This window comes from Alosa pseudoharengus, unplaced genomic scaffold, assembly GCF_046254945.1.
Source record: "Alosa pseudoharengus isolate Yale_2024_CS ecotype anadromous, Long Island Sound unplaced genomic scaffold, YU_APseudo_1.1 YU_APseudo_1.1_scf_16, whole genome shotgun sequence".
NCBI classification, from domain to species: domain Eukaryota; kingdom Metazoa; phylum Chordata; class Actinopteri; order Clupeiformes; family Clupeidae; genus Alosa; species Alosa pseudoharengus.
Genome location: NW_027468630.1, coordinates 2,484,791 through 2,539,888, shown reverse-complemented (window position 1 = coordinate 2,539,888; position 55,098 = coordinate 2,484,791). Strand labels below are relative to the sequence as shown.

Here is a 55,098-nt window from a genome sequence, read left to right as displayed (position 1 = left end):
TACAACTACAGTGGGAGGAAAACAGGTGTGTGTGTGTCTCTCTCTCTCTCTCTCTCTCTCTCTCTCTCTCTCTCTCTCTCTTTCTCTCTCTGTGTTTTTCTTCCAGAAGGTTGAGCTCCTGACCTTGGTGTGCTAGCATCACAATCAAGCTGAGCTATAGGTACACAAGGTTAGCCAATCCTAGATCAATGTGTCCTTAAAGGTCCCATGGTCAACATGATCATTATGGCTCCTCAGTTCCCTTCTACACATAAACAGGAATGTGGGAATACTTCTCTTAGGAACAAAGAGGCTCGAGACTGCTATAATTATTGCTGTAAGGAGATGGTAATTACTCAATAATGTCAAATAAATATGTATAAAACTAAAGTCGTTATTATCAGTGCACTGTATAATTGAATTACTTTTGTATTTATGTGCATTCACATCTAGTTTGACTGTGTGTTAGAGTCTTGTGAAAAATGTCTTGTTTTTTTTTTTGCCTTGCGTGCTGTACGGACAACTCTCAGAGAATTTAAATAATTACTCTGAGTCATTCTTTGTTTTATTGCAATTTCACACCCAGTCAAATCTGCGTGAGCAAAAATGTTAATTCTATTGATTTTGGTTTTGTCACAGACTAAGGCTGTTACATGGGTTGTTAAATTGGACACTGCTACACAACTCTCGTGAAATGGCCCAATTCCCACTTAAATAGCATTTAACCACAATCACTGCTCAACCATTTAGTCTTACGTAATATGGAATTAGAAGCCTGTTAAAGGGACACCAGGCAAGCCTGATGCTTTTTCTCTATGAAACTCCCCCTCGCTCGGTCTGAAGCTCTTTTCCTTTTCTTTGCGTCTTCCGTCAAGGGTTTTCGCTGCTTCTTCGCCGGCTCTGCCATTACATTACACACCTAAATTAGACACATTGGTGCACACTTGCACTAACATACACATAGGTGAGTATACACATACTACACACACAAGAGCACACTTGGTAACCACTATACTGAGAAGCATGCATACAGTCAAACACACACATACGCACACACACACAAACACAGCAGCTTCTCAAATCTATAAGGATTCTTCACGAGTTCAAATGCCGATAGCACTCCCACACACTTCCGGTCTCTTGTGTTCCATATCAGCACTGAAGCCTACATCAATACCATGGGCCACCTATGGAGTCAAAGCATCCTTCTTTTCTTCTAGATGGAAGTGAAAAACTTTCCCTCTGCTTCTGAGTTTCACCACAGGATTTTGGGCATTCTCTGTCAGAGCTACCACAGACAAAGAAAGAGCCTATAAGAGCTTTAGTCAATATTCATACAGTATGTTCAGTAGCATATTTCAGTGTGTATCAATTGTAGTCAAAATAATCATCAAAGAACTCAAACTTCAAAGTACCATACCAGAACACAGCCTCTCTTTTCCTTCAGGCAACTATACAATAATCTCTCTCTCTCTCTCTCTTTCTCTCTCTCTCTCTTTCTCTCTCTCTCTCTCTCTCTCCTTCTCAGCACCCATTGTGCCCTCCTACACCCTAATCACACCCAGAACACAGGAGACGAAGGAGGAGTGGACGTGGAGAACGTGGACCTGGGCTGTGCAAACATATCAGTTTCATACAGCTCAGAACCGGGTCCGCTGGATCGATGGCCCCTGGTCTCCTGGGGAAGCCCTCTGGCTCCAGACAGAAATAAAAGTGTAAACAGCAGGAGGGCTGGCGTGGCGTGGCGGGGGGGGGGGGGGACATGGCTCCATGCTCTCCTTCTCCCCTCCCTCACACACATACACACACACACACACACACACAACAAACTCGTGGAGGCTATTAAAGCATGCGATCAAAATATGACTTTGCAGAATGTATTAGCTGTCCAGCCTCTATGCATGGGTCATTTTGAGACAATTTTTCTCCATTCCAGGGGAAATAAAGAGACTTGAAGGTGTTACTTTAAAAAAGAGCTCAGTCCAATTAAGCTGCAAACACTTCACATTGTTTAGGGGCTGGCTAATGGCCATGTACAATTGATTTACCTCTTTCCCAGGCTTCTGACACTTCCAACAATCACAGCCTCCTTTGCCCCCCCCCCTCTCTCTCCATCTTTAATATTCTCTCTTTCACTCCCTCTTGTGCCCACTGATATGCTGCCTTTCTCTCCCACTCCTTTCTCTTCCTCTCTCACTCTCTTTCTTTCTCACTCTCTCTCCATTTCTCTCTCACTCTAACACACACAGCCCCCCCCCTCTGGTTCTCTGGTCCGCCGGCACGCTCTCAGGGCTTTCAATCTTAACAATCTGCACAGAGATGGAATTTGAGAGTGGAGAGTCGCTCCATTGACAGCATGGAGCCACCCTTTTGCTTGTCAGTATTGTCAGGGGTAATGACCTATTACCGATCGTCTGTCGCCAGCCATTCTCCCATTCATCAAGAGACATTTTATCACTCTCTTGTTTCCCCACTGCCTCACCTAAAGATGAATTCTTTATGAATATGAACGCTGATGTACTGAAAGAGATGATGATGCATTGAATGCTGCCATTTGCCATTCTTTTTCATAAGGGCCTGGACACTGGGTCAGATGGGAGTGGGACGCCCTGCTGGATTCGTCCTCTCTCTAGCCTCTCTCTCTAGTCTCTCTCTAGCCTCTCTAGTCTAGTCCTCTCTCTAGTCTCTCTAGTCTCTCTCTAGTCTAGTCCTCTCTCTAGTCTAGTCCTCTCTCTAGTCTAGTCCTCTCTCTAGTCTCTCTAGTCTAGTCCTCTCTCTAGTCTCTCTCTAGTCCTCTCTCTAGTCTCTCTAGTCTCTCTAGTCCTCTCTCTAGTCTCCTCTCTAGTCTCTCTCTAGTCTAGTCCTCTCTCTAGTCTCTCTCTAGTCCTCTCTCTAGTCTCTCTAGTCTCTCTCTAGTCTCTCTAGTCTCTCTCTAGTCCTACTAGGCTACTAAGACAGGTCCCTCTTCTGTCTGACTCACCTCAAGTTACCCTATGCATTATAGGCAGGTTTCTGGCAGAATTTTCCGTTTTGTGTTAAAATGTAGAAACACAGCCTTTATTTGGTGAATGGACTTTTTTCAACTTTGAGTGTTACGTTTTGCCTGCATGGATGCGCGATTGAGTGCGCATCTAAATACAACATGCAAGATGCAACAGCCATTTCTAAGAGGCTTATAAACCGGTTCATTTCTGACATTACTACTAGCATATGAATGCATTATTTATGTTGTAAGACATGTGAAAGAAATGAATGACACAGGCACGCACAAATTCAAATGAAAGGACACTACGTTTCACTTTTGCATTGCGAAAAAATAGGCTACAATATGGAAAATGCTTCAAAGTTACCTTTGAGTCTGATCAGCTTCAAAAATGAATGGGGTTTCTTTAGACAGTGCTACACCTTTCCAACACGTTTTGTGAGAATTGTAGCCTACCGGTATCTTTTGCGATATTGTTGACAGCCTAGCCTGGCTAGCACCACCACTTTTCAATGAGACGTGGTCTGGGAACCAAACGTTCATTTTCTCGTATTTGAAAAAAATGCCAAGATCCGTTTATTGGGTGCCACGGATGTCTATCAAATGCGTCTGTGCATAGCTCATCATCGTCTTGCTTTCCCCCCTGTTCTGTGATTGGTTCCCTATCTGAGGCAAAAATTAGGGCGGTAGTTTCCAGGCTGCCTTAGCAGCGTGAATCAAATCGTGCGCAAGGCAGCATGGGAACACCCAGGCTATTGACAGCCTGCACCGCAGGAAACTTTTGATAGCGCACGCCTCAAACGATAAACGCAAAACCTCCAGGACAAACAAAAATGGATTGAAAATGGGTTAACACGCCATACTGTTTAAAATGATCCAACACTATTTAGCATTTTTAAAAATGTTGCTTTTGGAGAGGAGTTCAGAGCTGAGGCTAAAATTCTGGATTGTTCAAAGAAGTTCTCAGGCAGAGTCAGCAGTCAGTCAGAAATATCAGAGAGCTTTATTCATGGAGACCTATGCAGTGTCGCTAACAAGCGCAGTCTAAAGATACAGAGAAAAGGCACACTTCTTCTAGGACTTGTCAAAGCTTACATCGCCCCCTGTTGCATGTCAAATATTCACTGACCACATCACCCAAACTAATCCAACATTGTACACAAGTATGTATCCCTTAACAACCAGCATCACTGACATTTACCCAAACCTTGACCTAACATACATGAAGGCGCCAACCTTCTTAGTGAAGATGGCAGCTCCATTTCAGGGCCCCCTCTATCCAAACTAGTATAGGTCCAATCACCTTGAGAAAGAATGTCACAAATGCTAAACATCTCTCATCATCCCAATTTCTGTTCGCTCATACACTTCTATGAATAACTTAATCACAAACAAACCCCAAAGAGCACATGAGTAAAATATAGACAGCACACAATCTTCACTCATGGGTTAAAATGTCATCCTACAGGCTACAGTTACACTTTAAAGAGCAATCTCTCATACTCACATCACAGGTGTAGTGCACTTCATCAACATCGTATTTCTCCTTGTAGTGCTCCCTCGGATAGATCCTGTCAACATACATCAGAGAGGCGCTTTTTAATTCAATTCAATTTAATTCAATTTATTGTGCTTATAGAGCGCCAAAACATTACACATGTATCTTGGCGCTTTACAGAATTCAGGCAATCAGAGAAAAAAAAAAGAAAAGAAAGAAAGAAAAGAAAAGAAGGCTCATGGGTAACAGGGGCGACAGGGAAAAACTCCCTAGAATTGGAGATGCATTATAGGAAGAAACCTCGAGCAGATCCACGACTCAAGGGCCTGACCCATCTGCATAGGGTCAAAACAGGACAGTAAGGTCTGTATACATGACAAATGCATATGATAGTCAGGCGTAGAAAATAGGACATGGTGTTTAAAGCACCTGAGATGAAAGCTACAAGAGGTGGGATGATTACGTATCCGGTATGATAATGCATTAATCCTGATTTAGTGACAGAAAGTTCAAATAGTCCAGCGTTGGTATTGACTTTTTAATGAGCTGTTCTGGAGGGAGTGTTTAAACTGCATTCTTAAACTGCATTAAACTGGGTCTGTTTTACACTATTACAATACGCTTAGATACTGCAATAATGTTGAGACACCGGGCGTTTCAAGATCAGAACAATGAGTTTATTTGGCTACTACAGTTCTCAAGACAGTCAGGTAATGCCGCTCAAAGTAATCTCTCCCCAAGACCGCGGGAGAGCCCTTTTTGTTCAGCCTGGCACGCCTCCTACAGGGACTCAATAGGACCAATTAGGGACGGCAGCGTCTGGGGGAAACTGAAAAACAAAACAACCACCAGGGGAAGCAGACAAACCTGCAGAGTTCGTCACAGGGGCCTATGGAGCGTTTGATCTAAAAGACAAAATCTAAAAGACTACACTACCCAGGAGAGTTCTAGTACTCTAACAATACGATATGATTACCCCAACACCATCACATATTATTATGACCGCCGCGCAGCGAAGCATATAGGTTTAGTCAGATTTTTTATTTTATTTTTTTCTTTTTCGCATGCCCAAATTTCCGTCAATGATTCCCAGGACACTGAAAGACCGGGGTACACGAAACTTGGTGGGCATGTAACCCCACATGGATAGCATGGAACCATCGTTTTTCGTTTTGATCTGTAGCCCCCCCTGCTGGACTGGACCCCCCGAAAGGAGGGTAGGGCAGATACAGTTTTCTGTGAATATCTCGAGAACCGTAGGGTTTAGGAGGACCATTTTTTTTTGTATGTTAATCTCAAGGGGCCATGTCAACCCATTCCATAACCACTCATTTCATGTATAGCGCCACCTAGTTAAACACAAAAAAGTAAAAATGAGGTGTTGTAATCGCAGGTATCTGTGACATAGTCAAAACTGCACGAAATTGGAAGTGTAGGATCATTATGACACCCTCTGTATGCACGCCAAGTTTCGTGGAATTCCGTTCATGGGGGGCCACACAATAAATTAATTTATGTTACTATACACCAACTGGCCTGTAGGTGGCCGGAGACAGTTTTCTGTGAATATCTCGAGAACCGTAGGGCCTAGGAGGTCCACCTTTTTTATGTATGTTGGTCTTAAGGGGGCATGTCAACCCATCCCATTACCACTTATTTCATCTATAGCGCCACCTAGTTAAAAATTTAAAAGCAAAAAATTAGGTGTTTTCATCACAATATCTCTGGCTGACAAGGTCAAAACTGCACAAAATTAAAAGTGTAGGATCATTTTGACACCCTCCGAATGCATGCCAAGTTTTGTGTACTTTCGTTCATGGGGGGCCTTACAATAAAATAATGTATGTGTACATTTAGTGACGTACACCAACAAGGATTCCCGGGACACTGAAAGACCGGGGTACACAGAACTTGGTGGGCATGTAACCCCACATGGATAGCATGGAACCGTCGTTTTTCGTTTTAATCTGTAGCCCCCCCGCTGGACTGGACCCCCCCAAAAGGAGGGTAGGGCAGACACAGTTCTCTGTGAATATCTTGAGAACTGTAGGGACTAGGATGACCATTTTTTTCCGTATGTTTGCCTCCAGGGGTCATGTTAACCCATTTCATGTGCACACATGTGCACAAACAGATACACACACACACATACATTCACAGTAATCATACGTATGACACATACTCACACAGTAGACATATGTACGCTTGCATGCACAGGCACATACGCAGGCACACACACAAGCACGCGCACACACACACACACACACACACACATAACAAACATGTACATGCACACGTGCACACAATTCAAGAATTTCTCAGAATTATGAACAGGCAAGATGGAGGTGGGGTTGTATAAAATTAATTTTACATGTGAAATCTATGAACTAATCATGTTTTGGTACTTGTTGTCTAGCAGATATCAGTGAGAATTGAGTGTGGATAATGCAATTTAGTGAGACAGCTAAAATCATACAGGCCCTTCAGCGTGATTTCTTTTTGTGGAAAAAATGTGCTGGACTGGGCGGCGGTCATATTTTGTACCGCTCTGCGGTTCATCTAGTTCTGTTTTGTTTTGCTCACACTTGGAATCTAAACACAACATATGGTCATAGCTGATCTCTATACTACATGTACTGTTAAATCAATAGAATCTTGACAAACGCATTTTCCACTACTCACAGGTAAAAAGGTAACAGAGCACAAGCTCCAGCACCATTAACCGAGTTTTTCCATGCATATCAACCTGAGAGAAAATTACATAATTGGAGAAATGGAATGAGAGCTTTCAATAGTGGGGATTATAGCTGGGTGAGAGTCATGTGAATAATGTGAGAGTGGAAAGCCACCTCCACAATTGATACCTGAATGCAATAAAATGAAAAGCCAAGATCAAAGAGCCTGACAGCCCTATTGCTTATTCTCCATTACCTTGAAGTAAAGCCCTTTCACAATCCCTATTCTCAGCAGCAGGTCACTGGGAGTGAAATGTCTACCACTGAGAGGTAGACATTTCATAAGAATTGTACTGCTTGCGCAGGACCACTTCACTCATCCATGCAACAATTTCCCCAGAGTACTTTTTTTAATATAGTAATTTTTCAATATGGTCTGTCTGACTATTTCCCCAAATTTAGGGTTAGGGCTGCAGAGCTCTAAGAGCTGAGCTAAAGGTGGAGAAGAGACTGAGAGCATTATTAGTGTGAATGACAGAATGTATGAAATCCAAAACACATTCCTAAGAGTGTGACCTGCGGTGACTATTAATCTTTCAGTTCAGTAGCTGGCAGTTTGGGTGATGACTACTGCTCTCTGAGGGTTTTAGTGACTGAACACACAGCTATTTCTCCTTTTTTAAGTCACTGTTTTCATATCATGAACGCTATTTACACTATTTTAGATTGCAATGCTTCTTGGTGACTGTTTATACTTGTATTTAAAGTTGACCACTTTTGATAGAATCTCCAAAGACACATTTCAAAAACTAATGTAAACAGGGTCATAGGATTATGGATTCTATACAGCAGCATGTTGTCAGTAGTTAGCCTGATTGTCAGTGATGCAAGAGTAATTTATTTGCTTAGAAGACACATAATTATGGGCCCCTTCTAGCTTGCCATCAGCCATAATCAATACAGATTTAATTACCCTTAAAACCAACAGGTGATGTAACCTAACCTACATGAATTATTTATCAGACATCAGTCCAGATTTTATTTAGATCATTTCAGAGACTTGCTAGGATAAATGACCCATAGCTTTTCTTAGATTAGATTAAAACTAATATGATACTACCTAATTAAAGCACCGTCTCCCCCATGCTTTGGCATTGATCTATTCAGTCAGTGAGTTTCTCAGGAGCTACATCTAGGCCTAACTTCATTTTTGCTCATGAAACAAACTTTCAAGCACAACAGCCTTACTGTCAAAGGTCAAGTTGCTGATTTGTGTACTTTGTGATTTCTTCCCGACAAACACAGGACGTCCCCCGGACTTTAAGCGGACATTTACGACGTCCCCAATTGGTCCCCAATGTCATGTTCTCTAGCGGACGTCACCAGGACGTTATTTACGTCTGGAGCAAGTTCTCCTAATAGACCATGGTCTCGGGCTCTGTCACCAGACAGGGTAAAAGAATCAGCAAGGGCTGCAGTTGTGCTTCGTGGTGGAGACCCAGATAATGAGTGGCATGTCCTGGGCCAACATCTAGTGCAGTTTGGAATTTTCAGGGACCAGACATTTCTGTGGATGGCAGAGAATGCACTGGGGTATGCTGGTTACTTGGTTGCCTCGATGTCAGCTGAGTCAGGGAACACGGATTCCATCAACAACCTGGCCAACAAGCAAGCTCTAAAGAGGTACATTTCCCACTACCCAGAGGGCAGATATGCTATTTAGTTTAAGTTGGAAGCTAGAACAAGCCAGGCCACCACGTCAGCGACAAACTCATCAAAAACTTCCACCATTCCACCGACTGCCAGCTCCTCTCCATCTGCCACCTCTCCACAGGCTGCCAGTGCTACAGAACCCTCCACGTCTTCAGGAATGTCTTCAACAGTGTCCGTGTCCTCTCTGCGGTCATTGTTGGTGGGGAAGGCCAAGTCTCAGCAGGCCATACACAAATCTGTGAGGAAGCTGTGCTCATCACAGAAGTTTCATGCTTGTAAGTATGACTTCAGTATGGATGTTGTGTAACCACTGAGTTGCTACTGATACATCACATTTAAATCATTACTGGATATTTTATTCAATCTTTTGTAGCCATTCCTGCTTTGTCCACTGCTGACTCCCCCACTGTCCAGTCATCCACAATAGAAATGGGACCTTCTGACATGGGTGACAAGGAACTGTTGATGGCGGCTCAACAGCTGGAGTCAGGCATAGCAAGTGTGTATTATTATTAATTCATTATAAACTTTTAAGCACAGCAACACATAGAACATATGTTGTATGTAGAATTGTATTGTTTGGATAAAAACATTTGTAAAGGCAAGTCAAGTTTATTAATAGAGTAAAATAATCAAATGCACTCTGTGTCTGTCTGTCCCTCACTTGTTCAATAGAGAGCAGAATATGCCTGCCAGCTGGATGGGTCCCTGCATTACCTGAGACCGACCAGCTCTGGGTTTTGAAAGTCCTCTTTCAATGGTCACGCTTTGGCCAACCTGAGCTTAACACCAAGGTCAACAAAATGTGGTGGTATCCACCTGAACCACCGCAGACCCCAAGTGGTATGCCAGCACTCGATCGTTACTTTGGCCACCCCCTGTTCATGTGGATGCCCAGGAAACTGTGGAGAGTGAAACTTGTCTGTCCACACCCTGACTGCGTCCAGTCAGAGCTCACTTCTGCTGGACTGCATCAGAGGGTCAAACAGGTAGTCAGTGTCAGCGGCTCTTACTACATTGCGTCAGAATATCTTGCCTGTAAGAGCTGCAAAAGAAGAGTCATCGGTTGGAGCAGTGCAATCATCTCACAACTAGACATTGGCCATCGAATTCAATTTCCGTGTATAATGACATACAGACTCGGGTGTGACATGAAGGTTGTGCGCCTGATGCGTCAGCGAGGCTTGGGTAACAGCAGCAGCCAGCTGCAAAAGCAGCTAGAGGAGCAGCATGCAGAGACCTGGCTCTGCAAGCAAATTCAGTTCCTGACTGATTACAGAGGACTGGCACGTGCTGTCTCCTCTGGACTGATTTCACCCTTCCAACTGGGTGACTTGCCAGCCATGCCAGCAGTTCCAAAGCATCGCTGGTATACGCCCAGGATGTCCTCAGCCGGTTGGACGAAGTGAAGGCCTCCATTACATCGCTTTTTGTACAAGTCATTAAGATGGACTCCACTAAGAAAATTGTGAGGAAGTTGGCGGGTCAGGCCCAGTCAACAGCAGCTTGGGCCACAAATGTAGGCAATGAACATGGGCACGTGATAATGTCTGTGCTCACAGCTAGTGAGGGCTGGGGTCTGGCAAAGATGGCAGCGGGTCTTGTAAGGCGGTATAAGGATGCTGGCATGTCACCACCAGAGATTTTATATGTGGACCGAGACTGCTGTGCGAACTCCCACCTGCACAAGATCTTTGCAGCTTGGCCAAACATGATCATCAAGTTGGACATCTGGCATTTTATGAGGCGGTTTTCCATTGGATGCACAACTGATTCCCATGCACTGTATGCAAGCTTCATGGCCCAACTCAGCTATTGTATCTTTGTGTGGGATGAGGAAGATCTGCACCGTCTCAGAGCAGCAAAGCGGGCAGAGCTTGAAGCAAAGAACATGCGTCCCACGGAGGCAGATGTGACAAGACACATCGCCAAGGCAGAGATGATGCTTCATTGCAGGAGAACTGTCCGGGAAAGTAGTGAAATGGAGGTCATGTTGAAGGAGCTGATTGAGGCATATGATGGAGTGAAAGGCAGAAACAGTCTTGGTGTGCCTCTAATCAATTCTGCCAGAATGGCAGAAATCTGGAAGGCACAACGCAAGCATATTCCCTGCCTCCAGGACCCTCCTGGTTTCCAAATGTATACGCTGACTGGGACAACTAAGAAGGGTGGTCATGTGCTTCCTACATACAGATGTGCAAGAGGTTCAACATCGTTGGAGAACTTTCATTTGCATATGATTCGTTTCATCCCAGGTGAAAACTGTATCCTTTAATGTAAAACTGTGCTGTACTATTACTGTACTGTTCCATTATTAAGGGGTGTCACGATTCTCCAAATCCTCGATTCGATGTAATTTTTGATTTTAAAGTCACGATTCGATTTTCGATCTTTTTTAAATATTACTATTAATGCTCCTTATATGTTATTTACTCTTTTTGGCCTTTTCCTTTTCTTTTTCGGGGGGCTTTTATTTTGAAACCGCTTTGAAACCGTTCCAACCATGAGGTTGTAATGTAAACAGAACTAACTTTAGGCTAAAACAGAGACGTGAACATAGTAAAATGAAACAACACAGAATGTTAATTTGATTGTTTCAGCACACTCCGAAGAGACCCAAGGTTAGTGTTCATGGAATATGTACTTATAAATGTGCATTTTAAGCCTTAAAGTAACTTTGGACTGTAATTAGACCATCTTTTCACTTGCTAAGTTGAGTAGGCTAAGTTAGTTTTAATTGACGTGAATGAACGAATACTTCCACACCGGTGATTTCAAAGTAGCAAGAGGGGCTTTGATTGCTGCAGCCTAAAATTAGAGGAGTGTTGACGCTGCAGTTCAGCACGTGCATACGTGTTTGTGCGTCTTGGCATACATGCTGGACGTGACATTGGGGGTGTGGCTGCATCGTCGATTCTACTTTTAAGTTCGAAGTTCGAGATTGAGATGTAATTTCGATCGATTTCGAAATAAAATCGAAATCGTGACACCCTTAATTAGAATAATATTTATTGCATGTATTAACATGTGAATGGCAATGCAAAATGGTATGTTTTTAGGAACCCTGGCAAGTGACACTTTTTTCCAAGCCTATTTGGTTGATGGTGTCACAAGATGGAATGAGGACTGAACATTGAAAGCAGAGGGGAGAAAAGGGGCACACTCATACAGTGGTCTGCTACGACATGCTGCCAATCAGCTGGCTGAGGAGGTGATCGGGAAGAAACTGGTGGAGTACACAGTACCACGAAAATACACTGGTAAGGCATGAAGTCAATATATATTTTCAACAGTACAATGACATTATTCTGCTCTGGCTCTTTCTGTATGCCCTCACATGTATACCCGCTGTATTGACACAGCATGCAATACTGTTCAGTAAATAGAGTTAAGTATTGCAATGAAAACAGTACATACAGTAAATATAGTTTAGTATTGCCCAATGAAAACAGTACATACAGTACACTAACACTATCATACATTTTTGGTTCTCTGGTTGGTTCAGGCGAGCTGATAGGTATCGAATTCCTTTATAGCCAAAACAATGTTGTGATGGAGGACTACAAAGTGGCCTGTGCAACCCTGGAGGAAGAGGACATATCTGTTGCAGAGGAAGAGACTTATGTGGAGCCAGTAGATGTGGAGGATCCAACTGTTCCCTCTCTAGAGATCTGGCCCGCACATCCTACTGTATCTACACTTCATACTGTGTCCACAAGCCATACTCGTAAGTTTGTATTGAATTGTTAAAGGTGCAAATAATGATGTTGACACATAACACATCAGTTATTACATGTTCTGTCTTTGCTTTGATTTGTTTTAATTTAGCTCTCTGGCCAGGCACTCCCAGTTTGTCTGGTGATCAGACCTCAAATATCTCAGAATTGCCAGCTCCCCAGCCTCAACAGCCTCTGCCCGCACAAGATGCTCACCTCGGACCACAGCCTCACCTCGTACAACAGCCTCACCTCGGACCACAGGCTCAGGTCACACCACATCCTCACCTCGCGCCACAGGCTGACCTCGCACCACAGGCTCAGGTCACACCACATCCTCACCTCGCACCACAGGCTCACCTCGCACCACAGGCTGACCTCGCGCCACAGGCTCAGGCTCAGGCTTTTAATTGTAGGCTTCTTGAAAGATGCATGCATAATAACTTAAAATGCACATAACATCTTACAGGTGTGCAAAAATGTATTTTGTTCAATGTAGGACTCTGTTGGACCAGATCATATTGAGGGGTTCAAAGCTGTCCAGGATTTGGCTAATTGTCTGTTCAACTTAAAGGACCACTCCCTTGCTCTATCAAGGGAGGAATCGGCCCACATAATCTCCCTTTGGGAGTGCTTGTGCAGATATGATAAAGGAAGGACGATATATCCACAATGGCACCAAAATACCATCAATAAAGGAAGATTCAGAGCTACCAAAACAATTGTTGTGCCTGGGGTGGAGAGTACAAAAAGGTTTTGTTTCAAAATTGACAATGCAGTATGTTTCTATATTGCCTGATACAAAAGTTTGGATTCAGAAAGAAGAAAAAAATTTTCCAACCACTCAGTAATATTGTTCTGTATGTTTTCAGATGCTTTGCAGGAGGTAGAAGTCCTGCGCAGTGGCCGGACTGCAATCGGGTGTGTGAGGCTGTTTTTGTTAAGCTCTGCGAGGAGTACCGTGGAGCCAGGCGCATCAATGGGGTTAGGTATACACGATGGACTCTTGTCTCAAAGGCATATTTCCACATCCGGCAAGTCATCTTGAATAATGCTGTAGTGATGGAGAGGACCACTATCCAGCTCCCAGTGATGAACAGTGCAACGATTGCTTCTTGGTGAGTTTAACCTATTTGGACTAATGATATAAAGTGTATTCGGTAATCAGTGCAAATTTGAACATATGCCATTGCTCTCTTATCTTGTGTGTTCAGGCACAACAGAAGGGGACGGGCACAGGAGAAGAGTGTTTTGGAGCAAGGCATTGCTCTCTTATCTTGTGTGTTCAGGCACAACAGAAGGGGACGGGCACAGGAGAAGAGTGTTTTGGAGCAAGGCATTGCTCTCTTATCTTGTGTGTTCAGGCACAACAGAAGGGAACGGGCACAGGAGAAGAGTGTTTTGGAGCAAGGCATTGCTCTCTTATCTTGTGTGTTCAGGCACAACAGAAGGGAACGGGCACAGGAGAAGAGTGTTTTGGAGCAAGGCATTGCTCTCTTATCTTGTGTGTTCAGGCACAACAGAAGGGGACGGGCACAGGAGAAGAGTGTTTTGGAGCAAGGCATTGCTGCACCGCAGCCTACCATTGTGAACCCAGAGGGTTTGCCCCCTGCTGTTCAGAGGAAAGGCCGACCCTGTATGCCTACTAGCCATGTGGAGAGTCCCCATACCTTTGTTTTACCACCAAATACTGCTGGGATGGCACGGGTGAAACGCAGACATAACCCACCAGTCCATCATGACAGTACACCAGCCTTTTTGGCAGCCCTTGAGCCACCTCTTCAGGCAACGACTCCCCAGCCTCAAGTCGCACCAGTCCTACTGACACCCCAGCCTCAGCTCGCACCCCAACCAGTTCTGATTGCACCCCAGCCTCAAGTTGCCCCCCAACCAGTTCTGATTGCACCCCAGCCTCAAGTTGCCCCCCAACCAGTTCTGATTGCACCCCAGCCTCAAGTTGCCCCCCAACCAGTCCTACTGATACCCCAGCCTCAGCTCGCACCCCAACCAGTTCTGATTGCACCCCAGCCTCAAGTTGCCCCCCAACCAGTTCTGATTGCACCGCAATTATCTGCATCCGGCCCTGTGGTTCCTCCCAGAACTGCAGGGAAATCCATGGTCCCCTACACAACTCAATATTATCACAAAAGGAAGAGAATAGAAGAGGAGCAGACTGGAAAAAAGAAGAGGACCTACACACGGAAAAGTGATGCCATCACCTGCAAGCAGTGCAACGCTGAACGAGACCCAGCCACTCATCAACAGTATTTTGGTAACTACATCAAAAGTGACTCTGGCTAAGTGGCGAGCTGATCTTGCCGCAAAGGGGTATGGGAAGAAAAAAGAGCAATGAGCTCTGTTCTGTATTCCTCTATATGTTTACCAACTGACTACTTCAACAAAAAAGCCACTCAACAGTATTTTGTTTATTTGTTTTTGCCAGTGGCATGCTGGTCTTGCAGCAAATAAATTACTTAATGAAAAAAATTTATTCTCTCTTGTTCCAGTTACATATAAACACAGAGGGTATGACAACACACTAATGCGAGGCAATAATATTATTGTAATTCAGTAGGGACTTGGGAGTAACTGAACACAGGCCTGATAAATAAATAATACATTTTCTACACTTATGTTTTGAAGATATCATTACTGCACAGTACAGTACAGTTCTGTGTTATAACATGCAAATATATTACTCTAAAATGACAAACAGTAGCCTAAATGCTGATTTTTATTTAGAAATTATATATATATATATATATATATATATATATATATATATATATATATATATATATATATATATATATATATATATATATATACACAGTATATATAGTATTAATGCATAAAGTTGCCATTACATACAGTATGTGCAACTGAAATATGGCTACTTGTACAGCATAAGGTAGCCTAATCCAAAACTGTCTGTCTGCAAAAGAATAAAGAGCCACACTTTGCTTAACGTTTTACCTTTTTTTATTAGGTACAGCATGGGCAATCAATGCACTCAGCTACAGAGATGTGCAAAGAACACATTCTTACCGTCCAGTACTATTGTCAAACGTTTAGTTTAGTAGTTTTTAAACACATTATTTCTTTTGAACCTCCGATGAGAAAGCAACGATCTGGTAGTGTTACTATTAATAGCGTCTGAACCGCAATGCATGACTGCCAAACGTTAAGTTTAGTTGTTTTTAAACGCATTTCTTTTGAAGTCTTAAGAATACACATGTATTCTGATGCAGATTGCAGATTGTTACTATTAATAGCGTCTGAACCTCGACGCATATGCTAATGCCTTGGCGCACTGGTTAGCACTCTGGACTTGTAACCGGAGGGCTGCCGGTTCTGAAGTGCCCTTGAGCAAGGCACCTAACCCTTCACTGCTCCCAGAGCGCCGCCGTTGTAGCAGGCAGCTCACTGCGCCGGGATTAGTGTGCTTCACCTCACTGTGTGTTCACTGTGTGCTGTTTGTGTTTCACTAATTCACCGATTGGGTTAAATGCAGAGACCAAATTTCCCTCACAGGATCATAAAAGTATATATACTTTTATATATATATATATGTAACCTTCAAGATAAAGCCCACCATCAGATTGCTGAAAATGCACGCAGCACGCAGGAGTGGCTTTTGTTTAGAACGAGATGGTTTAGGACAGTTGTTCCCATTAAAAGAGTGCGTCCCCTCATTCCTCCTCTCCTCCACCGTACATGTCGGCCAGCTTTTTGAAGCGCGGGCCCCACTCGTTGATGCAGTCGTAGTCCTGGTCGCCTCCTGAGCTGGAGGAGTTGAGGGAGCTGAGGGAGCCGGCCTCGGAGCCCGCGCCCTCGTAGTCAAACACCAGCAGCGAGTCGTACGGTGGTGCCGTGGGGTCGTTGTCAGCTGCCTTCAGATTCTATATACACACACACACACACACACACAGAGAACATTAGCAAGGGGATTAGAAAGATGTGACCAACTCCTTCAAAGCAGGTGCAGACCTGCCAATCTTGAATTTTTTTGAGTAGCAACTCGAGCCGGGAAAAAAAATGCAGTCAAAAACAAACAGCCATACTCGTAAGACCCATCTTTAATGTCGAATATCTATCTACCGGTAAATGTGTTCCTGAAAGTGCAAACTGAATCTTTTATAGCTCTATAATGTTGACAATCTGTTTTAGAGCCTAATAATCCTGACCTAAAACACTTGGGTTGATAGGGACTGATGTGGATATGTTGTCCATTTTCTCATATGTGGCCTCTATTCAATCATGCCTGGTATTATTACCTCTTTTCAATCCATTATTATTAAAGATTTATTTTGTACAGAAATACATCTATCGTCCATGTTATGCCAACATATTTAATTCACCTGGATATAGGCTACAGTAGATAGAGGCTATATCCAGAGGCCGGAGGCTATATCCAGAGGCCAGAGAAATCTGCTGTTGTCAGTGTGCAGTCTATCCCTTTACTCACAATAGCCTACTTTTTTTTCCCTTTTTTTTTTTAAAGAATTCAACTTGCACATGCACTGTTTCTTTCAGATCGTGGTGTCTTTCAGCCATCTGTGAGGCTGCAATGATTAGTTCTACATTATCCCAACTATTTTTAGTTTCGCAAAACGGTAGCTGGGGGTAGCTTGAAGTCACCTCATCAAGTCTTTCATTTAACCCACCGTTGGAGAAGAAAAAATAACATAAAGAGAGGCCACTATGCTTTGCCTGTCATTCTCACTTTCTCTCTCTGTATCTCATCCTCACATGAAATAGATTTGCAGATTCTAATTCACATGCTCAAGGAGCTTTCCAGAGAAGTTGGATGTCTACTCGTTTTGCGTAGTTTTAAGTAAAAAATCAGAGCTTTGATGTGAAAATGCATGGTTACTACGCAAAATGCATACGGTTAATGCATAGGTTAGCAGGTCTGCAGGTGTGTAAAACAGGCAAGTCAAGAAAATGTAGTTGACTTACATCGTCAATAAAGTTCCCGATATCTTCAGGGTTGTCAGGACGTGGTCGATACTGTGGTGCGGGCATGAAGGTGGGAATCACATCATTCCTGAATACTTCAGGCCGGTTATCCAGGCCTCTGTGTAGCACACTCAAGTCATAATCCTGAGAGAAAGAGATAGAGATAGAGATAGAGAGAGAGAGAGAAAGAGAGAGAGAGAGCGAGAGAGGGAGAGAGCGAGAGCAAGAGAGAGAGAGCGAGAGAGAACGAGATGAATCACCAAGTTAACCACACTGCTCATATTTTATTACAATGAAGAGCGACTCCCAACAGGAAGTACAAAGTTCCAGGAATTTCTCCGCCTGTACTGGCAAACAGCCTCACCTGTTTAAATGACATCATCTGTTAAGATGTTCTGACTAGATGTTGGATCACTCACTTCACTGGCTTGATTTGGAAATTTAAAGAAAGCACAGGCTGTGTGGCTGTTTTGTGCATGGGGATACATGATAGATGCATTATACCCTTTACAAATAGCAAGTTAATCTACCACCTCCTGTGAAGATTCAACAAGGCTCAGTATTTCTTATTCCAATGGTCAACACATGCATGAAAGCAATACAATGCAATCATAATGTTATGTAATATCCATGCACACCAGCAATATCTGGTATTGCACTAAGTAGCTTTGTTGTTCCAACCAGGAACATGACTCTTTTCATCAGTTTGACACACTGGGTAACGCCCTTAGCGTTACATGGGAACCCAGTTACATTGAAAATGTATGAAAAGGGGCTGAAAAGGGGAATTCCTACACTGTGTTACTTTAAAACGTTGGGTGGAAACTGAGCTAACAACACAGGTAACTAGCGTCATCTGAGAAATGAGCTCACCTGGTCGTCTTCTCCTCCGCCTTCCTCATCATAGTAGTAGATGTCGTCCCTGATGTCGTCCTCTGGCAGGAGCGGGTCCTTCTTCATGTTGCTCTTCCTCCTCATGAACATGAGCAGAAACAGGACCAACACTGGGGGGCAGAATGAGTCGTTTAGGAAGAGGCCTGGCAGCAGAGCAACCAACTCCAACAGCAGGGAAACGTCCTAAGGGCTTAAAGGCTGTACACACACACACTGTGCCGGCCGCTGGGCTCAGTGCAGTATGTGAGCAGTGAGTGCAGCGCCCCCCGCCCCCAAAGACACTTTCAACCCTTCACCTCAATCAAAATACTTAAAACAAAGAGGGGAGATTCTTACAGAGTAGGGCCAGGACGCCTCCCAAGATTCCCAGGATGACAGGAAGCCCGAATCCTGCTGCACCGATATCCCTGTCTGTGCAGGCAAAGTCGGCTCCCTTGCAGTTGCACACTTGGGCTTCTACAATGCTTACTTGGCTCAAGCCATGGGTGTCACGAACATTCAGCCTGATGCTGTATTTTGCTTCCGGTAACTTGGTTTTCAATCGGAGTATAATGCCAGTATCTGAAACACAAAGCAAGAAGATTCTATAAAATAAACCATCAGTAATTATTTAAATTAAGCTTATTCACTTATTATTTAGTATGTGCATGGCCAGCTAATACCCCGTGTTACAGGTCTTTACTAAGATCAACTAAATAAATTAAGTTTCAGAAAACTATATATATATATGAAATACCAAGGACTTTACACTCCCATTTCCCTCAAATTAAAGACCCAACACAGCAGTCCGATCGATCGATCTAACACCTAGATAGATAGATAGATACTTGCCAAGGGGAAATTCAAAGGTGAAAGAAATTTTAATGAGGACTACCAGTCTTTAGAGAAGCTCACAGACAATAATAATAATAATAATAATAAAAAGTATTCTAGCTAATATGAATGATGTCCACACAAACTATAACATGAAGAATAATATTGTTGGAGATCACTTTTAGAGTGATTTTGAGAACGATAAAATACGGCCACACTACCCCCCAGAGGAGACTTACTTGTGTCGTTCATTATTGCTGTCCAGTTTCTGGCTGAGTCCCCGGTCATCTCTACTCCGTAAGGAGGACCGTTACTTTCAGTGTCTTGATCTGTGACTGCGAGCAGAATGGGAGGTGGCTCCTCATTGCACACCTTCACCAGCCTCTCCACCACTGCTGGAGGGTTGTCGTTCACGTCCTCCAACTTAATAATGAGCGTTCCAGTACCAGTCGCAGGGACCGAATCTGTTGTGGACAAAGGAAGGATATTTAAATCAGTGAGGGAAAAAAACAGAACTGAACAGAAGTCGTCCCAAAGACAGTCACATACCATCATCCATAGCCAGAATCAGGGCTTTGTACTGGCCGTCTTTGACAAAGGTAGATTCCCGGTCCATTTCAGTCTTCACTTTAATTATTCCTGAGTCTTTTTCGACACTCAGCCAACCAGCTGGATCGCTGCCTACTTTGTACCTGTAAAGAAGCACTTTAAGTATTTAAAAAAAAAAAAAATCCATTCCACTCCATTATAGACAGAATACTAGCAGAGATCATTTGCATTGTTTTTTTTACTCAGGGCAGCAGTTTTCAGCTTACATTATATGCTTACATAATTGCAAAAGGGATCACCTATGTTTTCTCAGTTAGCCTTTTAAAATTATCGATTAGTAAACAGAATGTGCCTTTGCAATGGAATGGAAATGTCTAAGTATCTCCAAACTTTTGACTGGTAGTGTCTATGTTTTTAAGTCCTTTTTAAGGCCTACAACTTTTTAGACTTCCCATGTTCCTGCAACATTTTAAACTTCTCCAGGTCCGAAAGAGTTTAGTTTAGTCACAGAGAAGTAAAGAAATATGCCTTTGATATTCAATTTTAAGAATTTTGACTTACTGAACACTCAACCTAATTAATTGAGGACTGTCAAAATATTTGGGGATAAAATGTAATATTGACAACTAATTGATTATAATAGATGTTGCAGCTCTATGGGGAATATGTGAGCATTTGGTAGGAATGTGGGAGTATGCGCTGAAACATCAAATTGGCACAAGCACTCACGTCACTTTCTGCTTCATAGCGGTGTCAGGATCTCTGGCTAAGTACTCCACTAGTGGTGTGCCAACAGGTACATTTTCAGGCTTAGAAATGGTCTTCTCTGCTGGACTGAAGATGGGAGCCTCGTTGACATCCCCAACATTCACCACCACCCGAGCAGTGGATGTTGGCAGAGAAACTGCAAACGGGATTTCGTTCTCCACTGCTACCACCAGCGTGTACTTGGCCACAGCTTCAAAGTCCAGAGGCTAGGTAGATGACCGCAGCAAACACAAACACTTAGTTAGGATGGAAGGATGGGGGAAAAAGAAGGAAAGCAAACAAACAAAAAAACTTCATTCAAAAGATGGCAAGATCCATTTCAGACACCTTGGCAGTCTTGATGATGCCCTCCTGTTTGTTGGGGCCTGTCTCAACACTGAACATCCCTGCTGGGTCCCCACTGATGATCTTGAATTTGGCTGCTGAGGCAGAGGTGTTGGGATCATCGTCGTCCGTTACAGGCATCTTCACCACCACTTCCCCCACTTTGTTTTCAGGGACAGTCACCGTGTACTAGAAAAGCAAAACAACGTCAGCAAAAATAGCTGTGCCTTGGACTAAAAACACGTAGGCTACATCAGATCATTCTAACTGTTTCACTTTCTCATGCATTCTTCAGGCTCACTTCTGTATTTTTTTGAGCCCAGTCCACAGGCAACCAATGAAAATAAAGACTCCTATAACCATGACCATATAAACATTCACACTGTCCACACTTAAAACTGTAGTTATCATTAGCGATATATAGGTGCACTTATTAGCTTATTAAGGACACTTAAAACTGTAGTTTTCACCATTAGCGATATACAGGTGCATCTAAAACTATTTTGAATATCATGAAAAATTGAATTTCTTCCACGTAATTTATTTCAAAAAGTGAAACTTTCATTTATTATAGATTCACACAAAGTGAAATATTTCAAGCTTTTTTGTATTAATCTTGATTATTCTTGATGACCGTTAACAGCTAATGGAAATCAGAAATCCAGTATTTCAAAATATTAGCAGAATGAACACAGAAATGTTTCCTCCCATTTAATCTCTCAGTCTGGTAGGGCAATGGAGTTTTTTACAATATTCAATTTTTTTGAGAAGCACCTATAGTTATTGGCAGCAATGTTGTCAGGCTTCCACCCTTCCACCAAATTCATGCCCTGCTTACCTGAGATGGGTCAAACTTTGGAGCATTGTCATTGCTGTCAGTTACGGTAATAATTGCTTTGCACTCGGCTATTAGACCATTTCCTTCATCGTCAGCTGCTTGAATTTCCAAAGTGTACTCATGAATTTTCTGGAAATGCAAAAACAAATGTATAGAATTTATTCATTAGTCAAATACCAAAATGATTCTCAAATCTCACTCATCACTCATATCTCAATGTTAGTGTTAATAAGAGTACAGTAAAGAGTAGGTTGGACTTCAACACAATGCAGGTCACTGTTTCAGGTCCTACACATTAGACCAGGGGTGGCCAAACTACTTTCCAGCGATAGATAACGTTGTGGTTAACTTTACTGCAAACTGCTTTACACTCTTCTTAGAGAACATTTACAATGTCAATATCAAAACAGCATGTTACATTGAGATGATACTCTTTGTAGATCTCCATTGCAGCAGATCTAACTGCGTTATGCTCCTCCATTTAATTGGGAACGCGTTTGAGCACCACGAGAGAGAGAGAGCGGCAGGTTCCAGCTGGCTTGTCATTGTTGATAATTGATCTCCTTTTTATAAGAAACTTTTAAAAGGAAATCGTGAAGGAGACAGTGGTTCCCACTACTGACCATTGAGAGGGCACAGCCATAGCCACAGCACTAGCCACAGTGATGTGGCACCCTGACTCTGAGCAATTGTGAATGTCAGTGCACCACGTCTACTCACAGTGTCATGTCAACGTAACCTACGAGGACAAAATTATCTGCTATAGGCAGGAACTGGGTTAAACTGTCCATTCGCCTTAATTACCCGGTGGCCAGAAGGAGGCTACAGGGTACACTTGCCATTACACCTCAGTCCAGCAGATGGCAGTAATGCACTCAGTTTGCAAACTGCCAAACAAAAAGCTCACAGAAATAGAAGAAGGGTTTTCTGGCCTGTCAGAGTAACCAGAGACTTTCTAATGAGGAGACAGCACTCAAAAATCCTCCATAAAAATGCATGGGGCTAGTTTGTAACGCCAATATGGCCGTTGTCTACACATATCCCACCCCTTCCTCGGCAAAACGTTGACATGTGAATACATTGAGCCAATCATGAGGTGTGTTGTGAAGACATCGTGCCAATCATGTGTTGTGAACTAGCCACTGGAGCAAGATTGGTGTCGTGAAGCCTTGCGCACACACATTTCTGCTGAATAGGATGCCCGATGAGTGCCCAAAAAACGTTACAATATGGCCGCCGAGTGGAGGGACTTGCCTAAAAGGACTTTGGAGTAACCTTCTTCAGTGAGTTTTTTTTTTTCCATCTTTCTCTCCTACTTGTTTTCTATCAATCTTCCCCATCCTAAATACTGTATAGGATGCCTCTGCATCAACTCTGATACTGTATATAGGATGCCTCTGCATCAACTCTGATACTGTATATAGGATGCCTCTGCATCAACTCTGATACTGTATAGGATGCCTCTGCATCAACTCTGATACTGTATATAGGATGCCTCTGCATCAACTCTGATACTGTATAGGATGCCTCTGCATCAACTCTGATACTGTATAGGATGCCTCTGCATCAACTCTGATACTGTATAGGATGCCTCTGCATCAACTTTGAATTAGACCAAGGGAACAAAACACTTCAAACTATTTTCTTTAAATTCTACACATTGAGATGAGGCCATTAAGTACACAGGTAACAAACCTGAATGAATTCATAATCAGAGAGTAGTCAGATCAGAACACATGATAAAGCAGCTCTTTTCCCGTCACACTTTCCTGCTGTCTAAAAACACTTCAATATTTCAGATTACAAATCACAAGTATAAATCATGGTCAAAGTGTACCTCTTTATCCAGCCCACTGTTCTTCACCCTGATTTTTCCTGTTAAAGGATTGATGTCGAACATATCCTTTAGTGGTATTGGTGGATCTTGACTCAGGATTTTGTATCGGACGTCAGCGTTTGCATTTCCAGGCTCATCAGCGTCAGTGGCATTAACGGCCATAAACTCAGTGCCTGTACAAGAACAAATAAGCATCAAATTCACAATGAAAACCTTAAACACAATAAAGCCTAGAAAACTAAAGTGACCAAGCAACTAATTCTGACATGAAACAGGAAGAACAATATATATGCGTACACACACACACACACACACACATTACAATTGACAAACCTATTTTTGATGCTTCTGCAACATTTCCCAGGAAAGGATCTTTCACAAAGATAGGCCTGTTATCATTTAGGTCAATTACAATTACGTGGATTTCCATGGGCTCCTCTGCTTTCCCACCACCGTCTGATACTGCATGGGCAAGAAGCTGAGGGGTAGGATAAAAACAAAATCATGAATTTGCTAATATTCACTTGGATGCCCCCAGTCTTTAAAACTCCAACAGGGTTTTTCTTAAAAACATTACCGTATAGGAAGGCTGTCGTTCTCTGTCCAAGGGCTGAGTGACGTAAAGCCATCCCGTCTCACGGTCAATTGTGAAAAGGTCGTCTGCCCCTTGACCAGTAATGCTGTAGATGATCTTCACCTTACCAGCTTTGCTGGTTTTTATCTAGAAGTCAAATTGATTCAGTCAATAATCTATCCATATTATCCCCACAAAACACACACTTCACCATCCATACCACACACCTACCTGCACCATCTTCAGTGGAAAAGGGCCTCTGGAGTTTTCAGGAAAGTTGATGGGAGGGATAATCCAATCCCTCTTCCTCCTCCTTAGACCACCAAATGACTTTGGAAACACCAGGACTGGCACGGTTGGAACTGCTTCAGTCGCATCAGGCTGTGGAGTTAAAGTGTGACCAAATGAACCAACAAGCTAATACACTTTACACACTGAATTATCTTTAACAAATTCAAATGTAATCAAACGAGTTTTTACAACTGATTGTGACCCAGGGGCCGCCATTCTGACATTCTGATTAAGACACTACCTGTGGAACACTGTTGTGAGGTGTGGGGTAAAAAGAACTGATTCTCACAGTGAAACTACATTACTGAATGCATGTCATGGGCTACCCACAATGCCTTCTGACCAATGGGCTGCACACCATTGGTTGAAAACCTCTGCTATAAAACAAAGGTGTGCATTTCCCCTGAACACTACAGACTAGTAAGACAAATTGCAGGTTTTAAGAAAAGTCAGTCATCAGAGGTCAGTGTTGTTCCATCTTGTGCTGCCTGTGGCTACCTGGTGCAAGTCCACCTGGTGCAAGTCCATCTGGTGCAAGTCCACCTGGTGGTGGTGGTGGTGGTGCTGGTGAGGCCGGTCGAGCTCCACACCAACAGCAACTGTGTGCTTCCTGCCTTGGGAGTCCCACGCGTGCAGTGAAAACCTCTTGTGTCCATCATGCAGGGTCACTTGTCTCTTCAGCTTCACTGTTCCATCCGTGTCCACTTTAAAACGGCTGTCTGCCGAATCCAACACAATTCGCTTGCGGCCGGTACAGTCATCGAAAACCACTGCAGAGGAAAGAAAGGAGGGGTGGGGGGGTTGGATTAGTGACTACTATGCAACACTGACCATTTCAGTCCATCCTCTAGTGCTAATGGCCACACTGGTCTCACTCTCTGACCTATGGGCTAGCTGTTAATGCTCTAAGGGGAGGAAGTGGCCATTATCGTTGTAACTGATGAGCACAAATGAATAAATGGCCTTTTATGTGACCACAGTGCTGTTTTGTAAAGCATTTGATAAGGGGCCTCAGAAAAGCACAAAGAGGTTTTATCTTCTGTAACACATTCCTTCAAAAATTACAAAGCCAGCTAAAGATAAAGGATGAAGATGATCAGAAGATTACAATGTTCCTGTTTGCTGTAATTTTGAATGAGTGGTAAGAAACTAAACTAAAAGATGACGGACCAGAACAGGTCTAGTGTTATAGCATAGGCAAAGGGAAAGTACCCAGCTAACTGCCATATCATTTTTCAACTGAATGGAATGAACACACACTAGAGCACAGTACCTTGTCAGCTAGACCAATTGAGGCTACAACCATCTTGTGATAAAAGGATGTGAATCTTTTTTTTTTTTAGCCCTCCCCATCCATTTTGTGACTTCGGAGGCTTCAGTGCTTGTAATACTATTTTACAGCTTAAGAAACCACACAGACACGTTCCCTCCCCCAAAGAGAGAGTGAGAAAAGAAAAGAAAAATCTCCTGCAGAAGCAGAACCTGTTTGTCCCACCTGGTCACGTTAAGGCTTGCTCAAACACACCCATAGAAGCCTGCAAAGACATTGAGCCTGACAACCTGGATGACCGAAACATTAGTGGATCTCAACTTTTCCAAAAGCTCTTACAACATAAAAGCAACACAGTAAAATAATTGATATCTACTCCCCTTGGCATCAATATTCAATGCCATATTTAGCGCTAAGACAATACCCAGTTAATCAAAAAACAACTAAGAGGTCCTGATCCTACCTGATCAACAACTTTAGGTTAAAATTACTGCATTGTCTTACATTAAAACACTTGAAACTACACAATCAGGGAAACTTAGAAGTATTCATGTCCACAACAGTTCTCAAATAAATTTGAAAATGGTCTGGAGTTTTTTAGTCTTCCGAGTATGGCCTATTGAAACTTCAAAAATATAAAGGAAAGAGAGATCAACAACCAGGGATGAGGCCAGCTGCACCTCAACAAACTGCAGCCATTCTTATCAGGTGGGGCAGCCCAAGGTCTAATGTAGCCCTGCTAGATTAATGCAGCAGTGAGAAAATGCAACATTTGATAGCTGAAACAAGTGTGGCCTTGTCTTCCAGATGCACCAGGGTCATCACAAGCTAAAACAAAACCAAAAATAAGGCACTCTACGTGCTGTCACTCCCCAAAAAATATCCGAAGTTAATTCTGAGTTAAGTCACTTTACTATCAACTTTAGGTAACACTATTTGAAATATCTATCACAATTATTTGAATAAATTTGCCTTGCACATAATTGAATCGTTAACATTATAAACTGATGGTTGAAAGTCACTGTATAAATCAAATAGGCCCCAGTTCATCATTAGCCAACACATTTTGATGAGAAAACCAGGGCGAGGCCTTTTACTGCGTCAATCGCATAAAACGTACCTTTACCAAGCGTCCGGCCAATGTGAAGATGAACTCTATCGACTTTGAATACATAGAGTTCTGAATCAAAGCCAGGTGCGCATGATGATTTCTCCCCAGTTACACACGATGGTGCCTTGATATTTTAAAGAAAAATATACAATTAGTTAATGTTAGGCTTAAAGCTCAATTGTAGAAAGCGCATTCACATAATTTACTCATCCTGTTTAACAGACTCAATTCAAATGAGTGATCCACCTGCCTTAAGGAAAAAAAAAACCTAACCAAGGCAACGTTAAGTTTCTTCAACTCAAAGGTAGACATTACATTTAACTTCCCTGAACATTAATCACACGCAGGAAATGGGTTATAGGCTAAAAAGTCTACAATTAAACAGCTTGGGAAACAAAAGATAACCAACCTGGAGAAGGAGAAGAAAAGCTCCGAAGCGCAAGCACCAACAAACCTCCATCAGATTCAAACCCCTTTGTAAAATAAATCCAATAAATAATCCTGTTCGGTTCCACTCCAAAAGAAATGTCTATGGCGCTCACTGCGAGACTTCAAAATGACTCAGACCTCCAATTGCGGAAATAAGTAGGCTATCGCCGCCAGGTAGTTTCGGCGAAAGGGTGACGTTGTAGGATACAGGTGACCTCGCCCAGGCGCGCCTGCATTGTTGCCAACTTATAGCGACTTTGTGGCCATATTTAGCGAGATTTCAGACCCCCCAAGTGACTTTTTTTGTAAAAAGCGACTAGCGACAAATCTGGCGTTCTTGGAGACTTTTTGAGACTCTGAAGTGATGGCATGTAACGTCCCTTTTTACACTTCTGAGTGAGCAGTGAGTTCGGCTGTGCTGTGTAAGGGCCTGTCCACACGGAGACGCTTTTTAGGTTAAACGCAGAGGTTTTGCTTCATCTTGGCCATGCGTCCAAACGAATCCTGTAAACGCACTGCCCGAAACCGCACTTTTCTGAAACCTGGTCCCAGAGTGGAAAAATCTGAAACCGTAGCCCGTTCGAATTCGTTTAGACAGCGAAACCGCACATCCTGCTTGCGTATTGATGATGTCATCGCAACACCTCAGCTGCCCTGGACTTGCACTTATAGTATAAAGAGTCTCTTGCACTTATAGTATAAAGAGTCTCATGCCTGTTTCGTTTGTGAATGAACCTGTTTCGTTTGTTTGAGCCTACATGGAGTTCGCCCAAAGCGTTGCCTCATGACTATAAAAGTAATGACTGGCCTATGTAGTATCAGCCCGTTATTCACTGAAGTAGACATAGATCTAACAGCTCAGACAACGTTATTGGAAGGTAGGCCCTACAGCAACTTCGGGTGAGATTACAACCCAGATAGCAAAATGTATTTGGCCCGGATACGGCCCAGAACTGAAGGTGGATCCGCAAAACGGACCCGGGCGGGTGTCTTTTGGCACAACGGGCCAATACCGTTCCGCATCCGTTTTCATGATCTGGCCCAGCTCTGGGACGGCTCTGAACCGGATGTGTTTTTTTATTTGGCGGATCCGGGCCAAATGTGCAAATTATCGTCATGATCTGGGCCAGATCCGGACCAGATAAGTGTTCGATAGTGGCGATTGCGGCCCTTATTTGGGCCAAATGTGCACTTTATAATAATGATCTGGGCCAGATCCGGACCAGATGACTATTCGATAGTGGCGATTGCGGCCCTTATTTGGGCCAAATGTGCACTTTATCATAATGATCTGGGCCAGATCCGGACCAGATGACTATTCGATAGTGGCGATTGCGGCCCTTATTTGGGCCAAATGCGGACCAGCTCATTTTACGTCTGGCACCCATTTGTACTATATAGTCAATGTCACTAACAAATCAAGGAGTTACAGTATTTGTTCAGAATTTCAAGCTTTATAAAGTTAAGATTGTCAAATGTATAAAGGATTACTAATAAAGCTTTTAAACAGTAACATCCAATACCCCTAGTTGAACTCAGTAGCCAGTAGTTTGATCATGTATATTGAGTGTAAAATTATCAACATCTTGGAATAAATTATCTAAAAATCAACACCTAGTACTATTTCAGAAAAGAAGCACAAATTCAAAATTTTACTTACTTTATTAAATTTCATTTATCACACACACTTTCCCTCTCAATTTATTACACACACATATGTAGCATGCACTGGGTGGTGGGTGGATCTTGTCCTTACTGCCCCTGTTGAGACAAGAAAGGCAATCAGCACACATGACAATCCTTGGCTAATGCTTCTTGTACAAAAATTACATTACTCAACATTATCAAGATAGTTAATGATTTGAGTTGAATTTGAGAATGAATTATTTGTGATGCAGTGTGTAATGCTTCCACTAGATTGGAAATGTAAAAATCTTGTTTGAGAAAGATGACAAGTCTTAGTCTTGGAACAAGAAAATTTGAAAAATTTGAAAATGGAGGGTACAAATTAGAAGACAAAGTGGAATATCTATTTCTGGAATGTCAGTGGAGTGTCTATTTCTATCCCTGTTCAAACAATTTAAGCAAAAAAAAAAAAAGCGTTCCACATTCAGCTTTTAGAGAGACAGTTATCTTTGATTATGAGTGCACCACCAGGGACTCGAATTTCCAAATGACGATTGTTCGTCATACGAACGAGAATTTTAATCCTGATAACACCTTTATGTAGTATATTTTGGTTTTTGAGTTTTAAATGTCAGAAACATAGGCTAAACACTGCTACAAGACTTACACTTACCTTACTGAAAGGCAGGATTGCAGACAGGGCACGCCGAATTCACGCCAGTCACGCCACCTGAACGCCTCGGTCCTGGGGCTGAAGAGACGGGGGCGGAGGGAGAAGGCATGAATCATTTGATACTTGCATACACGCCTAACTGTATAAAATCATTATTTTAACATACAAACACATATCTCACTACATAGAACACATCTCAATTATTTTCTGGCTTAGGGACCGTTCGTTATTTATAAACGGGGTCACCGGAGGAAAATAGGGGAGGGTCATGTCTTTTTAGGGCCCGTCCACACGGAGACGCTTTTTAGGTTAAACGCAGAGGTTTTGCTTCGTCTTGGCCGAGCGTCCAAACGAATCCTGTAAATGCACTGCCCGAAACCGCACCTTTCTGAAACCTGGTCCCAGAGTGGAGAAATCTGAAACCGTAGCCCGTTTGAATTCGTTTAGACAGCGAAACCGCACATCCTGCTTGCGATGATGTCATTGCCACACCTCAGCTGCCCTGGACTTGCACTTGTAGTATTGCCTAACAATACTAGTTTTCATACATGACATTACCTACGATTACACTCCGTAAGATAAATATCACAACTGGTGCTGCGCAGCGCCGATAGCTTATGACTTGGTGGACTGAACACTGTTTTCCCCGGTGTTTTTTTATGCATTCTAGCTACTGTCAGTGACGCGAGAGAACTTAAGTTATTAGGAAAGTGCGGTGTAAGTTTAGGCTTTTATTCACAAGTCCCCCTGGGTACAGCTCTGAAAAAATGCACAGAGACTAAGTGTCGCCAGGCAGGAGTTGCGAATGATGGATGTCCTCTGCAGCAGAGACTCCACGACCCAGGCCTTGGGGAGAAGGTGCGCACGTTCTGAGGATTTTCCTCTTGGGGAAAGTTTTTGTAAGTTATCAAAACACCTCCTTTTTTCATATGGCCAACCCTGGCCGGGCGTCTGCCCCCTATGTAAATGGCAGACCCCCTTGTAGCCAATCAGTATACACTCAATAAATTATATTGGTGGATGAGCTCACCAAGCTGTCACAAATATTATTATGACCGCCGCGCAGCGAAGCGGCGGTCATATAGGTTTAGTCAGATTTTTTTTTTTTTTTCTTTTTCGCATGTCCAAATTTCTGTCAATGATTCCCGGGACACTGAAAGACCGGGGTAGACGAAACTTGGTGGGCATGTAACCCCATATGGATAGCATGGAACCATCGTTTTTCGTTTTGATCTGTAGCCCCCCCGCTGGACTGCACCCCCCGAAAGGAGGGTAGGGCAGACACAGTTTTCTGTGAATATCTCGAGAACCGTAAGGTTTAGGAGGACCATTTTTTTTTTGTATGTTGATCTCAAGGGGCCATGTCAACCCATTCCATAACCACTCATTTCATGTATAGCGCCACCTAGTTAGACACAAAAAAGTAAAAATGAGGTGTTGTAATCGCAGGTATCTGTGACCTAACATAGTCAAAACTGCACGAAATTGGAAGTGTAGGATCATTATGACACCCTCTGAATGCACGCCAAGTTTCGTGGAATTCCGTTCATGGGGGGCCACACAATAAATTAATTTATGTTACTATACACCAACTGGCCTGTAGGTGGCCGGAGACAGTTTTCTGTGAATATCTCGAGAACCGTAGGGCCTAGGAGGTCCACCTTTTTTTTGTATGTTGATCTCAAGGGGCCATGTCAACCCATCCCATTACCACTTATTTCATGTATAGCGCCACCTAGTTAAAAATTAAAAAGCAAAAAATTAGGTGTTTTCATCACAATATCTCTGGCTGACATGGTCAAAACTGCACGAAATTGAAAGTGTAGGATCATTATGACACCCTCCGAATGCATGCCAAGTTATGTGTACTTTCGTTCATGGGGGGCCTTACAATAAAACAATTTATGTGTACATTTAGTGACGTACACCAACAAGGATTCCCGGGACACTGAAAGACCGGGGTACACAAAACTTGGTGGGCATGTACCCCCACATGGATAGCATGGAACTGTCATTTTTCGTTTTGATCGATCTGTAGCCCCCCCGCTGGACTGGACCCCCCGAAAGGAGGGTAGGCCAGACACAGTTCTCTGTGAATATCTTGAGAACTGTAGGGCCTAGGATGACCATTTTTTCCGTATATTTGCCTCCAGGGGTCATGTTAACCCAGTTCATGTGCACACATGTGCACAAACAGATACACACACACACACACATTCACAGTAATCATGACACACTCACACAGTAGACATATGTACGCTTCCATGCACAGGCACATACGCAGGCACGCACACACACACACACACACACACACACACACACTCACACACACACACACACCCACACTCATAACATAAACATAACACAAACAATCAAGAATTTCTCAGAATTATGAACAGGCAAGATGGAGGTGGGGTTGTATAAAATGAATTTTACATGTGAAATCTATGAACTAATCATGTTTTGGTACTTGTTGTCTAGCAGATACCAGTGAGAATTGAGTGTGGATAATGCAATTTAGTGAGACAGTTAGAATCATATAGGCCTTTCAGCGTGATTTCTTTTTGTGGAAAAAATGTGCTGGACTGGGCGGCGGTCATATTTTGTACCGCTCTGCGGTACATCTAGTTAAATAATCTGCAGTAGGCCTGTGTCGTGTCTGCGCATGTGCACAACACCATCCTTCGACTTCTGCCTGACAACACATGGGATATTCATGAAAATTCACCACATAATTCCCCCCTTCGAGGCTTGCAAAAGTCTCGCCGAAGGTAATCACGTTTTTTTTTTTTTAACACATAAAATATAAGGCAGTGCATAATGAATATTAAGGCATTGCATAATGAATATAAGATAATGAATATAAGGCATCACATAATGCAAAAGACTTGCCGAAGGTAATCACTTTTTTTTTTCCCACATAAAATATAAGGCTTTGCAATTCCTATACCTGTGGATTGCTAAGGTAAGTGCAGGAATACAAATTGATGCTATAGATTGACATAAGTTGCAAGGGTACACAAGACAAACACAATTAAAATACATACTGGTGACACTAGTGTAGCAGCAATTGATAAATGATACCATTTACCAAAATATTTAAGACAAATGGCTGGACTCCGAGTCGGTTCCTGCCCTAAAGTGGTGTTTAAAAATGTGACTCCACTCGCCCTACCGGAAGACTATCACTATTGACAGGTGAACTAAAATCTACATCTCCATGATAGGAGGAGCCCATACCAGCCAATCATGACAGTCTTTGGTTGATTCACGACACTTACAATTACAGCTAATGCTACTAATCCTACTAAAATGGTTGTTCTCGTTTATCATAAGTAATGTTGTTTCCTTATGTGTAATGGTTATAGTCCTTAGTTTTACAGAGGACATACTAAAAATTATTAGATATGGTTGAATATGCCTTCCATGCTCTGCCTTCCTAGTCATTACTATCCAAAGTAAGACTATTTCAAATTTTAGTGCTGTGAGTGCAGCTCTGCATCCTCTGGCCCACATGATACTGTTGTGGTATGTGAACAACACATAGACTCTGAGATCAGTACTCAGATAGGAAGAGGTTTCAGGCCGCCTTGAAACCAAACTTCAAGGCGCTAACAGCCATCCAGAAACTGTGGCGGCAACCCCCCTGCCTTAGGTCGTCCCAATGCAGGCCAAAAACAAGGATCTTACCCGTTATAGGGCCGAGTAGCCTTAATCAACACAGTGTCCTGTTCTGATGAGGTACACAGGAGAGGTGCAGAATATCTCCAAATTTAGACTTGGGAAACTGAGCATGTGGCCACAATGATACAGTATATACCTAAATTTTGCAAGCAAGTCTATCCAACAATTGTGGATGGTTGTGCCTGTGAGGGCTAGTCCTCCAAAAAACTAAGTTCCTACTATGACTATATGATTAAATGAAAAAACATGCATGTGATTACATGGTTAAAGGAATTATGTGTGTAATTATATATGATTAATATGAAAAACATACATGTAAGTATAACCTTCCACATCCCTACACATTTCTAGGCTTCTTGCAGAATTGTCCATACTGCCTATAGCGTATCAATAATAGATCATTATTAATAATATGAATTAATATAGTTATCACATCATATCCTCATCAACGTGCCATGTGGCTCACACGGCTTCACATGTTACCATATCATTCATCATGTACACTAACAGCTATTAGTTACTTGAATTTGTTCGACCTTTCATATTGGTGGTGGTGGAAACTCATCGCACACATATTTTATGTCTTGTGCAAAACCCTCCTGCATTTCCATATACTTACTTTGGTCAACCTTCCCTTCAACTAAATGAGTGTTTTCTTCTACTTCATTTAACACATTAAGTTGTTTAGACACAGTGTCTGAGCAATACCGTCATACATGGCAATAAACAACAAATCACACATTTCATATGGCTTATTCACTGTCATCGTCATCGGTGGTCCAGTATTGGACCATCTCCTCCAGCTCCTTCCAATCCAGTTCAGTATAGCTGTACCTGGCCAGGTCTCTTGGACTCTTGCTATGTGGGCTGCGGCTGGGCTGCCGCCGTGTGCTGGTCTGTTGAAACAATGTCAGGGAAAAAGGGGCTAAAGTTCTGGTTGCTGTCCTCCCCAAAGAATGTAGCTGAGGATGACAGGGTCGATGGTGGTGTACTGTTCTGGAGAGTGAGGCCCCCCTGGCTCTGCGTGCTGTTCATCGGGTAGGCAAAGGCTGTGCTTGATTCTGGTTCTGGCTCCGATTCCTGGGATTGGTGGGGCTGCTGTTCCTGTTGGCGTTGCTCGTTGATGTGTTGTTCTTCCCTTGGATGTTCTGCTGCCTCCTGGAACCCTGAGTCCTTCCACTAAACAGGAGTGGTGGTTGTGGGAGCTGGTGTGACTGCCATGGCTTCTGGCGTTTGGAGCTCCTTGCTGAGAAGACTGCAGTGATGTCTGAGTGACCAGCGGGCTCACCCCCAGTGTGAGCATCCTGGCTGAGGTTGTTGGTCGGGTGTGGTTTCCCCTCAGACCTCTGGTTCTTCTGCATCAGCACCGCTGTTGGGATGGCCTGGATCACCATGAATGGTCCGGTTGCCCTTGGGAATGGCCTCCTTGTCGTCCACTGTCCATGTGAGTGGGTTTCTCAAATTGTCAGATCCGGTCTTGAAATCATAGCATGCAGGGGAGCAATTATTTGCTCTTATCACTCCACTCAGTCACTTCTGTATCCAATTAATCCCAAAAAAAAAAAAATTACATCATTAGTTTTAGTAGCAGGTTGTGGAGCTCTGGGAATAGACTCTGTATGTTCTGGTGCTATGCCCTTCTTCCCTTGGTATATAAGTCTTTGTCTGCTAAAAGTTTCAGTATCTTGTTGCCTCCTGTATTTGAACATCTACGAGCTTTCGCTGAGCATACTGATCTTGTTGATTTTTCTTCTCTTCTGATTGTCTATACTGATTCACAAAGTGGGCCACTGCTTGTCTAAACTCGTCCTTGGTCATCACTGCAAGCCGCCAGTCATTCTCCAATTGTAGTTTTACAGGTTGAGGTAGCGCATCGAGGATTGCTCGTCTGAATTTCTCCATTTCGCCATTTCTGTGCTGCTTTTTCCACAAAGGCAGCTGGGTTCTCACTCTCTTGTAAATTGTCAATCCATACTGCTGTGGGGCTGCACTGATTAGGATAAGCAGCTCTCAGGGCTCTCCATATCCGTGCTGTGGGGCTGCACTGATTAGGATAAGCAGCTCTCAGAGCTCTCCATATCCATCAAATGGTACTCCATCCATAGCATTATCATCCATAATGTATCCAAGGTGCTCCCTTTCTAGCACAGTTGTGGTTTCGTGTTTTCCCAAGGACATGCTCAAAATGTATTTGATGTCTCCTAAGGCTAGAGTTTTTACGGTCATTTCTCTTTCGAGCTCACCTATATACAGGCCTGCGCCATCATGAAGCACAGGTAATCTTGCCATTAATCCACTGACATCTGAGTGAGACCATGGTTGGTAGTGGGCCTGCTCTGTTCTTCTGTGTCTGAGTGAGACCATGGTTGGTAGTGGGCTTGTTGATTCTTTATTATCAGGGGAGCCATCTGTTCTTCTGTGTCTGAATGATCTTCTTCGTCCTTCTTCTTCTGTGCCTTAATCTTTTGTCGTTCTTTTTCTGCCTTTTCCACCTTCTTTAATTCTTTTTTTGTTTCATCCAGGCTCTTTCTTACTCCCCCTTCTATTTCACTTAATCCCCTTCGTACTCCTCTTTGGATTTCGCTGAGTCCTTTTTCTACTCCTCTCTTTACTCGATGAATTCCCCATAGGCCTGCTTTCACCATGCCGGGTGGGACTATAAGTGGGCATTCCAGTGTGGCACCTGCCAGTAGTCGTCCTTTGCATGTCCTTTGGTGAATTTGCAGTCCGGTTTCGCCTTTGAACCATCCTTCACAGTCAGGACACTTGATTTTAATGGGTTGTCTGAGTATGGGCTTCAGTGGCTCGTTGGCAGTAAGTCCTTGTTGATCCATGTGGTTTTCTTCCAGTTCCTCATCTTCTTCAGCCTCAATTTCATATTCTTCCTCTGCCTTGAATTCATGTTAATGTACTCTGCTCGGGTCAGCTTGAAATGCTGGTTCTCCCTCTATTTTCAGACAGACTTCTCCTAGTTCATCCACTCCTGTCAGTGTGCCCTCCACTATTCTCACTGTGCGCTGTGGGCGGCTGTCGTTTTCTTCCATCAGTTCCAGTATGTAATTCCGATAATTCATTAGGATGGGGTTGTATGCTGCTCTGCGGGCAATAAACTCTTCAGATATGTGTTCACCCACCTCCTGCCAGGTGAGTGCTAATTTGGTGTTTATCCAGTTCAACAGCAGTTCCGCCAAAGCCTTCCTCTGTTTCTCTTAGTGTGTGTATTCTCTTTATAATTCTAGATTCTTCTTTTCGTCTTTCTCTCCAGAATTCTTGTTCACCCAATTCAGTGGGAGTTCTACCGACTTTGGGGGATAAAGAGGCTTCCTTCCTAGGTGCGACAGGGCCTTGGGTGTCATCCGCATATCTCCCTGTTCCCTGCAGGGTGAGAGAGCTTCTCCTTGAAACTGGTTGGTATGCAGCGTGCAACAGGTGCTTCTCTAGAGATGCCTGTGAGTTGGATCGTGGACAGGTGGTGGTTGCCCAGCTGAAAGCACTCCTTGTATGTCCTTGGTCAGACTGTTCACATAGCTGCTGTGTTTTAGGACTGGCTCCCCCCTTTGTCTCCTGAGGTGTTGGTGGTGGGGGCATTGGTGGAAAGAGTGTTGGCTCAGAGTGAGACCTGGCTACTGTTGACTGTTGGTTTTCAGTTGTGTCTTGGAACTCTTTTGTGTCGGAGGCCCCCTTCATTTCGATATGTGCTGCAGCGTTAGTCTCTGCTCCTCTCATGGCTTTTCTGAAGTTTTCCATGTATCTTATGCGGTCTCTTTCCACTTCATCTATGTCAGATGCTCTTCTTGTTTGTGGGTCAGAGGCGCCTTTTATTGCAATGTGTTCTGCGGCATTAGCTTCTGCTGCTCTAATGGCTTTTCTGAAATTTTCCATGTATCTTATGCGGTCTCTTTCAACTTCATCCGGGTCAGATGTTTTTCCTGCTCGTCGTGTTCTGGTGTAGGAAACATTACGGGGCGGTGAAGGTGATGATGAAGATGATGGTGGAGGTGAAAACGCACGGTGCCGGGGTGGCCGTCGGTGAGTCACTCGGGCTTCTTCCCGTCCTCTTCTCCTAATTCTGACTATTTCCTCTGCCAACTCTGTCTCTGTTCCATCTAGAATGATTCCTGCAAGACTTAGAAATTGTCCATCCGTTTGTTTATTGTGTTTAGAAGTGTGTGCTGCCTCAGGGAGACTGTTATACAATTTCTCAACTTTCGCGTACGGAGGGGGTCTCATCTCCTTCACCCTGGGGGCTCCGGGTGTTTTTTCTTTTGTCAGATGTTGTGCTTCCGATTCCAATTCCTGTTCCTTGTCCTTTCTTATGTCCTTATCCTTGCAGTTGGCATTGGCTGTTGCAGCGAATAGCCTTAGTGTGTCCAGCTCAAGCCTCCTTTTCCGTTGTCTATCCATTCCTTGCTCATTTTTCTTGTAATTCTTAAAGGAATTATCCGGAGTAAAATGCACTTTAGATCGATTTCCGGATGATTGGGGGTACATACGTTGAGTTGACATCAAAATTATGTCATTCGGATGTGTTTTGAGAAAGTTTGATTGTACTGTTTTCAGTCACAACTGGTAGCCTGGAAGTGAGCGGGGCATTTCAATTGCGCCGCTACAAAACGCTATTTCTATACCTCTTCTACAGTTCCAAACAACATAACACTTACGTGGTAGTGAGTAGAGGGTCCCTAAAGCCAAACCGAAGTATCCCGAGGTCTTTGTGTGGTCGAATAGAGAGTCCAGAATGAATTTCATCAAGCCAGTACCTTTCCGGGAATGTTGCCATCTTTGCCGCCACCTTGAGGGGAAAGTCCGTAGGAGTCTTATTGCTGTGTAACACGCTCTGGAAATTCACAATTTCGTCGCCGTTTTAAAAAAAAAAAAACATAGTCCAGTCCATACAACTTCATTTCAATTTCGAAAGAAATACTGGACTATGTTTTTTTTTTTTTTTAAAAATGGGGACGAAATTGTGAATTTCCAGAGCGTGTTACAACACACTCAGCAATAAGACTCCTACAGACTTTCCCCTCAAAGTGGCGGCAAAGATGGCAACATTCCCGGAAAGGTACTGGCTTGATGAAATTCATTCTGGACTCTCTATTCGACCACATAAAGACCTCGGGATACTTCAGTTTGGCTTTAGGGACCCTCTACTCACTACCACGTAAGTGTTATGTTGTTTGGAACTGTAGAAGAGGTACAAAAATAGCGTTTTGTAGCGGCGCAATTGAAATGCCCCGCTCACTTCCAGGGTACGAGTTGTGACTGAAAACGGTACAATCGAACTTTCTCAAAACACATCCGAATGACATAATTTTGATGTCAACTCAACGTATGTACCCCCAATCATCCGGAAATCGATCTAAAGTGCATTTTACTCCGGATAATTCCTTTAACGTCCTAGTTCAAGGCATACTGTCAAACGCTTCCGCGTTGGCCAATTGTTTCTCTATGGAGAGGCGTTAACGTTAACGCCTTAATTTTGTTTGCGGTTTTGCGTTGTGGCCCTGACCTTTCTGTGTTGCTGCAGTGTTTTAGCATAAACTATTGATAGTTTCCAAATGTCAGACTTCACGAGTCAACTATACTACTACCTGACCAACTGTGGGGCATAGTTAATATACGTTGTTTTTCACAACACATACGTCGAATAAAAGTGATAATGAATGTCACACAAAGTACATGTCTAGTTAAAGTAGGCTAGATAATGGCTAGACCTGTTAGTTGGCTGCCAACTTCTAACTTGCTAACTTCAATCCAAGACAACGTAACGTCAGCGAGCAATGTATTCGATAGATAGATAGCATTGCTAGATGTCTACAAAGCCTCCCGAAAATCGACGTGAACGACGTCCACAGGATTGTCGACCACTGTTCACCTGCACCCGGCTGCAAGCGTGAAAAAGGTTTTAAACTGTACATATCAAGCTACATCCACAACTTTGAAGGTGAGTAGCGATAACGTTACCTCAGCTGTTGCAGTCAGATCAGCTGTTAGCAACCAGATCAGCTGTTGACGTTATAGCTAGCAGCCAAGTATTTAAACTCACATCAAATCATGTCAATAATACCACATACTTTATTAGTGTTATTAAATACCTTGTTATCTTGATATGATTAGCAACTAATTTCTGTGTGTGTATTTTAATTTATTTCCTCTCAGTGTCCAAGAAAGATCCAGTGACAGGAGTAGTGTGTGTGAGGGCGTTATGTCATCCGTCAATGGACAGATCAAAACCACCTCACAGTGTGGTGTGTAGGATGAGTGTAGAGTTAAGATAGCGTTAAGATGGTTACCCATGTTCCTGGGTTAATTGTGTTCTTTTGGTTCTTTGCCCTAGGTTAACCATGTTCATTTGGTTGACCATGTCCCCCATTCACGTTAAAATGACCAGTGTACCCTACGTTAGCCTACTACTATGTTTTCACTAACAGCAATCAGTGGTGTAGTATAGTTTGTTTTTCCAGGTATGCTGAACATCCCAGGTTAAAGGTGAAACACATAAGATAGGTATAGAAGTTTATGTAAACATGTTAAGTCTAAGTGGATATACTGCAATCGTGGTACTTTTTAAGTGTGTACCTGCAAATCAAATAGACTGCTCCACTGACCACATTAAAAGAAAAAGATTATTAATCCCTTTACTAACAGTGTTTACAAGACAAAAAAGTTAAGTTTGTACTAAATATTTTAAATAAGTGTAGAAAAATAAACAGTAGCTTACTTAAGTAGTCCGTATAAATATGACAAATCAGTTATGCTACTCTTTTTTTATATATATATATATATTTTTTTACATCTTGTTACAGGTGGGGCTGAAGGACTCAATCCCTGTTGAGCTGGCCCATCACAGCTGTACATGTGTAGCTGGATCAGTGCTCTGTAACCATTGTGTGGCTCTACTTTTCCAGTCTGCACATTATTCTCAGCTAAACATTCCAGTTGTTCCACCAGTGCTGAGCTGTACGGAGAGTGAACAACAGTGGCACAAGCCAAGAACCCTGGTAAGTCTTGAAATAATGTAGCAATAATTTCAATACTACATCTACACACACACACACACATCACATAAGCTCATCACTGCTTATGGCCTATATTCACAGGGTGTTAAACCAGGTCCCGTCGAGAAGATGGCTGTGATGTCTGCCAAACCAAAGCAGAGGACCATGGCCGAGGGAGTAAGGTGAGAATTTGGCTAGTCGTTAGTAATCTATTAATTAATTTGTTAGGCCTACTTTTCTCAATCAAATCAAGAAAACTGTAGTTTTGTTACTTGTAGTTATGAAGTGATGTATCTTACTGGCGTTTCTCAATTTGTTTCAAATAGGTCCACACTGTACAAAGCCATCAGTGGAGAGTTGCTGGACCTGTCCATTCTCAGAGTGTCAGAGATCTACAAAGAGTTCACCCCTGTTTCTGCACCAACCATTTGTACAATGGGTATCACCTGTGAGGTGCCACTAGTGGACTCTGCACTCGGTTTGGTACAAGCAGGCAGTCCCCTGTCATACCAACAACCCAAGGCAAGAAGTCGCCCTGTTGCTCACCATGACGCTCCACCATGCCCAGATTTGCCATTGGCTGGCTGCAGACTGGAGACATCATGCAGTATGTTTGTTTCCACTGAGCATCAACATCTACACTTTAAGTCACTTGAGGTTACCAGGGAGATGGCGAACAAAATAGAGGCTGCAACTAGGGGTCAAAGTACATCAGCAGACTGGCATAGACTGAGAAAACCCAGACTCACTTCCTCAAATTTTGGGGAAATATGCCATGCTAAACCATGCCCCTTAGATAAGATGGCAGACCGGCTGCTCAAAGGGGTCCGTCAGACAGCAGCAATGAAGAGGGGTCTCGAAATGGAAGCTGATGCCATCGAAGAGTACTGCAAGCTCAAGAGGGTGAACTACTACCCTTGTGGCTTCATTATACACCCCGACACTCCATGGCTAGGTACATCACCAGATGGGGTTATCTTTGACCCAACAGAAAGTACTGAATTTGGCCTTGTGGAAATAAAATGCCCAAATGTTAAGAGCTGTGGATTATCCACATCTGAAAATGAAAGACGGCAACCTGGAATTGAAGCAGGGCCATGGCTACTACTGGCAGGTGCAGGGTCAGCTGCTCCTAACAGGGATGGAGTGGTGTGATTTTGTGGTGTTTGCGGAGGAAGACACCCTGATCCAAAGAATATACCGGGACAGTGGTGTGATGCAAAAAATAAGAGAGAGAGCAGACTTCTTTTTTTTCTACACATATCTACATAAATATCTGCTGTAATAAATGAATTATGAGTACACAATAACTTCTAAGACATGTCTTGTTCTTGTTGATATCTCATTATAGTGTGAGGCCTTCAAGTGGGTTGTTTTAAGTTAGTTTAAATTTCTCAAGTTACTAATCAGAAAATATGTGTTAAACAGAGTTGTAACACTTTTAGGATTGACCACTTGACTTAAAGTGTAGGCAAAGCAAAGGTGAACCCACACCAATGTATTGCTAAATGTTAAACTAATATTCAATGAGTCAGGCCCACTTGAGGGGACATTAAACAACACAAAGGGAGACCAAGTTAATATAGATTTCAAATAAATAATTTATTAATTTAAAAAAGTCAGTAAATGTAAGCCAAAACTAAATTGTGGTGTGAATCAGTATATTGTTTGTAAAAGAAAAATGAAGAAGAGGAGCAGCCAGCCATGAAGCAGTCAGATTTCTACCTGGCTCTTACGCTCTCTCCACTCTTTGACCAGAGGTCCATTTTGGTAGTTGCCCAAGAGACAAGCTACAGTGAAAAGTTGGCTAATGCTTCCTGAAATAGACAAAGGGATTACAGTGTCAAAAAGTTTGTTCTCTTTAACCCGCCTGATTAGCCTTTCAACATGAACTCGCAGCCGCGCGATTGACTGGGTCTCCAGGACATCCTGTGCTGCCATTTGTTCCTTGTTGGAGCGAAAGGCAGGCCTGTGAAGTTTTCCTGGCACAAGGTTGTCCACCCTAAAGCCCTTGTCCACCATCACAGCCATGTCAGGGGACAGGAGAGGTATGATGCCTGACAATCTGAAAAGCTCACGGTCACTGATGGAGCCCCCATAGAGTGCAGAAACAAATGTCAAAGGACCATGTGGTGCCATGCCAATCATGGCCTTGAAGGTACAGTGTGATTTGTAGTGCGAGTACACCTCACTCTGTAGCACAAGTGAGGATGGAGTTTGGCACCACAGTTCTGTGCAGTCAACAATGACCTGAGTGTCTGCATATTCCTTGAACACAGGAGGTAGGTTGGCTGTGATTTCTTCAGGTGTCATCCAGAAACACACAGCTCCCAGTACACAGTAAAGAAAGTTGGCCCAGGTTGTGATGATCCTGCTGGCTGTTGTCCGATGGATGTTGAATCGGTGGCCAAGCTCTCTCTGTGTGCATCCGGTTGATAGATAATTTAGAAAAAGAAATAACTCATCTATGGGCAGCAACTTAGTTGATCTGTTCGATGTTGTTTTCTCTGCCACAGAGGCCGATGCTTCTCTTGCCACACTTGTCACACGGATCATCCTTGATGTTGCTGGTTCGATGAGCCTCCAGAATGCCATCAGGTGGTCATAAGAATGGAATCTTTTAAACAAAATACACAAAAATAACATTGTTGTTAGTCATGGTAGACTAATTTAGTTACACATGGTCAATTATCTTAATTTTTACTCTACACATGAAAAAAAAGACAATGAAAGATTGTGTCTACGCATCTGACCAAGTGCTGTAGGTAGCACAAGTTTGGGCCTGACCATATCATTATGTTAGTTATAAATTACACTACTTTTACTTTTGATATGTGATGTACACTTGTACCTCTTGTAAGGTGGACTTTTAGTGGAGCAACATTTTACATGTGTAGTAGCCCATCTTTACTTTCACTAAAGTACATGACTTGCGTTATTTTTTGTCCATCACTGTTAATATGGTACAAGACATCAGCTTCCTGTAATTCAAAACACCTCAATTATGACTTACCTGGTATAAAATCGGATGTCCTCGTCCGATCCTGCAAAGCGCTTCAATCCAAAACAACTCCGCAGCTGGAGAGCCTGAATTTGTAGTTCGAGCTCCTTTACTTTCTGGCGAAGTGTATCGTTTTCCTCAGCAAACTGATCTGCGACCATTGCTGTCGTAGGAGTGATACAATAATCATGATCTGGTGCCAGGGTAGCCACCTCCATCTCTTCTTCTGAGTCGATGTCATGGACAGCAGGAGGAGGGCTATCCGCTCTGGGTCTCCGCTCCCACACGCTCGCCCTCGGTGCCGGTATTTGAAAATTATTCCAGGAAAAAAGAGAAGGAATTGCCCCTTTCTTCAACCTTCTCAATTTCCCCGGCTTGCTAACAAAATCGTTCTTCTGGAAATGCCTGCTGCAAACACGACTTGTCTTGTTTGGGGTGAAGTCGTCCCGCCGTACTCTTACCATCCATTCAGCTTTCACCGACACATCCACTGGAAAGCTATGAAAGCTTATAGTAATGTTGTACCTGGACGAATTCGCACACAGGGGTACACAACAATGGAGTGCGGTCTTTTTCACGTGTTGATAGGTTAATCGCCTCTCTTTTACCCGAAATCCGCTCATATTGAAACGTTGTCTATTCAAAACTAGCGCCTCCGGAAAAGCTCCGCTGCTATCGCAACACAACCTACAGGAAGTAGTCCAGCGTACACTCTACACACGGAAGTTAACCGAAAGTTCTATTGTGCACGTAGGGAATTGTCGGACATAATTCATAGACGTTGTTTATGTGATAATGAATGTCACACAAAGTACATGTCTATTTGAAGTAAATGATAGCTAGGCATAACGTTAGTTAGCCACATTAGCAGCCAAACTTTACCTCAGATAGCGAGCAATGTAGCTTCTAAAACCAAAACAACTCTAACTTATCGATATAGAAGTCCTAACTACGTCTCGATAATTTCCAAATGACAGACGTTGAGTCAGCTAACGTTATGGTACTACCCTACCAATTGTCGGAAACAATTCCTAAACATTGTTTTTGACAACATATACGTAGAATAAAAGTGATAAGATTAGAGTAATTAACGTGGTCGTTAACGGTAACGTTAGTGCTAGCTCGAAACGTTAACGTTAGCTAGTCGCGTACCAGGCTCATTTAAGCTATCGATACAAAGAACGCTGTTAACCTTAACTTACCAAAATACCTATTCTGTTAACGTTCAGAGACTAAAACTTACGTGTGTGGTAATGTGAAAAGTCCCGGTAAGTTCAGGGCGAAGTTTTTGGGGCTCCAAACTTGACAGAGGCAACGAGACACTTAGTCAGCTCAGGTTCTAGCAGTACAACAAGAATGAGGCTGGAGTAGTTCTAGTCGTAGACGAGGGATTCCGAGGCAAGCTGTCAAGCGCGAGACTGAGCGACGTCATTGACTGAAGAGCATGGGCAGGTTTGGTCAAGTCAGGTCACTTAATGCACAACAGAGTTAATCCAAAGTGCTTTAAAATAAACAAAATGGTAAAAAAAATAAACAACAATAATAATATCAATAATATTGGGATTAAAATAAAGTAAAATAAAATAAAACAATTGTCATCAATCAAAATGATGGTAGTTTAAATAGACAAAAAGAAAATTATAAAGGCCTAGTGTATTATGCAATAATGAAGGCTGGGCAATTAAAATAAACGAGGAACATTATCAGAAAATATTAAAGGCTAAGGAAAAAAAGTGTGATCACACGTCTTAGTTCCAGTGAGTAATCTAGCAGAATTCTGAACCATTTGTAATCAGCCAGCTCAGGTACAACAAGAATGAAGCTAGTGGAGTAGACGAGTGATTCCGATCAAAGCTGTCAAGTGCGAGACTGAGCGACGTCATTGCCAGTCAGGTCACTTAATACACAACAGAGTTGATCCAAAGTGCTTTAAAATAAACAAAATAGTAAAAAAAAGCAATAATAATATTAGTAATAAAGAAATTATATAGGCCTAGTGTATTATACGATAATCAAATCAAATTGAAGGCTGGGCAGTTAAAATAAACAAGGAACATCAGTGTTCCCACAGATTTAAGCACAATTTAGTACAACCTGGAAAATCATTGTGTGGTGGTCAATGTTGATATTGTGGTGGGCCGCCACAAATAAGTCAATGTATGGGAAACACTGAACATTATCAGAGAATATTAAAGGCTAAGGAAAAAAGTGTGATCACACTTCTTAGTTCCAGTGAGTAATCTAGCAGCAGCATTCTGAACCATTTGTAATCGCTAGTAGAGTTGGGCAAACCAAAATAAAGTGAGGTACAATAGACAAGTCTTGATGTAATAAATGCATATAATGAATGCGACTAGAGAGGGCTGAAGCAGAGCAAAATATTGCACTTGATGCCAACTTTTAACACTCCAGCAGACATTTTGGAAATGAACATATTGTTATAGGCCTACTTATAATGAAAGTGTTGTTTAAGAATTGTAGGGGTAGATAGGGCGAATACGACATTAGCCTATCTGTCTTTATCAAGCTGTCTACAGCCGCCCGAACTGGCAGATCTTGTCAGTCAAATGAGTTCATCTTGAATGTGCCCATTGACACTATGTTCCAACACAAAAAGGAAATAGTAAAAGATGTGAAGTGCCGCAGAAAATTACCCAAATGTCACTCACTGGTCCAGAAAAGCAACTGTTGCATCAAAGAATTTATAACCACATGCTCTCATTGATTGTATGATTGCACTATTTGTGGTATGCAGGCATTGTACAACGGGGCCCCCATATCCAGTATTCACAGAATCATCACATATCCAGTTCATAACAACAATTAAATTATAGATATAGTCACCTACAAATGAAACTAGGGGCGCTTGTTTTATTGAGCAGGTCTTGCATAGAAGCCATAATAAGGCCGTATCTGTGTATTATTTTAAATTTTAGGCTATGGTATGTTTATTTTTTCTTCACACAGGATGTTAGTGTGCCGTGGGACATTTTAAGTGTCAAAAGTGTAAAGGTTGAAAAACAAATGGTTAAATTATAAATGGTTAAATTATTTGCGAGGTAGATGAGGTTTAATGCAGTTGGAATGCCTGAACAGTTAAATAGGTGGATAGTTTAAATGGTTAAATTATTTGAAAGGTAGATGAGGTTTAATATAGTTGGAATGACTGAACAGTTAAATAGGTGGATAGTTTAAATGTTAAATTATTTGCTAGGTAGATGAGGTTTAATATAGTTGGTATGACTGAACTGGGTAGATGAGGTTTAATATAGTTGGAATGACTGAACAGTTAAATAGGTGGATAGTTTAAAAGGTTAAATTATTTGCGAGGTAGGCCTAGATGAGGTTTAATATAGTTGGAATGACTGAACAGTTAAATAGGTGGATAGTTAAAAAGGTTAAATTATTTGCTAGGTAGAAGAGGTTTAATATAGTTGGAATGACTGAACTAGGTAGATGAGGTTTAATATAGTTGGAATGACTGAACAGTTAAATAGGTGGATAGTTTAAAAGGTTAAATTATTTGCGAGGTAGGCCTAGATGAGGTTTAATATAGTTGGAATGACTGTTCCAAACGGGACAGTGGCACAAGGCGAGTGTGGCCCGAGCGTGGTCGTGGGACAGTATAGCGTCTGTATAGTAGCCTACAGTAGGAGTTTTTGCTCCAACTGATGATTGGTTTCAGTTCATTTAGTTTTCAGTAATTTTACATTTTGTGTTTGTGTTCTTGGTGTAATAATTTTGATTGCTTTATCTGCCAAGTAATTTGTCAAATACATAGCGAAGTTTGCATGGAAGAGACTGACGTGACTGCATTACCTTTCATTAGGTCAGTGATCTTTGTAAGTAGGACAAATGTCTTTTTTTGGATAACTGAAAAGTGTAGTCGGGTTAATAGGGCATAGATCACTCCCCAACAAAATCATTCTTCATGTTGTTATTGTTATAGTTTTTGTGTGGACTTGTGGCACCCCCAACCAGCCTTGCAAATGGTTGGCTGTGTATGGGTATGTAAAACTCTTGCTGGCCTCTTGCTGGAGATGGCCTCTTGCTTAGGTTTCTGCTACTTACTTATAAGTGTTGTCCCAAGTATACACTGAGTGTTACATGCTTTGTTCTCTCCCTCCATTCTCCACTGTGCCTGTTCTGCTTATCCAGGACCAAGGATGCAGAGGACAAGAAGGGTGTGCGATATATGACTGGAATGGTCAGATAAGACTAGATGTACCGCATAGCGGTACAAAATATGACCGCCGCTCAGTCCTGTACATTCGTTCCGCGAAAATAAATCACACTTCAATTTGTCTCCATATTTTACTCCATCCCCCACTCTTGAAACTTTTGTGTATGCTTGTTTGGCATGCCTGAGTGTGTGTGTGCGGCTGCACAGAAAGTAGCCTGGTGCTGAAAAGGTGAATATATTGTAGAATAGCCAAAGAAGATGTAGTATTGTTATAAAACCTTTAAAATCTCTAAACAATCACAAGTAGGGCAGTTCATCACAGTTCATCCATTGCAACTGGATTGATGAAAGGTCACTTACACCTGTAGGCTACATTGTATTTGGGAAAAGCAAAAGGTATCAGCATAATGTTATTTATTTATTTATGTATTTATTTATTTATAAACAAAAACATCTCTGTCAGTTCCATGCCGTTTCAACAGCTATCAAAAACAAAGGTCATTTTTGGATGGATGGAGTTTTTGAGAATGTTTCTTCTTCTACATAAGATTTTAGTCATCTTTAGTTCATGTAATACTTTATTGTCAATGCACAAATTAAGTAACAGTAGTCTGAAACGTTATTGTTAATGCACAAATTAAGTAACAGTAGTCTGAAACGAAATGCTGTTTTACATCTAACCAGTGGTGCAAATAACTGACATGTCCAAATGGGCCTTGATGAAATGCGTCGCTAGACTGTTCATACACATTTTAACGGGCCAAAGTTGAAGAGCTGTTGTCCGTTATTGTTCGTGCAAATATAGGCTGATTCATGTTCCCTTGCATTGTGTAACTGAGGTCCATGGCTAGTCTGGCTTTCACCAGACCAAGCTCAATCTTTTAAGAAATCAAAAAATAAATAGCGGGCAGATCAGGCTGGGTTCACCCAGCCTAGTCCATAGACACCCGATATTGTTTAATTTTCCGATTGAGATATCCACGCTCTGGCTATTCTAAGTTTTATGACAAGAGTTAAGAGTTATGACAAAACTGTAACTAACAAACTAGATCCTAATAGAAAGCTGTTAGCCTCCCTAAGCTACAGGTAGGCTTATAAGGTAGGCCTATTTACAACATAAATTGTCAATAGGCTATGCTGGCGACACAAATAAAATCTCCTTTGGAAACCAATGGCTTACGCCTTACAGTATCAAGCGGACTTAAACTGGCATATTGTGGCGAAAAGTTGTAATAAAATTCACGCAGCTCCATGAGTCAAGGAAAGCGCGAATGAAGTAGCCACTTCACAGTGGCTTAAGGTGTGTTGCTAAAGCAGCCATAATGAAATGAAGGTGTCATTGTTTGGATACTTCACACACACGTGCTTTTTAATTTCACAGACTACAACTACCAAGCTGGAATCAAAGCACATCGATTCCCCTCTCACACCCTGCACGCACTTAAAACAAAATAAACAGGCGTCTCAGTCTCACGCATGTATAGGCAAAACTGTATCAGACCGGTGTAACTTTGGTAAATCTTCCATTGCACAGAATGATTTTTGTAGCACGTGCAACAAATGACAGTCGAAAGATACAATTACAGTGCTGCTATCAATTTGCTTGGTATAACCGCATTTATAGTTTTCTACAAATGCAATCAATCAAATTGGCCTCCATCACTCAACCAACGCTAACGGTAACATTACCTAGGTCCTTATTCATATTATAAGATTAACGTACCTGCAGTAAAAACCAAGCATGTCCGATAAACATCCTCAGATTTATTTCGGCTTCAAGAAGAAATGGGAATTACATTTCATGTGAACATCGTCCTATCCTTATTAGACGTTCTCTGCGGTAAACTACAGTCCTTGTAGGAAGCGTAAATTGTTTTTCCAACCCACTTTTAACTTCCAACAAAATTACGTCTCACTGCAACGATGCGCCATCTAGTGGACAAACGACTACTTATCGCCAATACTGGAAATGCAGCCATGATGATGATGAATATTTATTTTGGCTTTCTTTTAATCCTACTGAATTTGTAATTATGTATCGGCCGTACCCCCAGAGAATGCCAGGTCAATCATACACATAAAATTTGGTGCAGTTCTGAACATCTTACCTGAAGATAGGGGCGATTAAAGCAGAATATTGCATTTTCATTTTTTACCGGGGGGGTGCAAATCACAAATGAGTGATTATGGGCCAGGTTGATGTGGGCCCTTGAGACCAACATACCATAAAAGATTCTTCATCCTCAGTGCTACGGTTCAGGTAGTTATTTAGGAAAAACTGCTTTTTTTGCGGTTCGGGGGGCCCAGCACGGGGGGGGGGGGGAGTGGCCCCCGGGGACGAAACAAAATTTTTCCGTAAAAGTCTAGTGGGGCTACATACCCACCAAATTTCATGTGCCCCGGTGGTTCGGTGTCCCGGGTATCGTTGACCAAAAATTCAGGAAGTAGATGACGGGAAAAAAAAAAAACTTTGACAATCCCTATATGACCGCTTCGCTAGCGGCGGTCATACATTTTTTTTGTTTTTTTTGAGGTCCACACGATGGGGCCATTACACAAATGGAGGTGTGTTGATCCAGCATCTTCCACACCTCCCATAACACTCCCGACTCCAGCCAAATGTTGCATCCTCCTTACCATGTCCCTCTTATAGGTGTAGGCCTACAGAGTACACGGAGGGCTACCTATCCCTTCCACATTGTGTCTTTTGTGTAGTTCACACACAAATGTTGTTCAAACTTTGGAAACTGAAATCTTTTTATTTTTTGGAAACCTAAATGAGTGTCAGACCTCCTTTTTATGTTGCAGTGTCACCATACCTTCCTCCCAGTCTTTTTTGCATTGTTCCTGTTATTGTTTTAAACACACATTGAAAACGTAATAAAAATTATATTGAAAACCTAACATGTATCAGTCATCCTTTTAATGCTGTAGTCTCACCAGCCGGCTGAAATATAAGTTATAGGTATTTTATTGAAATAGTTGATTGCTTATTGTTGAAACAGTGGGTGTCTTATCTTGCAGTGTTAATCAAATTTAAGTTGTTATTGATTCTTATTTAGCCTATGTGTTTTTTTTTATGGCTTAGTCTTAAAATGTTACCAAGGCTGTGTGGTGGCCACCTATGCTATTTCTCTAAAAGAACTGAACAGATTTAATGCATTGATCAAACTTTTAAAATTTAAGCTGTTAGGCTACTGAATGCCATTCATATATGTATATATTTGATAGATGTTTATTGCTAGTCTTACAATGATCAAAGTTGTGTGGTAGATTTGGGGGGGGGCACCTTCATCTTCATCTCACCAAACGAACTGAAAAGGACACTGGATCTAATGTCCACACACAAAAAGGATACAAAATGCATAGCCTACGTTTTGACAATGTAAGTAAAGTATATGTAGCGTGATACAGGCAAATGTAGAAATCCAATAACAGCTCATGTCCAGCAAGAAAACAAACGTTCAATGTTAGAACTACCAAAGAACATATTTTAGATCGATGTTGCAAACTAATTATACTCGCAATATATAATTAGAGGGGATGCATCCCCTCTATTGAAATCCGAAAACTTCTTATTACAGTGCATGAAAATGCACTGTACTGTTCTTCCTAGGCAACTTCTTCTTCTTATTACAGTGCACTGTACTGTTCTTCCTAGGCAACTTCAACAACTTCTTCTTATTATTATTCCGCTTACCACTTTTTCCGTACGCAATTTCTCTTGAACAGTTTAACTTAGAAACGTCGTTCAAACTTTGTAACGTAGGTCTTCAAACAGATCGGGTTGGTATGACTTTTCAACTTTTCAACTTTTCAACTTTTTAAACTATTAAAGAAAAACTTTTTAAAAATCCCCATAGACTTAACATTGCCGATTGTGACATCATAATACGGCCGTTAAGCAATTAGAATCCTATGGCAGGTGTTCAGGCCACCTGCAGCCTCAGGCTTTAAAGGTCCAGTATGTAGGAAATAATGGAAAATAAACTGTAACCATTCCAAAAATGATCAACATATGTTGTCAGAGAGTAAGGAAACACGATGAATTGAAGTAATGGCTTATTTGACAACATTACTCTAACCCGTAAAACCCATAAAAAAAATGAGTTACGGGGCAGAATCTCTTGGAATTTTCGTTTATGTTTTGAACGATTAATTCTAGAATAGCGTATTAATAATGGGCTAGCCCGTCCTCCTATTTGGGTTGCCAAATTAGCAAAGGCCAACTGTCAACAGCTGTCAGTTGTAGTCATGAACGCCTACGAGAGGCAGGAAATTTTCCAAAATTTTCCAGAAACAAATTAAGTGGACATCGGAGGAGCTTCCTGAGATGGTGACGTCTTCGTCAAACGAAGAATATCAAGTCTGACGCAGAGTTGGCCATATTTCTCCACAACAGGTAGCCTAGGCTAAACTTCATCTGCATCGCTAACTTCAGCTAAATATGTTACGTTGCTTAGAGAGGTATTTTTTGTTTTCACTGTTTCCGTATGTGTAGCTGGGTCATGGTTGGAGAAACGTTAAAGCAGATGCAGGTCAACTAACGTTAGCTAAGTCTTCATTACATCTGGCAACCCAGAAGAGGCTCGCGTCTGGTAGTCTTGAGAACGTTCACCAGTGTTTTGATTTTGGCCTACAGAATGTTCGGTAACAATCCTACAAATCGCACCTTTAATCATACAATCTGGGTCAATTAAGACTACACATCCTATTCAACTGTTTCCTCTGCCCAAAACTGTTTCAAAATAAAAGTCCTCACTACAATAATCCACTGTTAAACAATGTAACCCATTAAACTACTGAACTTTTTACTTTCAACTTTTAAACAGTCTACTTTTAAACTATCATTAAACTATCTATCTATTAAACTAGCTGTCTATCAACAACTTTTAACTTGTCATCAACTATGTCAACACTTTTCATCAACTATGACTCCTACCCACTGTAGCTAGTTAGCATGGTTAGCAAAGTTAGCATGTTAGCATTGCTAACATTGTTAGCATTTAAAAATACTGCTAAAAATGATTAGCTAGATTAGCTAAGTCACATGGTTAGCATAGTTAGCATGTTAGCATGTTAGTTAGCATAACTACTAAAAATGATTAGCTAAATTAACTAAGTAACATGGTTAACATAGTTAGCATGCTATCATTGTTAGCATAGTTAACATAACTACTAAAAATGATAAGCTTGGTTAGCATTGCTAGCATAGTTAGCATGTTTGACAAAACTACTAGAAAATGTTAGTTAAGTTAGCTAAGTAGCATGGTTAACATGTTAGCATTGCTAGCACTGCTATAAAACATTAGCTAAGTAGCATGGTTAGCAGAATTAAAAATCTTAGCATAACTGCTAGCAAACATTAGAGCCATTCCAACTTTCAGTTATCGTCAAATATCTACCTATACACAGCCATTAAACTATTTGAATATCAACATTCATTCAACTTCCAGTCTGTCAACAACTTTTAAACTACTTACCTTCAACTTTTAAACGGTCTACTTTTAAACTATCATTAAACTATCTATTAAACTAGCTGTCTATCAACAACTTTTAAACTATCTACTGTCTATCAACAACTTTTAAACTATCTACATTCAGCTTTTAAACAGTCTACTTTTAAACTATCAACTTTTATTAAGCTATGCAACCACCATGTCTATCCTAGCATCACCGTAGTAACCATCTCTGTATTATCTGTTTTAACTATACATGATATTTTACATCACAACTTTAGCATTTTCATGCACTGGTAATTCCTTGGAATTGCATTTCTAGTTATTATTATTATTTTTCTTTTTACCTTTTTGTGCGCGCTATTCAGCCCAAACCGCTTAACGTATAAATTTGGTTCAAACACCGTTCCGTAGATCTTCCAAGGCTTTACCGTCCTATCCGTTTCTCATTTTTGAGAAGTTTATACTTTTTGAGATATTTGTAATTAAAAGTGTATTTTTCCCCCATAGACTTGAATGGGGGCTGTGATGTCATAATAGAGCCAGCTGCGCTCGTTAAGTAGTTCTCAGAGCACTTCCCAGGCTAATCAGAACACTGGCACAGGTGTCACCTGTGAGGAATTCAACTGTCTCAGCCTCTAAGCATACAATCTAGCTATACCTGAACTACACATTCTGTTAAAGTGTTTCCTGTGTGTCAAAATAAAAGTCCCAGCCATATCTCATGCATTCAGCATTATATCTCCAGAACGGCTTCACGTACATGCTTCAAATTTGGTACGAGTGTTTTTATGGACTCAAAGGTGAAGTGAGTTGACAAAGATTGTTAAGGCGGAGCAAGATATTTCATCAGGAGCCACTTCCGGGAACCCGGATCGCACGAGGGGGGGGGCAAAATCCCCCTTTATGCAGAGCAGAGGCAGCGACTGCTCCATTGAAGTCTATGGGCATAGCTCAGAATTTTACCACATATGCTAAGGTCTTGGTTCTATAGAGTTAAGAATGTGAATTTTGGGCACGTTTTCATGATCCTCAAACCCTTCTGAACATTTCAGGTACATTTTTAGCATTTTTGAGCATTCCAGTCTGGAGAAAATCGACTTTATATCAGGTGTGCGCCGGTTATTTATGCCGCTGCTGTTGGCTGGTTGCAACGTTCGCTCATCAATACGTCATCGACACGCCTCTTTATGCAGACAGGATTCGATCCCCATTTTGCGCCCATAGACATGAACTACAACGAAGTATCTTGCTCCGCCTTAACAATCTTTGGAGTTGATGTTAGAGGTTGAAGGTCAAATGTTAAGGTCAAAAACACCTTGACTGTGATATCTCAAGAATGCCATGTCACACAAGATTCAAATTTGGTTACTCCAAAAGCACCTTTGCAGGTATCACAATTACCCTACCAACCAGCTAGCAGCAAGCTCAACAGCTCCACCAACACCCTAACCAGCAGATTGCATCCCCTCGTGTAATTCCTCGGAATTGCATTTCTAGTTGACACTATAATGTAAGCATGCTAACACGTAATAACACTCTTTTTTGGTTTGTTGTAATGTTTCCCGTTCAATAACGCACTCGCTACTGTCTATCCCATTGAAATAACACGACACGCAAAGAGCTGTTTGGAACTGTTGAAGCGTAGGACGTGACCGCGTGGCGGCGACTTCAAAGAGTGTCGCAACTCTATTTTTTCATGGCTCTGATCTGAAGTAGCCTAGTGTCCTCTTCCTATGTCATGCTTTCGAGTTCCGACAACGGAGCAGCAGGAACGAAATGAACCCGTAGGCCTAAACGACAATATCCGTCAGTTATGCTGCTTAAACCCCTTTTTTATTTTACACACTACTATCATTTCTATAGCCTATGTTATTTTACGCATAGGCCTACATTTAATTTGCGGGAGTGCAGTGAATCGTCTGTTTCTCCCGCAGCCGCAATCAAACGCACCTCTCTCATCCCGCCCGCTCAGCTCAGGGGCCTGTACTACGAAGCGGGGTTTCTGGCTTATCTGGGTAACTTCGAGAGTAACTTGATCACGTGTGGCGTAACTTCCCGATTAACCCGTACTACGAAAGGTGGATAGGTTTTAACCGAGGTATGCTGCCATGGCAATTTACGCTGCATCTCAAACCTGCTCTGACCAGGTTATGTTCTTGGTTAACCCGAGGTTTCCGTTAACCACACCCTTTATAAGTACCACCCCTCCACTAACAATTTCTCCCGAGACATGTCGGCGTACCTGGA

General features: G+C 42.2%; 1 protein-coding gene and 1 long non-coding RNA gene across 3 annotated transcripts; one reads left to right on the top strand and one right to left on the bottom strand.

The window, feature by feature from the left end:
* Positions 1-15,523: 15,523 nt before the first annotated feature.
* LOC143125323 (cadherin-1-like) lies at positions 15,524-27,361 on the bottom strand. Of its 2 annotated transcripts, none has more exons than XM_076286670.1 (16): positions 27,205-27,361; positions 26,805-26,919; positions 24,913-25,184; positions 24,355-24,504; positions 24,127-24,270; positions 23,883-24,027; positions 23,550-23,722; positions 21,713-21,841; positions 20,878-21,063; positions 20,512-20,756; positions 19,783-19,925; positions 19,473-19,697; positions 18,757-18,981; positions 18,400-18,530; positions 17,527-17,670; positions 15,524-16,466 (listed from the first exon to the last, which is right to left on the bottom strand). In XM_076286670.1, the coding sequence occupies exons 1-16, from the start codon at positions 27,253-27,255 to the stop codon at positions 16,257-16,259; spliced, it is 2,688 nt and encodes an 895-aa protein (XP_076142785.1). In that variant the 5' UTR covers positions 27,256-27,361; the 3' UTR covers positions 15,524-16,256. The 2 variants fall into 2 exon arrangements, with proteins under 2 accessions (XP_076142785.1, XP_076142786.1); XM_076286671.1 differs by having other exon boundaries at positions 24,928-25,184.
* A 12,694-nt stretch (positions 27,362-40,055) lies between these two features.
* LOC143126122 (uncharacterized) lies at positions 40,056-40,810 on the top strand. The gene is made up of 3 exons (XR_012987381.1): positions 40,056-40,208; positions 40,308-40,387; positions 40,532-40,810. It is a non-coding gene; the product is annotated as an uncharacterized LOC143126122 (long non-coding RNA).
* Positions 40,811-55,098: the final 14,288 nt, after the last annotated feature.

Excerpts from the sequence above, each read along its gene's own strand:
- LOC143125323 (XM_076286670.1), bottom strand. The coding sequence starts at position 27,255 with ATGGAGGTTTGTTGGTGCTTGCGCTTCGGAGCTTTTCTTCTCCTTCTC. Across the intron at positions 19,698-19,782 it reads GATTCTGGCTATGGATGATG|ATTCGGTCCCTGCGACTGGT; the intron begins GTATGTGACTGT and ends TGTCCACAACAG. Across the intron at positions 17,671-18,399 it reads GCGGAGGAGAAGACGACCAG|GATTATGACTTGAGTGTGCT; the intron begins GTGAGCTCATTT and ends TCTTTCTCTCAG.